This window comes from Quercus lobata, chromosome 7, assembly GCF_001633185.2.
Source record: "Quercus lobata isolate SW786 chromosome 7, ValleyOak3.0 Primary Assembly, whole genome shotgun sequence".
Lineage (NCBI taxonomy): Eukaryota > Viridiplantae > Streptophyta > Magnoliopsida > Fagales > Fagaceae > Quercus > Quercus lobata.
This window is the reverse complement of record NC_044910.1, coordinates 33,401,575-33,473,663: the sequence shown is the minus strand read 5'-3', so window position 1 is coordinate 33,473,663 and position 72,089 is coordinate 33,401,575. Positions and strand designations below refer to the sequence as shown.

Here is a 72,089-nt window from a genome sequence, read left to right as displayed (position 1 = left end):
TAGGAGAAGATCATCTGCAAAAAAAAAAAAAATGCGAGAACCTAGGTCCGCTTTGAGAAGCTTTCATGGTAGTCCAGTCTTTACTTTCACAGCTCTTGGAGATAAGAGAGCTTAAGTATTCCATGCAAAGAAGGAAGATGTAGGGTGACATAGGGTCACCTTGTCTAATGCCTCTTGAGGGGTAGAAAGCTTCAAATTTATTGCCATTAAAAAGAATGGAGGTAGAGGTTGTAGAGATGCAGCTAAGAATAAGCTCAGAAACATTCTTTGGAAAACCAAAATGATCCAAGACCATTCTAACAAAGCTCCACTCTAATCTATCATAGGCTTTTTCAAGGTCTATTTTAATCACCATAAAACCTTCCCTTCCTTTTCTCCTTTTAAGGGAGTGAATGAGTTCTTGAGCTATAATGACATTGTCAGAGCTTCTTCTCCCTGCCACAAAGGCAGCTTGAAGAGGGGAGACAAGGGTAGGAATGAGGTGCCTTAGTCTTTGAACAAGAATTTTTGACAGAATCTTATATATAGAGTTGCAAAGACTAATGGGCCTAAAATGGCCAATAGAGGTCGGGCCATCCTGTTTGGGAATGAGAGCTATCAAGGTTTGATTGAGATAGTGGGGTACTTTCCTATCTTGAAAAATTTGCTTGATTTCATGCTTCACAGAAGCACCAACATTACCCTGAAACCTTTGGTAGAAGCCGGCATGAATACCATCAGGCCCAGGAGCTTTGAAAGGTTTCATGGCAAACAGGGCATTAGTTATCTCCAAATCAGAGGGAGGTAGACTAAGAGCTTCAGCATCAGCCAGGCCTAACTTGACACACCAATCCGGATCAACAAGAGAGGAAAACCTACTAGAAACCATCTCGGTTTGATATAAGGACTTAAACCCATCCAGAAACAGACTTTGGACTTCCTCCAAATCATGGATTAAAACCCCATTTACATTTTCAATACATGTAATCTTATTAAAGCTTCTTCTAACCAGAGTAGTTAAATGGAAAAAGGAGGTGTTTCTTTCCCCATGAGCAATCCAATTGGACCTAGCCTTCATAGCCTAAAGATCCTCTTCCCATTGAAAGATTTGATTAAACTCCTCCGAGAGTTGGGCTTGGAGATTCAAAAGAAAAGATCTAGGATGATTAGCAATAGCTCTCTGGACACCTAAAAGATGAGCGAGGGTACGTCTCTTATTAGCAAAAACATTCCCAAAGTCTCCTTGTTCCAAGCTTTAATTTTGACAGTAAAATCATCTACAACCCCTGAGAGGTTGAAGTCCTTACCCTCCCAAGCTTCATTAACAACTCTAGGGAAATCCTGATGGCTCATCCACATGGGTTGAAACCAGAAAGGTCTCTCAGAGCAAGAGGGAGGAGGGGGGGGGGGGAAGGTTTAAAAGAAGAGGACAATGGTCAGAGTTAACCCGAGCTAAGTGAGAGACATTGGCTTCCTGAAAAAGAGACTTCCAACTAGAATTGGCCCAACATCTGTCTAATCTAAGTTGAATTAGGTCCGCCAAACCCCTCTTATTAGTCCAAGTGTACTTAGGCCCAGAAAACCCCAAGTCAAGCATGCCACAACAATTCATACAGTCCACATACGGTCTAATTCTATTTTGACTAACAGGATTACCCCCAAATTTCTCCTGTTCATTCACTACTTCATTAAAATCTCCCATTAAGGCCCAAGGAAGATTATGAAGGCCCGCAAGGAATTTCAGATTTTCCCATAAAATAAGTCTCTCACTAAACCTGGGACTAGCATAAATAGCACTAAGAATCCAAGAAAAAGAATGAGAACTAACCTGGATAAGAGCATGAATCTCTTGCTCTGTAGTGGACAACACTTCCACATTCACCAGATCAGACCACTAGAGAAGCCAAATACCTCCAGCGAAACCAATGGTATCTGAGCATACAGCTCCATCAAAAGGAAGAGAGGCCATAATACCTTTAGCTCTATCCCCACTCAAGCGAGTTTCCGTAATAACCATGATAATAGGATGATGCCAATTCACAAGATCCATAACAGTTTGTCTGAAGGAGGGCTTAAGTGCACCTCTACAATTCCAAATTAGAACATTCATAATGACAAAAGGATTGGTGGGGGGATCAAAACAGATAGGAGAAGAGCTATCGCCTATATCTCTCAAGCTCCATGCTTGCTTCAGTAGAGTCTTTGCTCTTATCTTCTTTGAGAACAGAGTTACCGAGTGTTTCTAAACTCCCAGATTCCATTTTGTGCACTTAACCAGAATCGTGTGCTTGATCTTGGGAGCAGAGAACTGGAGGAGCTTCACCCTGTGGATATTCCCCAGCGTTGTACACTTTACTGGCCTCTCCACCAAAATTCTTTCTCTTTGTGATCACGGGTTCGAGCAGGTCCACTTCCATTTCGCAAAGAGAGAGTTCCGAGAGGGGTAGATTTGAAAGCCTCACGGACGGATTGGAGCTGTTTTGGGGAATGGGTGGGAGGGCTGGATGATCGGTGACGAAACGCCACCAAGGATTCGGAGTCAAGATCCATGCCACATCCGTTATCAGTAACGACCCCAGCTGACTGCTTGTCTCGGTTAAGGGGAAAATGTTCAACCAAGCCTCCATCAGCTCCTTCTCGAACCACCCCATGATATGGGTAGGGTCCTTGCGAATCATGTTGATTGTGTCGTCCCCCAGGGGGATTATCTTGTTTCGGTAAAACATTGCCCAACGTTCCTGAGGTGGGTTTATGGTTGAAGGAAGAAAAGGGAGGGGTGGGTAAAGTTTAGGTAGTATGAGAGGATGAGGAGGAGGGTTGAGCAGAAGAAAGATTAGCTCCAGCTGAAAAATTAAAGGCTTCAGAAGAAAGATTCGAAAAAATCTGGGGATTAACACCAAAAGCTTGGGTCGGGTTGCCTCTAGAATTGGCGCTCCTTCCCTTGGAACTCACAAGTTTTCCGTTGCCAAGCTTTCTAGGATTTGCTTTTTTGGACTTGTCAGCAGGGATTGTGACCGGTTTGATTGTGGGGCCCAAGATTTTCCTTTTTCCTTCCCTACAGGTAGGTTGGACATCAGCCAAAGACTCAACAATATTATTCATGTCTTTAGAAAAGACAACATTACAAGATACATTTTTCAAAGGTATACTGTGGGGTACTTGGCATGCTTTGCCTTTCCTTCTGCTCACCACCATCCACTCCCCATACATCTTGTCACCAAAAGTAGAGCTTGGGCTAGTGGATTTGACATCAGAGCCTTGGGAAGGAGAAGCATTCTCAAGACTGGATTGTTGAGAATCCTGGGTAGGTTACTCTCTGATCGTGTAAGCGCAAGACTCCTTACGATGACCCATACGCCCACAAGCAAAACACAAAGAATTCAAACCTTCATATTGCACCTTTTGGGCCATTTTACCAATTTGAATAGAGTTAATCAGAGGTTTATCAAGATTAACTTGAACACATAGCCTAGCAAAACGACCTCTAACATTTGAAGCCGTGTGGGCATCGATGCGTAGAACCGGACCTATAGCTTGTCCAATCTTTAAAATGACACTTGGCTCATAGAATTCAATGGGAAGCTTCAGCAGCCTTATCCAAACTGCCACCGAAGAGAGCGAGGTAGTTGAGGCTTTAAAACCCGGTTCCCATTGGCGAATAGCAAGAAATTGCTGGCCAATGAACCATGGCCCACCCGGCAAATGCACATAAATGTGTTTTCTACTTGTATCTAGCTTATTACTTCTACCTTTTTCTCTGGACCATACATTGCTAGCTCTAGATTAGGTATTAGGTTTTGTTGTTCTCTTATAGGCTCCTAAAGATTTCCGAAATCCTTTTAGAAGAACATGGATGTCCACTCATCACGAGACTCTCTCTCACGTTACACATGCATAGATTGAGGAAGAAATTTTTTTCACCACAGATTAGAAATAAGTAAGCTATACATCAGACAATAATAAAACTCTTAAGACACTAAAAATTAGAGAGTTACATTTAAAAGAGACAATATTGATGGGTCATTACCTTGTAAGAGATGTATGAAATATTTATTTTATTTCTTTTTTTTTTTTATCATACCTATTATTGTTTTAAGTACGGTCTTACAAGACATATGAGAGTGAAACCCCATAGCTTAATTTTTAAAAAATTCACTTGATTTGTAATTTTTAAAAATATATATACTAAAAGAAAGGATGCTACGGAAAGCAGTCATATTGGGAAAAGATTAGAATAAAATGGGCATATAGGAGTTGTATATCTTAATGGCGTAAATGCACTTTTGGTCCCTACATTTTGAACTTTTTCTATTTTAGTCCTTACATTTTATTTTTACCATTTTTAGTCTCTAAACCAATTAACGCGTGATATTTAAGTTCTTACTATCAGCCAACTAACGGGAAAAGCTGAGGTGGCAGACGGAACACCCTATTAGTTGACGTGGCGTTAATGTGGCGATTAAAATATTATTTGGCATTTTTATATGCCACATCAGCATTTTAATTTTAATTTTTTTATTTATAAAAAGCCATGTCAGACAATTTAAACCAAAATAGAAAATAAATTAAAAAACAAAACTTAAATTTTTTTTTAACCTTCATTATTTTTTCATAAGAACTGAAGTTGTTCTTCGTGTTCTTCCTAAATCCATGAAATAAACCAATCTCCAACAAACCCCAAATCCAAATCCAGCAACCAAATCTACTCCATTAAATCCAGAAAAACAAGAAATAAATCCAAGAAACCAAACCAAATCATAAATAAATCGAAGAAATAAACTCATAAACTTAGTAACCAATTCAATCTCTAGCAAACCCATAAACCCAGAATTTTTCTTCAGAAACAAACACAAAAAAACCCCTCCCTTGATCCTCCTAGCGAGCTGAATATCCTTGGGCATGATGGTGACTCTTTTCGCATGAATAGCACAGAGATTGGTGTCCTCAAAGAGTCCCACAAGGTAAGCCTCAGTGGCCTCTTGTAGCGTAGCCACGGCGGAGCGCTGGAATCAGAGATCGATCTTGAAATCCTGAGCGATTTCACGAACCAAGCGCTGGAATGGGAGCTTTCGGATCAGGAGCTTGGTACTCTTCTGGTACTTTCGGATCTCACAGAGAGTAATGGTCCCTGGCATGAACCTATGGGGCTTCTTCGCTCCTCAGGTGGCTGGAGTGGACTTCCGAGTAGCCTTGGTGGCCAACTGCTTCCTCGGTGCCTTGCCACCAGTGGATTTGCGAGTGGTTTGCTTGGTATGAGCCATTGGAGTTGGAGAATTAGGGTTAGGGTTTCGGAGATTGAAACTATGAATTGGATTTCGATTTGAAATTTTGAGAATGTGTGAGAGAAATGGGATTGGAGGGAGGGGATTTATACAAAGAGATTGAAATTTTGGGAGGGAGAGGAGGTTGATCGTGGACATTGATTTGCAAAGAATTTTGGGCGATTGTTGTGTATAGAGTAAGCAGGACGTGGCTTTTAAAGCACGAACTAGTTGGGTTAGATTCAGAACGTGGAGTTGTTAGTTTTTATGGGTTTTTTTTGTGTGTTTGATGGAGTAGATTTGGTTGTTGGAGATTGGTTTATTTCATGGATTTAGGAAGAACACGAAGAACAACTTCAGTTCTTACAAAAAAATAATGAAAGTAAAAAAAAAAAAAAAAATTTAAGTTTTGTTTTTTAATTTATTTTCTTTTTTGGTTTAAATTGTCTGACCTAGTTTTTTTTTTTATAAAAAATTAAAATTCTGATGTGGCATATAAAAATGCTAGATAATATTTTTAAAATAATATTTTAATCCCCACATCAGTGCCACATCAGCGCCATGTCAGCTAATAGGGTGTTCCGTCTGCCACCTCAGCTTTTCTCATTAGTTGGCTGACAATAAGGACTTAAATGTCACGCATTAATTGGTTTATGGACTAAAAGTGGTAAAAATAAAATGTAGGGACCAAAATGAAAAAAGTGCAAAATGTAGGGACTAAAAATGCATTTACGCCTATCTTAATACTTGACATGGTCTTTGGAGCTAGATATTTAAGCCTACATATTTTTCACTTTTTCAGTTTTTTGACACTCTAAATTCACATTTTAAAAAAAAATGCATATGGCCATGGGTATTTAAATTTTATTAAAATAAATATTTAGACATTAATATTTTAGCATGTGAGAATGTTATCTTGATTAATTTGGTTTAAAATATAATGCCAATAGAGAGAATAATTGTCTTAATTTTCTTAATATCATGTAATCTAAAAAAATAAAATTCATGAAACAAGTATATAGCTCAACAAAACAATCAAAATATAAAGTTATTGGGATAATACAATAATACTACAAGGTTGATCAAATATAAAGTTTTTGCCTTAATCAAATTTCATCTTTACAACTTTCACAGTTATCATCTGTATCATACAGATGTCACTGTGACCATGGCAACAAGATTTGTCAAGAAATACTAAAAGAGGCAACGGTAGTACTGTATCATTGACTTTAGATCTTTCAATATTGCTTTTTTGGGAACTAGGGAGTTCATTATTACTAAGATGAAATTACAATGTTACAGCGTGCAGTACCACTGTCTTCCACAATACAAGCCAAAATCATTAAAGCATCAACTATAGGGACTTCTTTAAGATGCCAAAATCTTCTTGTTGATCGGAGTTATGTCTTGCCAAAATATCTACACATGCACCAGTTTGATGGAGGTGGCTAAAACCCTACCTTCTTTTGTTTTTGATAAACACCCCTACTTTCTTTTGTTGAGTTTCATACACTTGATCACCAATTAGTATTGAATGTTATGGTTTGGAATTATTAGGTGTTTTGAGAGTATATAAATTTTAACTATTAATTGTTGCCTAAATAATAAACACATGTTATAGTGCATTTCCTATGGAGGCATTATATACAAAAATTGTTCTTAAGTCAACTTTGTCCCTTTAACAAACCTAAAGAAGTTGTTGCAATAACTATCCTAAATTTTTTTAGATATTGTTAAAACTTTCTTTGAGTGTGTGTTGGGGGAGGATTGAGGAAGAAGGGGGATGCATGACTACTTATATTTCCTTTCTCCTAACACATTTTTTTTCTCTACACTCCCACATTGATTTGTCACATTCTTCTATTCAATTAAAGTACAATTGTCTGCCTAACAAAATTATTATAGGTTGAGTTTGAATTTAAGGATTTGAAAAAACATATGTTAGTCTATGATGATGTAAATTTTAGAGAGATTTTAATCATGGAAAAAAAATTTGTAATAGTCATCTCAAATCCACATATTAATAAAACTCAATGTTTCATATACAATAATAAAAAATAAACTCTATCATTTCTTACATTCTTCAAGTCACTTAAATTGAAAACTGAAATTCAAATGCTTATCATTAAATTCCTTTATCCAAACAAACCAATCAACACTTTTTGAATTTATTACTCCTCCTCACAAGACCTAATTGGTACAAGGTAATCAAATGATTTTTTTTTTCAATAATATTTTCTTTTGATTATTAATTTCTTATACCTAGCCACCCCCTATATCCTGACCAATAATGAGAGAAAATTATACAATCTCTAATTATCTTACAATAAGTGCAAATAAAGTTGTTTTTTTAAATCAATGTGTTATGTTTTAGATTGACAAATTTCATGATATTGTAATAAGTATCGAGTTTGCATAGTATTTTCAAATGTCCAAAATTAAAGGTACAAGATGTAGCTCAAAGAAGACGGACAAAATGGGCTTCTGCCCTTTTTGGGCAAATTAATTAGCTTTATACCATCTTTCCCAAACTAAATAGGGAAATGTCCCTCTTTTAAAACTCAATTTATGATAAATCGAGTTAGACCCTATAGTGGCGTTTTAATGAGCCTATAGTGACGTTTTTTAAGACCTATAGTGACGTTTTTTTAACTCGACCTCAATGAAATCGAGTTATAGGTTAAAAAAATTGCCTATAACTCGATTTTATTGAAGTCGAGTTAAAAAACGTCACTATAGGTCTTAAAAACGTCACTATAGGCTCATTAAAACGCCACTATAGGGCTTCAGAAAGTTTTTTTTTTTAACTCGATTTATTCAGAATTTTTTTTTTCTAACTCGATTTATCATAAATCAAGTTTTAAAAGAGGGACATTTCCCTATTTAGTTTGGGAAAGGGGGTATAAAGCTAATTAATTTGCTTGAAAAGGGCAAAAGCCCATTTTGTCCCAAAGAAGACTTTCAATCAAGATTTCAATTGCCTTTCGATTGCTTCTCAATCAATTGAAATAGGATTTTTTTTTTATTGAAGTCGGCTGCCTAAGTTTTCATGTCCGACATGCACAATATGTTAAAAAACACTTTATTAACAAGTCTTCACAAGGTTTGAGAGGTCACAATCGTGCAATTTATAGAGAGAATCAAAACCTAGAGTTCAATCAACCCTTGAGGTCAAGTAGTGAATTTTCACAATAGTATTGCCGCCTAGGTGATCAAGAGTGAAGTCATAGAACTAATCAATCTAGTGTATCACAACAGTATTTAAATTTTCAAGGAGGTTCCTTCGAGTCAATTAGATGTTTTAGTCATGAACTTGGACAAGTTGTTCATGAAGGGGTACATGTAAAAGAGTTCAGAAGTTTTGAAGGTATTGTGGGTCACATTAGCAAGTTTAACTACTTGGTAGTGTCCAGGGTCAAAAGTTTGAATTAGATTGTAACTTCTCTTCCTATAGTGAATTTCCTTAATTGGGCTAGGTTATTCTCAAATTGTTTTTGCTTTTTTAGTTTTATTTTGTTTTTCTTCTTCATTGGTTTTTCACTTTGTTATCAAATATGTGGGAAAAAATTGGCCTTTGCCCTTTTAAAAAAAACAATCTAGCATTTTGTCCCATTTCTAAAACTAATTAGGAAAATGCCCATATTTTGAAACTCGATTTTTTGAAAATCGAGTTAAGTCCTATAGTGGTATTTTTAAGGAGCTTATAGTGACATTTTAAGGACATATAGTGGCATTTTGTAATTCGAGCTTTTTGAACTCGAGTTATAGGTAAAACAAAGAAAAAAAATTGCATGTAAATCGACTTCATGGAGATCGAGTTACAAAACGCCATTATAGGTCCTTAAAACGTCACTATAGGCTCCTTAAAACACCACTATAGGGCTTTAGAATTTTTTTTTTTTTTTTTTTTTTTTATAACTCGATTTTGAGAAAATCAAGTTTCAAAGAGGGGCATTTCCCTAATTAGTTTGGGAAAGAGAGCAAAATGTTGGATTTTTTTTTTTTTTGAAAGTGGCATTTGCCCATTTTCTCCCAAATATGTGTGTGTATTGTTTATTATTTTATTTTTATTTGGTATTTGCTTGGCTGAGATTTGCTAATTTAAATTGTAATTACTTAATTGGCTTAATTTAGTAAAAATTAATTAATCCTTTACATAATTAACAAAGGGATCTATTCAAAAAATTTCACAATGACCTCATAACTTGGAGTTTTCCTTTTTTTTCAATAAACAAAATTTGTGATTGAAAGGATAATAATTGAAAAGATTCTTTTACTCTCTCCTTATTTTAAGACAAGAGAAGCATCTATGACCTCCACAAAGGGAAGTGGAGTTGGAAAGAGACATAGGGGAAGTGGGTCTAGTAAAAACGACAATCAATACAATCATGAAGTTCTTAAAACCTTACGCATCACTCTCTTGAACAACAATATATGAAGGTGAAGAAAGAATCAAAAGCTACAAGAAAATGCATGAGCCACAAAACCTTGGACACCTAGCTCCTAGCTTGTGCTTCACTGCTTTGTATGCCCCAGTACTGCTCTCCTAGGGACCTTGCAGCAAATATATATATATATATATATATTTTTTTTTTTGAAGCATCCAATCCAAACAACTTTAACACTTGTTAGGAATTCGTTGAAAGAATGGCATTTTTCCACTGATTAGATGTTGAGGGAAAGTCTAAGTTACACTTAGGGTGGTTTAAAATGCTTGTGGACGTAAAATAGTAAAATTAATTCAACTTTTTTTAGTTGGTCTCATCAATGCTTTTATGACTGAAGATTGTGAAGGATTTCATTTTACGTTATTCAATTTTATAAAACTCAAATCAAATTAAAAAAATTCGAGACTCACAATCATAGAAAATTAAGCATAACAATATGATAAAGTGCCTTGTGACTTCTCCAGTGAAAGAGAACTTGGGTCCAATACAATAAAACACACACACACACCAACAATTTGATCTGTCTCTTACTAAAGCTCCAATGTTAAATAACATAGTTGGTAGCGTAAGATTTTGAGGAACACAACCAACACATATGCTATACCTGAATAAACTACGAACAATACATGCACGTGCTTACACATGCAGGGCACATGGCCTATATAGGTTTTCATTTTTATGCTCATTTTTTTCAATACAACTCTTGATGGGATATATTACTCTAATCTTATCTTTAGAAAAAATGAGATATATGATTTTGTCTAATGTTAATATTTATAATGAACGTCCATCCGTCATGAATCATGTTTAAAACGGTACACTTTACTTCAAATCAAAATAAAATGCAAATCCAATACAAATAAAACGTACTAAGATTCTCAACTAAAAATGAGTATAACATGCTATTGACCGAATCACATTTAACTCGTTTTAATTTAAAAGAAATTGAAAAAAAAAAAAAAATGAAAGCTATAGGTTCTCATTTTCATGCTCCTTTTTTTTCAAGACAACTCTTGATAGGATACGTTACTCTAATCTTATCTCTAGAAAAAATGAGATATGAGATTTTGTCTAATGTTAATATTTATAATGAACATCCATCCATAATGAATCATGTTTAAAACAGTACACTTTACTTCAAATTAAAGTAAGATGTAAATTTAACAGAAATAAAACATACCAAGATTCTCAATTAAAAATGAGTATAATATGCTATTAACCGACTCATATTTGTTAAATATTAGCAACGAGATGTGTTATACCATGTTGTGTATGCTAGAATGGATGCGGAAGAGGAAGCATAGAGGAGGAACACTGAGAACACAAGGGTTACGTGGTTCAGCTTTACGGCCTACATCCACGGAGGAATCCCTTAAGGGCTACATCTTTATTGTATGAGAGTGTAGTATAATAACCTGTGTTACAATGAACCCTAACATGAGTATATATAGGCGACTAAACCCTAGACTACTAGTACAAGTAGGAATGGGCTTGGGCCTATTACATTGGGCTAATATGTCAAATATATATCTCTAACACCCTCCCTCAAACTCAAGGCGGAAGCTCGATGAAGACTTGAGGTTGGATAAACATGAGAAGATCACTTGGAGATGCCTTAAAGAATGCCTTTGAAGAAACCACAATGAAGAATGTGCCAAATGTCCAATTTCGGAGCTTTAAATGAAGAAATGGAGGCCAAAATCGGAATCTACGCGAAAAACTGAGCAAGATAAGCCCTTTTGGAAATTTTGACTTTCGGTCCAAAGTCTACGCAAAAAGTCAAAGTCAACTGGTCCAGAGTCAAAGTCAACAGTCAAAGTGCTCACAGGTCAGATCCGGGTGGTCCGGGTTGGGTCGGTCCGGTCAACGGTCAGCTAGGTGACGTGGTGTTGACGAGATGACACTGCTGACGTGGCTGATGACATGTCGCTGACGTGGACGTGCTTGCGTGGTTGCTGACGTGGAGTGATGACGTCATCCGCTGACGTCAGATGACATCAGCAATAGTTTTCCGGCGCGTGGAATGCATGTGATAGCGTTACCGGCGCGTGGAGGAGAAGCCAGAAATCCTGGAAGCGCGTGAGAGCGCGTGTTATCTCAGATGAGGGCCGGAATCGTAGGTTTCGTAGATCGGCGGACGAGGAGGCCGACAGGGCGGCGCGTGCGCCCAGAAGACGATCTAGAAGTAAGGATTCTATGGCGGCGCGTGGGAGATTTTCCAGAGGCTACGGAGGCGCGTGGAGGCTCGTGGCAAGGCTTCGGGTGACCGGATTTCTGGGTTTTGGTCGCAGGAGATCTTGGAGCACGTCTGTGGTGTTGGTTTCATCAGGCGAAGCTTGAAGTTGCATAGATCTGAGATTGATGTCACGGGTTTGCTTGAGTTTGTGGATCTTGAACACGGCAGTGAGCCGTGGCGGCTGCGAGATGCCGTGAAGTCTAGATCCAGCAGACAAGCATATGTGACTTCTGATGGTGATGTGCACATGAGAATCTTCTTTGTTGTGTAGAGATGTTTGTTTGATGCCAAGAACGAAGTTTGGCTCTGATACCATGTTAAATATTAGTAACGAGATGTGTTATACCATGTTGTGTATGCTAGAATGGATGCGGAAGAGGAAGCATAGAGGAGGAACACTGAGAACACAAGGGTTACGTGGTTCAGCTTTACGACCTACATCCACGGAGGAATCCCTTAAGGGCTACATCTTTATTGTATGAGAGTGTAGTACAATAACCTGTGTTACAATGAACCCTAACATGAGTATATATAAGCGACTAAACCCTAGATTACTAGTACAAGTAGGAATGGGTTTGGGCCTATTATATTGGGCTAATATGTCTAATATAGTACAAGTAGGAATGGGCTTGGGCCTATTACATTGGACTAATATGTCTAATATATATTTCTAATAATATTTAACTCGTTTTAATTTAAGAAATTGAAAAAAAAAAAAATGAAACTAAATTCTTAGTAGGCAGAGTTTCATCTTAAAGGGATTAACTTCTTCCACCTCTTCATCTTTGTCTTCTTCTATTCAGCATATTTGTTTAGGAAAAAAAATAAAAATAAAATTGTCGTAAAATTTCAGACAACAACATTTGTGATTAAGACACATTAACATGCATTTTCTGTACGAGCAGCCATTCATGAATAATAAGGACAGTCGGGAAAGAGTAATTCTGGTGGTTGTGCAAATGGTTGTCACTAGAATTTTCCGCCGGGAAATGAGAACCAGATTTTTTTTTTGACAATCTTGTGCCACAGGTGACAGGTTCAGAGTTGTAGGATTCATAACCTGTCAATTTCTCAGTGGTTATGCACTTATAATATATATTATATATTATATATTATATATTCCCTTTGGTTTTTCCTTTTTCACTTTCGCTGATAATGATAAAAAGATCCAACGGACAATATGGAACTCTCTTGAGAATCATATACTACATCAGTTTTGTACGGCCTTTAACAGTTGTACTAGCCTTGAAGTTTGCATAAACCTAGACCATCTAATACCGCAAGAATATGAACAAGGCTAACACATACTAGGCTGTTGAATAAGAGGCATCAAGATGCCCGTGACATGTACACGTACAAAGTACATTCACTATATTTTCCACCCCTATTAAATGGAAAAATTATAATAAAAAATTTTAGTAACAAAAATTATATCACAATTATTTATAATAGATTCTAGTTAGTTTAATTTGTAAAATTTTTTATTATTAAATAAAATTTTGAGTTTTATTCCTGCAAAAAAAAGAAAAAAAAAAAGAAGAAGATACAATTATCTATCTATCTGATTATAAGTAGAGAAGAAAAAGTGATTAATTTACGTAAAATTAACAAACAGTCAATTATAGTCTGTCACGTAAAATAATTGTGACAAAAATCATAACCTCTCTTATGTTTACACAGCTACCAAAACTTACATGGTAGAATCACAACCTCTCCCATGTTTAATCTCACTTGAACTCATCACAATAAAAATTGGAGAGATCCGTGTGAAATTTTCTATCAAATATTTGATATTTTAGACTTTTTGATTTATTATCTACCATTAACAAATTATTATCTTAAACAACTATAAAATGTACTTTGAAAAGTGTTGTGTATAGGTCTATTTGCAAAGGAATTTGGCCATACCGTCCATGGCACTAATTAAGATGCCAAACTCAACAAATTTGGCAGTTATAGCAATAAATGGAGCCTATAATTTAGATCTTAAATTTAATACCTACTTTGTTTTATGCATCAACAGTGACGAGTGTGACAATGACAAGACCGTGCATTCTTGGTGCGGTGGTCACTCCACAAGTATAAATGCTTATGGGGTATGGGAGGTAAGAGCTAGAGTACAAATCTTCAGGAGGAAGCTCCACACACATATACACTTAGATTAGGTTAAAGTAGAAATTCTATTTTGTAAAAAAAAAAAAAAAAAAAAAAAAAAAAAAAAAAAAAAAAAAAAAAAAAAAGAAAAAAAAAAAGAAGAAGAAGAAGAAGAAGAAGAAGAAGAAGAAGAAGACAATGACAAGTTTTCCTCTTTGTTAAGTAATAGTAATTTTTTTTCGTAATATTAAAGTATGAGCTAGAGCCCCTGGGTTCTAGAAAAGGTTCCAAATAGTGCATGCTAAAAAAGTTTCTTCAACAGATATTGAGAGGTCAGGGATTCAAGGGTCTGAAATGATATTGTATCCAGTTGGATCTAGTGTACTTAATTGTACTTTATGATTATACAGGGTATTATTAGTTCTAGACTCTACTATATAGACTCATAGCCAAAAAAAAAAAGGTTCTCTATAGAGTATAGACTTCCTCTAAGTTCAAATATATATAGGCTTCATCTTTACATTGTTTTTTTTTTTTTTTTTTTTTTTTTTGAGAAAATTTTACATGGTATGTTATTTAGAATATTATACCTTTTCTTTTCTTTTCTTTTTTGGCTGAGATTAGAATATTATACTTTAGTTTCAATAGTATGCGTGACTAAAAGCACCTCCAGTAACTTAGGTAAAAGCAAAATAATCTCTATAATATATAGAGAATGAGACTCAAAAAATGATTTCTAATGGATTCTTTAAATCATGATTTTTTTTTTGGCTCATGAACAGTAGCTCATCAAATCTGATAGGCTACTGTACATTAGCAAAATAATAAAACTAAATAAAAAATTAGCAAAGAAATGAGTAGGGATGGAGTATGGGAATATGTGTGTTAAAAAATGAATAAATAATGAATGAAGAAATAATATTTAAATGAGATAGAAAAAGGATAGAGAATTTGTTGGAAAATGTATTTGAAAAATTAGGTAGGTAAAAGGCAAATGTCACTGTTCACTGTCCAAACAGTACAAAAATATAGATAAGCTCCTGGAGATGCTCTAAGATACCATATAGTGAAGAGGATGATGATGGTTTTGAAAGACTATTTTTCCCCCTCTTGCATTAATAACATCACTTTTTATTTTATAACAATATATAATCTCAACAATTATATATATTTTTTCCTTTTTAGGAAAATTATATAAAAGACCTAACATCTATACCATATTTTAAATTAGGTTATATATTTTAATTTTGTCAACTAAAGTTTCAAACTTATAAAACCGTTTCAATTTCAAGTGCCCGTCTATTTCTATCATTCAAGGTAGTAATATATGGAATGAAGCAAAAAGGGAAACCGTTGATAAAACTTTATGTTTGACCTACGTAACTAGGTTCAATTTTTTTGCAATCACTTTTTCACTAAGAGCATGTTTGGTAGACTGTAATAAGTGCTGTACTGTAATAGTTATTTCTATAGTTTAGTTATTCTTTAGGGCATGTTTGGTAGACTGTAATAGGCGCTATAATGTAATAGTTATTCCTATGGTTTAGTTATTTTTTAGTTTGTTATGTTTTTATTACAAGGAATAGTCATTCCTTATGAATAGCTATTCTTCAAAATGAGGAATAATTATTCCTCTTTAAAAGATTGTATTAGCTATTCCTTAGTAAGTGCAATAATTTCAAAACTTAATATATTTCCAAATAAACAAACTTTCCATATACATCTAACAATTATAAAAGTAAAAAATCATAAAAAATAACACACATCACTCTTAAATTTAAAAATAACAATTTTTAAGGAAATATAATTGTATGAGTAAGATATTTCCTAAAATAAATGTTAAGTTTCATTCTAATATTATAACTCACAACCAAACTAATGAATATGTTTAGTTATTACATTACAATACACTTTATTACTAGTAATAAAGATTACAATTCCTGTCGTAATCTCGATTCAGTATACCAAACGTACCCTTAGTTTGATTATGTTTTTATTACAAGGAATAGTCATTCCTTATGAATAGCTATTCTTCAAAATGAGGAATAATTATTCCTCTTTAAAAGGTTGTATTAGCTATTCCTTAATAAGTGCAATAATTTCAAAACTTAATATATTTCCAAATAAACAAACTTTCCATATACATCTAACAATTATAAAAGTAAAAAATCATAAAAAATAACACACATCACTCTCAAATTTAAAAATAACAATTTTTAAGGAGATATAATTGTATGAGTAAGATATTTTCTAAAATAAATGTTAAGTTTCATTCTAATGTTATAACTCACAACCAAACTAATGAATATGTTTAGTTATTACATTACAAGACATTTTATTCCTAATGATAAAGATTACAATTCTTGTCATAATTTCCATTCAGTGAACCAAATGTACCCTAAGTTAAGCTTTCTTTCTCTAACCGTAACTTTCTCTTTCAACCCTCTTTGCTTACTATGTTCCAAATTGATTATGCGCAAGCCCAAGGTAAAACATAAGATTTAATAAATAGTTTACTTTTTTTTTCACCCAAAATAATTAAAATGAATAACAAAGATAGACAAAGGCTTCACATTGAAATGATTTCATAAAATTTAAAACTTTAATTGATATACAATTAAAAAAAAAAAGACCTTGACCTAATCTACAAGATGGTATAAACTTAAGGTTTTTTTTTTTACATAATATTCCCATAAAAATTTGAAATGTTTTGCATCACTAAACTTGTTATCTTAATCAACAACAGACTAGCATTAATGAAGTGCTCAGGTGGTACCACAACCAACCTAAAAGAGACAATTTTTCATTTTCCTAATGTAAAAATACACATGGTAGGGTACCCCCTTGTAAATTTGTTTGCATAGTGATGGGGGTGTGTGGATTTTAGAAGGTCCTACTGCTTGCGACAAGTTGTCTTGGGTTGCAAACTAATGGGGTCCACACCCAACTCAGCCCTTCACTTCTAGCACCATACCCACCCTTCAAAACACAACTCATTTTGCCTCTTTTGTTATAAATGGGTGGGCTAAGAGCACAGAAAATTTGCAGATGGGGTGTCTCAAACTCACCATTTTTGAGGCCCTTCTCTCAAAGCTTAGTTCTTGTCTGAGAAACATAGCAAGCTCATAGTTTTGTGTCACGAGGAAAGGTGTGTGTTGAGCAAGATGGAGAAGCAGGGCACGTGCATTACTAACTCATGCTCACACGCGCGCACACTTGTATGTATGTACACACTATAACATATACATGATGTAGACCTATATATGTTGCTGGAGTTATTACAGTGGGTTTTAATGGTAGCTCCAGTGAGTTAGTTCTTCATGTGCCCCTCTTCCCCATCATGACCACTACACCTTATGTTAATTTGTTGGAGTCTGAGAGCCCAGAAATCATCGTTGAGGAATTGCTGAGCTAATTCAAATTAGAGGAGCTCCAAGTTCAGGTGAGTTTTCATGATCATCATAGCTCACTGCCATGTTGAAATCATCATATATATATATATATATATATATATATTCTTTTGTTCCAGTACTTTGTTAAAGCGATCATATAAGTTTTTCAATTTTTTGGTAAAGCATTTCAAGAATATGGTGAAGATTATATAATAGTATATAGAAAATATCTTAAATATGAATGTGTGTTTCTTCAAGGTCAATAGTGGATAACCATTGACTGAAGAATAAGATTAGTGTCATTATTAAAGAATTTGATCTAGGAATATTGACCATCTAGCTAGCAGTAAAGTTTGATTTTGATAATAATATCTCTCTCTTCCCCCCCCCCCCCCCCCTTTCTCTCTCTCTCTCTCTCGTGGTTTATCTAAGATAGAACGAAATTGATTAAATAAACATAATAAATAGGCACACACACACCAAAAAAAAAAAAAAAAATTGTTTTCTGTCACTCGGTATTTGTTTACTACGTTTCCTGATAATTATGCATTATTTGAATTTTATTTTTAGCTTATTCATTTCCTATTGCAGACATACCAAATTGAAATATGACATTCATATATGTTGTACATACGGTTTCTTTATACGGTTTCTCTCTGTCTCTGTCTGTCTCTCTCTCTCTCTCTGTGCCCTTTTCCTTTTCTTAGTTTCCTTTATAAATTCACACAACAATTCGAAGAAAACACTAGTCCTAATCTACAAGAACCATGCACTGCCATTCTCTTCTAATAGATTCTCAATATTGGCCGCACAATGGGTTTCAAAGGAGTGAAAACTTGTGAAATCTCACCAATATAAGTTAAATATCACTTTTACATTAAACGCTGACAGTATTTATGTCATTGTAACATTGACAACAAAGTAGCCCAAGTGAGGAAAAAGGAGGTAAAGCCTAAAGACAGTTATTTTATTGAACAAAAAAGTAACAATAAAAGGATTTCCTTTTGCTTGAAGCACCCCAATCAATTTGGAGAAGCCTTTCTCCAACTGAAAATTTGTAAAATCATTCACTTATATTAAATTACATACTCATTAAATCTTTTAAACAAGTTACACAATTTATTAAATAAGTAATATTGACTAAAGAGTTCTTCTACATGTACAATAAAATTTTACGACATTTTTACAATAAGCTAAGTTGTTAAACTAACATAAGTTAAGTTGAAATTAAAATTAAAAGAGATTATATCAGGTCTTACCACAACTCAAAACAAGAGTGTTGTGAAAGTATTGTGAGATTTGTTGTGTCTATAAACTTACATCCATTGTTGTTTGAATTGTCATATATTGAGTTTGAAATCATTTTCCACCAAACCAATTCGGAAGGGAACTTTGTCCTTGATTGAATATATATAGGTTGGAATCATTAGAACAGTGGTATCAAATTGATATCCAGCTACGATCAGGATGATTGATAAAAAATCAGTAATTTTGCCTGGAGATCCAACAGATTATGGAAGGTAAAAGTTACTTTCTTCCTCATTGTTTTTGATCTTTTTTTTTTTTTTGGCTTCTGTTTTAGTTGGCCTGCGTTGTTTTTGTCACCTTTTTTTTTTTTTGATGGAGTCATATAATCTGCTGCTATAAGATGTATATCTACCAAATTAATGCATGTTTTTTCCGAGAGAAAAGTGATTGATGAGTATCATGAATAGGCAATTTGGTACCACCACCCAGGAGACAGTGAAAGATTGCCACCACACGTCTCTATTCTATCCATTTCGTTAGTCCTCATCCACGTTCGATTGACAGTGATCAATCTATTTGCACACCACACCTACTTGCTTTCTGATCCATCTGTAATTTCTCATTTATCCATTCATGATGTTTTTGATTTTGATGTTAGTAGAAGCAACTTTCAGCTAAGATTGCTTATGTTTGCAATATGATCTCTTATGCTACTTTATGTTGTTTTCCTTTGTTAATTCTTCCTTTTATTCCCCACTATACAGGAGATAGATGACATTCACCATTAAAATTTTATGGAGAGAATCTGTTTTGCAGAATTGCAGTTAATTTTTTTTTTCTTGAGTCTAATAAATATTTATGATCATGATCTCCTAAATGACGTGACAGAATTAAACTTGTTCTTAAATGTCACAAATAATTGTGATCATAGGTTAAACAAGGTTGTGGTGAATGCATGTGAGGGTTTATTGAAGTTATGTATGGGATTTTATGAATGTAAGAGTTAGAAAATAAAGGTAGTGGAAGTTAGAGGTTGGATGGTATACTATATATTACCAATTCATCCGTCAAGTTCTAAGCAAGAGTTGAAGAGAAATACAAAACTTTATAGAGTTCTAACTCTTCCCTCTCCACTCTCTCTCCCTTTTTTTAATTTTGTGAGTGTGAGTTTCTTTTATACACTAAGTGGTGTGAGAGTGTTTGTGAGAATAAGTGAGCAAAGACTCATCAATATTTTATTTTATTTCCCAAAAATACACTTTTAAATTTGTAATATTTCATATGTTCTATGGAATAGATTTATTTCAAGTTGAGAGATTAAATTTCCATTATGGCTTATGTCCAAAGCATCTCTAACATGAAATGGTTCCATACATATGTAATCACTATAGAATAACCTAAATGACACATTTTTTTTTACCTAAATTAATGATTCATCTGCAATTTCTCACTAGAAACTTATATCTTCTTATCATATGTGTAAAACACAATACAGTCATTTAAAAAATTAGTAAAACCCAATGGAATTACCTAAATAACACTTCTTTTTACCTAAATTAATGATCCATCTGCAATTTCTCACAAGAAGCTTATATCTTCTCATCATACGTGTAAAATACAATACAGTTGTTTGTTGAATTTAGTAAAACCCAATAAAAAGCTTAAGTCATTTGAATTTATTAAAACCCAATAAAATGCTTAAGTGTAAAAGAAACTTCTGAACTTCATTTACATTTAGCCACAGCTAGAAGCCACAAAATTTCATTTTTTCCCTTCCTAATCCCCTCCTCTTTTCCTTGAGAATTTAATTCCAGAATAATTATGACTAAATATGTTTTAAACTTGGATCATATTAACGAATACCCTAAAGACACAAGTTTAAGATTAAATGTTCAATTATGAGTTATAATACGCATTTTTGCAAAAAATAAATATATAGTTAATAATTTATTGGTGTACACGCACAAATTTATTGTGATTAAATATGCTTTTTAAGATATATATATATATATATATATATATTTATATAATTTGTATAATTTGACTTTATTTTCAAAAAATATATAAAACCATTATTAATACATCTTAACTACTGTCATTAGGTTAACAAAACGTTTACACTTTTGAAGCATGCAGTAACTTGCAGACTAGGGTTGAAAAACATTGATAATACCTTGTTGTTTAAAAGGCTGAAATGTTTTGCATTGTATTCATCAAGGAAGAAAAGGTGTGCATTGTATCTTTTTATCCTCTCCCAAAGTGCTGTCCAAAAGCAGCATGCTTTTTTCTCAACATTGCTGTCTTTGCCGTAAACTGCACTTGTTTTCTGTACAATTCACTATGTAGGCTTTTAATCTACAAATTGTGGCATGCAAACCTATCCCAATTCCCAAGCAAACACTTTTCAATTGAAATATGGCAATGTATAAACGACCTTTTATTTTTCTACCATAAAGTTTTTTTTTTTTTTTTTTTTTTTTTTTTTTTTTTTTTTTTATTTTCAAAACTTTCAACCACCTTTTATTTTTCTACCATAAAGTTTTTTTTTTTTTTTGCACCTTTTATTTTCAAAACTTTCAACCAGATACTAATTAATGTTCACAATGAATGGGTTCATAGTGGGGTAAAATCTACTAGAAAGTATATATATTATGTAATATATATATTATGTAATGAATGTTACTTATATGTAACACTTTTTTTTTACACGTAAAGTAGTTTCTCAATGATTAAGAAATTATAAAATAAAAAAAAAGTTTGAGTGTATGACAACTGTGGTCTTAGGATGCTCACCTTCAATTATTTCATTGGAAAAGTATGTGTTATTCTCCTTTTTCGGGAAATAATATTCTCCGACACAGTTTGAAAAAGTGAGCAAATCATTAATAGCACTTATACTTTGTGATTGTCATTAACCGACAATCTTAAATTGGATAACATGAAATAGTACTCCAAAAGATTGAAAATTCGCATTGTGATTATATCAAAGCAAGATTTGGATGCAAATTATGTCTATTTCTATGGACTTTGCCATTAAATTAATTAAAAAAAAAAAGAAAAGAAGCAATTTACCACAGAAATGTCAGTCTTTTAGTACACACGCTGTTAGCAATTAGGATTGGTAAGCATTCCTCTTTTGCTGGGGGACTAAAAGAACAAAGAAACAAGAAGAAGACAGAGACATGAAACAAGCCACATAAAAGAAAACATGTACTTCCGTCCCAGGAAAAAACCCAAAAGCTGTATAAGAAGTTTGGTAGTACTGACTTGGGTCCTAACGGAACAAGAAACTCAAGAAACAATTACTCTTTTTGGGGGACAAAATTTAGGTACAGTTTCTCAATTGCTGTGTTTTAGATTCTATGATTAAATTCAATTATGTGATTGTATTGGCGGACATAATTTTCTTTAAATTTCTTGGGTATTTTATCTTATATTCTCTAAATTTTTTCAAGAGATAAATTCTCTAATTAAAGATGTTTTCTCTGAGGAAACTTAACTTCAACTATGTGACTGATTGGTTTAAGTCACATAATTAAATTTAATTGAAAAGCCTAAATATAACTTCTAAAGAATTGTACATAAGTTTTGTTCTTTCATTAGAGGGTCGACTTATAGCACTCGGGGATTAGACTTCATATAATCATAGTTGGTATTACCCACAATTTGGCTTAACTCAAACGCGTACTGTTAATTTGTGTAAGTAAACCTCTTATATGCCTAGCACAGAAATCACATTGTCACCATAATACAATTGATACACAAAACAGCTTTGTGATTCAATCACCTTCAAGAATTATAAGCATTGGTCTGGATTAACAAACTATATGGGTTTAGATTCCGCCTTATATGCAGCCTGGATTACAATTCCAACTTACCTAGTCATATAAAAAATCTGCAGCAAACTGACTCCAACATATGATTGGACAATCAGAGAAGAGGGTATTTGGAATTTTGGATTCTTCAATGTGATGACAAATACTCTAGAAACACAACAACAGTCTCACCAGTACTTAGCAGAATCTCAAGCTAGACATCTATAGAGAGGCAAAGTCTTTTTACAAATAAAATATTAGAGTTCAAACAATAAATACCCAAAACATAAAGCAAATAGACATCTATAGAGGTGAAGTCTTTATTGAAACGTTTTGATGAAGTGAAGTCTTTATTGAAACGTTTTGATGAAAGATCAAAAAGCAAATAATTTGAAGTCTAGAGAGACAATCAACACATATCATATAGTTTATAAGAACCGAAAAGTTCCATTTATCTTAATTCAAAGAGGACATGGATGATAAGAACAGAAAGCAAAGACAGGCTATACATAAATATGAAAGGGAGGAAAGTGATTTTATTATATATTTAACATGAAACTTGTTCTCAAATCACCTATGATCTTATACAAGATAGATCCCTCAGTAAAGGTGAACGGCAGCCTGATTAGTTTGAACCACATTTTTGCCTGCCTGCAGTTACCTCAATCAGTTGAACTCAAATCATTTGTGCCACCCACACAGGGAGAGAAATTATTGTGCAGATCTTGCAAAATAAGGCTGCCATATAGCTTGCTCTCTTCTTGTATTTTTTTTGTTCCCCCTAATTTTGTTAGAAGCCATGCCTTGAGGCTGATGCATGGGGTGTGACTTACCCCAGACTTGTTTGTACCGATGTTTAATTGGTGCTATTATGCTTACCATAAACCAAAAAAAAAAAAAGAATTGAACCACCAAAAAAGTAAAAGAAAAGAGAAATAACACATAAATGGGCGAGTTCATATTGGATTCATTATTCACCAAATTAAGGTTATTGTTCCAGCAACCTAAATTGATGAGTTTAAAGTAGGTTCACCATTCACCAATTCAAGGCTACCGTTCTAGTAATCTAACTGGGAGAGTTTATAACCACCCAAAATAGTCTCTGAAAAGCTAAGGTTAGATCCAGAGCTAAGGAGCAGGGCTTCCCAGGCCATAGCCCCGGGAGCAACATTCTTTTCAATTATTTTCTGCATCAATTCCATTGCTTTACAAACCAATCCTTTTTGACACAACCCAAATATAACCTCATCAAATGTCTCATATAGAGTACAGAAAAACTTCTCCAACATTTCCTCAGACAGAACACAATTTCCATAATTTCACCTTCACCAACAAACCTTTCAGCATAATCCTATATGTCCGAAAGTTGAATTCAACACCCTTGTCTATCATGTCCCTCACAAGCTCCCTCATCCTACTCAATCCTTACATTCATTTTCCATTCACTGTGTGGCTTATGTCCAAAATATCTTTAATATTGAATGGTTTCATAGCTAGCTTGCAATCTATGTAGAATTTCCTAAATGACACTTTTTTAACTAATAGGCAGATTGAGACTGTAACAAGAAGCTTATATATCTTATAATCTCATCAAACGTGCAAACACAATAGTCATTTAAATTTAGTAAAAATCCAATAACAAGCTTAAGTATGGGTTGCAATAGTTCAAGAAACTTCTGAAGTTTCATTTACATTCAGCCACAAAGATGCCATGATTTTTCTTTTTCTCCTTCCCAATCCCCTCCACTTTTCCTTGAGAATTTAATTCCAGAATCCTTAAATATATTTTAGACTTGTACCCATGTAACTTGAAGATTAGGTTGAAAAACATTGATAATACGTAGTTGCTAAAAGGATGGAAAGGTATCCATTGTATTCATCAAAGAAGAAAAGGTGTGAACTGTATGTTTTTATCCTTTGCCAAAGTGCTATCCAAAAGCAGCTGCCATTTTCCTTATGTTGTCTTGCCATTGTTTTCTGTGCAATTCACTATGTAGGCTTTCGATCTAGAAATTCCTTTTTCTTTTTTGCTTTAACAAGGGGAAAATTCCAAAATTAAAAATATGCACTAAAAACTAGCATAATTGAAGGAAATGCCAAATGCGAATTAAATCTCCAAGCATTCTTCCTTGTACCATAGGAATAAAGTCGACATGGCAAAAACAGCAAATGAATTACGCAAACACGGACCTAATTACATATGCATATAGCCATACCACAAGATACCACAGCAAAGCATGTGACATGTTGATCCAAGAGGAACGAACCAACATGCCACATCATTCGAAATACCCTTCGCCAAATGCAATTTGACAATTCTGAGAGCTCTTGTGAAACTTGCTCAATTCCTTGTGAAAATGAGGCCTATTCTTTAAGTTTGGAATTCTGTAAATGGTGATTTTAAATGTCTGTAGTACTCTTGCTGCCTTCAGGATTTGTCTAACAAGTTCCATCTCGTTCTCATATCGCCCAAATCCTTTATAAAGACAAGTAGTAAGGTGTGATGACATACATTCAGGAACATCGAGTCGCTCCTCCAAGAAAGGGTTAGGTTTAGTAAGAGAGCGAAGCATAAATGAATCTTCAATGATAAGTGTTTGTAGCTTTGGAGCCTGACAAAGCAAGAGTCATACTCCATGCCACGCATACCACTCAAACCAAATGCTACCACAAAACTTCAAGGAGGACAAATAATGAAATGTGGGAATATCTTCATGATTAGAACCATGGCAGAGGATCTGTGCAGTAATTGCGCTCAATTCCATGGATATTACATTACAGAGTTTTCCCACAAAGTCCCATACTCTTTGCATAATCATTAATCCGATCACAATCCTCAATTTGAACAACAAATTCAACCATGTTTGGGAGGTTTTCCAACACATCATCCCCATTCAAATAACCACTGAAATGAAAGTACTGAAGAACTGGGGTGTTTATCTGGAATCTGTACTTCGATGAAGGCTGAACATTCCAACGTAAATGTAATCTTTTCAGCGTACCTACAAGTACAATGACATTGAACTCATTCAAAATTTTCAAGTATCTATCATCTACACGGAGGGTCAGATCTAGAAGAACCGGGCAGGCATTGAGGATGGTGGAGAGAGAGTCACGGTTTGCAAATATAACACAATTTAGTAGTAGAATCCTGAGACAAGGGAGAACAAAAGCAGAAGGTGGATTGAGATGAATTGCAAACCCCAATTTCAGAACCACTAATGAGGTAGAAAAGTAGAGAGTACGGGGCAACTCCATAGGTTGATGAGAAGTATGTAGGTGGAGATCAAGCTCTCGCAAATCAGTGATATTGGTGGCACGGGGCCATGTGTCGACATAGAATGGATGACAACTGTAATACCAACAAATGCACAATTTGTGTAGGGGGATGGGGTTGGAAATGGCGTTTTGAAGAGCCACGATTCTAGACACTATATCCACAAACTTAAATTTTTCATTCTTTTCCTCACTGCATCTTTCTACAAGTCTTACCTGATTCAAGTCAAGAACAGGGACGAGAGTCCAGAGAGGCCTCCACCTGCTTGACAAAATGCTGGTCGAGACAGAGTCTTGGATTGGGAGAAAGGAGAGGATATGGGTGAGAAGAGAGTCTGGTAGACTGCTAATTATGTCTTTGTAGTCATCAATGTTAGTTTGGGCATTTTGTCGAACAGGTGATAGGCAAGTCTCACTGCTCATATTTCTCCTTTTTGCTCTCTCTGCTCTTTCAATTCTCTACCTCTCTCTCCCCGCCCTCTCATCTGTTTCTATCCTCTGCCGCTTCATGTCGAGTGAGTGAAAAGGGTTTCAATTTTGGGATGAGATCAGAGAGTCGGTGGGTTTCTACTCACCGAGAATTAGGGCTGTCCACGGGTCGGTCCGGGTCAGATTTGTGCCTAACCTGGAATCGACCTGCCGGAATCAGGTGGGAAAAAAATGCACCCGTCGCCGTCCCGCAAGAGTAATCGGGTCGGGTGGTTCAGATCATCAATGGGTGGCGGGCGGGTTGGTTGGAGTCATAGATCTGAGAAGATGGTGAGAAAATGGTGAAAAAAACATAGATCCAGCGAAGAAACGCAGATTCTGGCGATAGTTTTCCAGATTTCGGCGATATTTCCCTTAGATCTAGCGAGATTTTCGCTAGAATGCCAGGTTCGGTGAAAATCTCACCAGATTTAATGAGATTTCGCCAGATCTGGTCAAAATCTCAACGGATCTAAGGGAAATATCGCCAGAATCTGGGTTTCTTCACCGAATTCTGGAAATTATCGCCGAATTCTGGAATTTTGGCCTAGATCTGGAAATCTTTTGGTCGGTTCAGGTTTTTCGGGTTTTAGGGGAGGAAAACCGAAACTGACCCGTCGGAATCGGTTTCTAGTGGCTAAGACCTACCGCCGACCTGCCGGAGTAGTCGGGTTAGCCACATTTGGGTCGGTTCTTCAAGTGGGTCGGGTTATTGGATCAATCTGGACAGCCCTACTGGGAATGGGGGAGACATTGAGAGATATCATACCATGTGATATGGGGGCAAAATCAAAGAATAGCATATCTTCATTGTAAGCTACTAAACATAGTGTTTGTTGAATGAGTGTCATTTATCTATACTACTATTTAAGGGCTTCTCCTGTTTGGACCGGATTTTTTTATATTCCAAAATACCCCTATTTCCCTAAGTATATTATTATTTAAGGACTTCTTCTGTTTGAACCGGAATTTTTTTTTTAATTCCAAAATACCCCTATTTCCCTAGATTTAATGTCATTGAATCAATGAAGCTTTATGATGTTGATTCAAATATAATTTTGTTTTCTTCAAATTCATGAATACTCCAAGACATCAAATCCTTTCATTCCAAAGGCATTACTAGGATTCGTAAGGCTATGAGGAGCATTGAACGAGGGAGAGAGTCAATTGGATAAGATAGAAGAAATTTCTTACCCATTGATAATTTTTGTTTGATTAACTATGTTTGTAATTTGTTACTCATCTATACTACTATAAGGAGTGCTACGTCCACAACATCTTTACAACAAATCATGGGTAGTTAGTTATTAGAGAGATGCTACGTCCACGACATTTTTACAACAAATCATAGCTGATTAGTTGTTATTGGTTCAAATTTGAAACTAACACTACAATTACTTTTTTGCCCTAACAATAAGAACCAGTAATAACATGTCACTTAGAATTTGTTGTAAAAATATTGTGAAAATATTGTGGACATATAATTTCTCTAGTTATTATTGGTTTAAATTTGAATTTAGCACTGTGATTACTTTTTTAACCCAACAATAACAACTAGTAACAATCTGCTACTTAGAATTTATTGTAAAAATATTGTGGACATATCATTCCTCATCTATACTACTATTTAAGGGGTTTCTCTTGTTTGGACCCAATTTTTTTTATTATTCCAAAATACCCCTACAAAAAATACCCTTATTTTCCTAGGTTTAAGTAGATACAAAACTAAAGGACAACAAAGTAAAAATACATCTTTAACTTCCACTAAAACATCATATACTATACAATAAAAGTTGAACTTAGACGCCGTGGTTGTGCCAAATGCCTTCACCAAATTGTAAAAATTTTATTAAATTTTTAGATTTTTAAAGAACTAAAAAAGAATAGTATACTACTAGGACTCTAATTCATTCTTATCATTAAATAAAATTAGATTAACATTATTTTTTTATTTGTTAGGATGTATTTCTTAAATTAAGGGATAATATTTAACATACAAAAATTTAATTTAGATAATGTTTATCATCTAATTAACATTATTTTTTTATTTGTCAGGATATATTTTTTAAATTAGGGATAATATTTAACATACAAAAATTTAATTTAGATAATATTTATCATCTAAATTTTCAAAATTTTAGTATTATTAAATTAATATTATTTTATCAGAATATCAAGCTACAAAACTTGATTATTAAGGGATAAGCATAATCCAAATTCTTCAAGAGATGATTAATATAAATTTATCCCAAGAAACAGTATATATCTCCAATAATTTGATAATCTCTATCTATTCCAAAAAATAGTATATATCTCCATTAATTTGATAATTTATACGTTGATGACATTAATATATATATATATATATATATATATATATATATATCAAAATTCCTTATAGTTATAAACCACGTTTTCTTTCTCTCTCTCTCTTTTTTTTTTTTTTTTTTTTTAAATTTTTAATTTTTTATATGTTACGTTACGTTGAATCAACTCTTTTTATTTTCATTCTATTCATATGACATTTTTTTTTTAATTCCAATTTTTATGGGATAAAAACAAACACATTGATTAGATATCTTTAATTTCAAATTTTAATAAGATTTAAATGAATTATATTTCAAATGGAACCCTACCAATATATATAACCTTATATATCCTTTTTGGAGTGAAGCTTATTTCAATATGTGAATGCCTAAATCCCAAGACAATGCAGGTATGCATTCTTTCTTCTTTTATTATTATTATTTTCATTTTTTTTCTTTGGTGTTATTATTGGTTTTTTGTCTCCATGTGATTTTAATTAATGAATTCAAAACATTCGAAAACATTGTCAAGTTTCTAAAGGCTCCTTCTTTGTTTTTGTATTTTGTTTTTATTAAATTTATTAGGTTTTGTGTATCGGTTGCCTTTTGTTTAAACTAATTTTCTTAGCTTTGATCTAATTTATATGATTAGGGTTAGGGTCTTAAAATTAATGATCAAATATGGTTAGAATTAATAGATTAATTTTAAAAATTTTCTTATTTGATTTTTATGTTACATCAAATTATCAAGATGTTCTACATGTGTATTCTTGAATTATCAACTTTAATTTTAATTTATAATTGTGGGGGCCAATTATCTAGAAGGTACTATTAAAACTATATAAATTGGGCCTATGGTCCAATCCGAGGATATTAACCTATCCAAGGATGGTCAAATAAGATTATAATGAGAATGATATAAGAAGAAGAAATAAAGATTATATGTGATAGTCTAAAATACGCCCGAGGAGAAAAGTCATCTCGAAAACGGAGATCCGAGGTCAGTAAGAATGTCTTATCATCCTGGACATTCTTCTAGGTTGCATTACAACTAGGAGTTGGACATTGGATAAGGGATGAGCAAAGGGAGGCAACAAATATCTTCAAAAGCTGCTACCTCCACATTAAATGCCTCCCAACTAACTCTCTGGCCGCATTAATGTGGAGGCGATACCTGAACAGTGGTCAAGCAGCCTTACAGCTACTAGTTGATGGTTCTAGGAGGTGTTGGATGGGACAAGAAGGAGTTCCTAGAATCTAACCTACACGTGTATGGTAAAGATGATACTAAGATTGTAGTATATAGTATGGGAAGGTGGCCTAAAGGAGAGGGATTGAAAAAATCAAGAAATCTTTGTAATAATACTTTGAACTCTTGTAACTTTGTTCATCAACAAGATATTATAACATAACTCCTCAGGCTGTGCCGAGGACAAATTTTCGAATCTTATTTGTGTTTAATGCTCTTAAATCAGCAACTATTATTGTCTTTCTTCTGGAATAGAACTAGCTCTTTCACCCACGCTCTACAAATTCATTGTTTGGGCTTGTTGGGCTAGAACCCAATCCTATACTGGGTCCAATCCAAATTCAGTCCTTACAATTGGCGCCGTCTGTGGGAAAGACTTGATCTATTCTAAAAGAGATTCGGGTACAACATTTAAGATAGAAGAAGCAGGTCCACACTAGGCAGCGACAGGACCACACCAGGTGGATGCTAATCTACACTAAGCAGAATCAAGGGGGTCTCAAAATAGCAATCCACGTAAGAGCCTAGAACGGAAAGGAGATCATGAGGGAAGTGTGCACACAGCTCATACTAGTAAAAGCCAGTCTCGAGGGAAGAGCCGTGTTTCCCATGCAAATAATGATAGAGACATGCAACGTGAAATTGATGAATTGAAGAGGGAATTGCGCCACGCACGGCGAAGACATTCATGGCCCAACTCCAAGCTGTCCTCTGAAGAGACAGATGTTGTTAGTTATAGACAGAGATCCAGAACTTTGCCCAGCGAGACTTTCTCCTACGACAAGGAGTATCACCACAGACGTAGATATAAGAGCCCGCCTCGTAGAGGCCTAGGGAACGATGCCATGAACAAGGCATTGAGTCAAGTTTCTCAGTCACCCTTCACGTGAAACATTGAAGGTGCGAGTCTTCCTCGGCGATTCCATCAACCCACGTTCACCATTTATAATGGTCGAACAGATCCAGTGGAACATGTCAGTCATTTCAATCAAAGGATGATCGTTCATTCTAAAGATGAGGCCTTGATGTGAAAGGTCTTTCCATCTAGCATGGGCTCAGTGACGATGAGGTGGTTTAATGGTTTAAGGGCGAATTCTATTGACTCCTTTAAGAAACTCACCCGGGCCTTTGGTGCTCCCTTTATCACTTGTAGTAGAGTTCCTCGGCCTTTGGGATCCTTGTTATTTATGTCCATGTGGGAGGGGGAAACTCTGAAGGCCTACTCAAATAGATACTGAGAGATGTTTAATGAAATAGACGAAGACTATGACGATGTGGCCATTGGTACTTTCAAGGCTGGCCTCCCAGCCAAGCATGACCTGAGGAAATCTCTGACTGGTAAGCCTGTTACCAGTGTGCACCAACTTATGGATCAGATTGACAAGTACAGAAGGGTGGAGGAAAACCAAATACAGGGGAAAGGAAAGGCTAAGGTGATCCCTCAGGAAAGGAGAGATTTCAAGTCGGACCGGTACAATAATAACCGACTTTGGAAAGATTTTGTTAGGCAGCCAGGATCTACCAACACTCAGGTGGTTAATGCCATATTTTGAGAACTAGTACAACAGGTTTTGGAGAAGATTAAAAACGAGCCGTTCTTTAAATGGCTGAACAAGATGGCAGGAGATCCTATAAGGCGTAATCAAAACCTTTACTACCAATATCATTAGGATCATGGACATACTACTGAGGATTGCAGAAACTTGTGGGACCATCTAGACCAATTAGTCCTGGAAGGGAAGTTAAAGCAACTCTTGCATCATTTCAATGGTCGGGGAAGTCAAATGGGTTCGGAGCTTTGGGAAAATGCTTCTTCAAGACTCCCTCTTGGCACAATAAATGTCATTTTCGCTGCCCCAGGGAGGATCAGATATTGTCCTTCCAGAGTAATGTCAATATCTCGTTACCCAGTTGAAGAATCCAGCTTAATGCCTAAGAGAGTCAAGATGGGCATCCCACTGGAGTTAGGTTTTTCAGATGAGGAAAAACTTGGAACCATATAATCCCATGATGATACTTTAGTGGTTACACTTAGAATCGGTGGGTATGATGTAAAAAGAGTGATGATTGACCAAGGCAGCGGAGTTGAGATAATGTATCCTGACCTATATAAGGGGCTAAATTTGAAACCTGAGAACTTAACAGCCTACAGTTCTCCTTTGGTGGGTTTTGAAGGTAAAATGGCCATTCCGAAAGGTAAGATCAGATTACCTGTGTAAACTGGCCCAGATGTGGTGGAAGTGGACTTCATTGTGGTAGATGCTTTCTTTCCATATACAGCCATTATGGGCAGACCCTGGCTTCACACCCTAGGAGCTGTCTCCTTAACTCTTCACCAAAAGGTGAAATACCCCTCTGGAGGCCAGGTTTTGGAATATTAGAAAATTAGTCTACAGCCAGACAATGCCTGGTAGCGGCCATCCAACATCGGCCTGAGGCTGAAATCTCGGTCACCGCTGATAATAGTTTATAGCAATCAGAAACTCCAGCATTGCCCTTTAATGGACCAACCGGCGAAGCGAAATGTGAAGATCTAGAGAGGGTAATTGTTGGCGATGATCCAGAAAAGTTCTTTCAAGTTGGAGCTCAACTGCCTCTGTAGGAGAGGGAACAATTAGTTGAATTCCTTAGAAAAAATGTTTATGTGTTCGTATGGAGCGCGTATGAAGCCCCGGGTGTAGATCCAAGTTTCATTTGTCATCATTTGAATGTTAACCCTTCCATCACTCCGAAGAGACAACCACCTCGATGTCCATCCAAAGAGCATGCTGAGGCTGTCAGAAATGAGGTAACAAAGCTCAAACAGGTAGGGGCTATCAAGGAAGTTTTCTATCCTCAGTGGTTAGCTAATACGGTGGTGGTGAAAAAGAAAACTGGGAAATGGCATATGTGCGTGGACTTTACAGATCTCAATAAGGCTTGTCCCAAAGATCCTTTCCCCATGCCTCGGATAGATCAGTTGGTGGATGCGACGGTAGGCCATCCTCGGATGAGTTTCTTGGATGCTTTTCAAGGATATCACCAAATACCGTTAACACTGGACGATCAGGAGAAGACAACCCTTGTCACTCCCACTGGAAACTATCATTACAAAGTGATGCCCTTTGATTTGAAAAATGCAGGGTCTACTTATCAACGAATGATGACAAAAATATTCGAACCCCAGTTGGGTAGGAGAATTGAAGTCTATATTGATGATATGGTTGTAAAGAGCAAGGTGGTGTCTGAGCATGTAGGAGACCTTGTGAACATTTTTGGAATTCTAAGAAAGTATAAGTTACACCTGAATGCTTCTAAGTGTTCGTTTGGTGTAGGCTCGGGAAAGTTCTTAGGCTACATGGTGACTCACAGGGAAATTGAAGTGAACCCTGATCGGATTAATGCCATTAATAGCTTGCAACCACCTCGGAACCCCAAGGAGGTCCAGAAATTGACCGTGATGACTGCTGCTTTAAATCGATTTATCTCTAGGTCAGTAGATAGGTGCAAACCATTTTTCCTTTTGCTGCATAACTGGAAAGGATTTGAATGGACTGAGGAGTGTGCTGTAACATTTCAACAGCTTAAAGAGTACCTATCTTGGTTGTCTATCATGTCTAGTAATAAGGTGGACGAGGTTCTGTTTGCCTACCTGGCGGTAGCCTCTCATGCGGTAAGCTTTGTTTTGATATGAGTAGACAGTGGCATACAACGACTAGTCTACTATGTAAGCAAGTCATTTTATGAAGCCGAGGTGTGGTATTTACCACTGGAAAAGGCCATCTTGGCAGTAGTGCATGCTACACGAAAACTCCCCCATTATTTCCAAGCACACACTGTGGTTGTCCTAACTCAGTTTCCGCTCAAGTCAATACTTCGGAGTGCGGTTTATACCAGAAGGATTTCCAAATAGGGCACAATTCTAGGAGCTTTTGATATCAAGTATATGCCTCGTACCTCTGTAAAAGGCTAGGTCCTCACCAACCTAGTAGCCGAATTTACTGAATTTCCTGAAGAAATAGATGTGAAGCAGCCTGGCATGGATGAAAAATCGGTTGGCATAATCTCCACACAGTACCCTTCACCCTGGAAAGTATATGTGGATGGGGCAGCAAACCAGTAGGGTTCAGGAGTGGGACTGGTTCTAGTATCTCCTGAGAAGATCACCATTGAAAAATCATTAAGGTTGGGTTTCTCAGCTACAAACAACGAAGTAGAATATGAAGTTTTGTTGATGGGAATGGCGATGGTCCAGAAAATGGGTGGAAAGGTAGTAAAAATGTTCTCAGATTCAAGACTGATCGTAGGCCAGGTAAAAGGAGAATTGGAAGCTTGGGATGCAAAGATGCAGGAATATTTGGGTCAAGTTAGGTGTATACAAAAAAAATTTGAATTCTTCGACTTATCGCATATCCCTAGAAGTGGAAATATCCATGCAGACTCCTTGGCTACCCTTGCCACTTCCTCGGCACAGGATTTTCCCCGAGTGATACTTGTCGAAGACTTATGCACCCCTAACCCAATAAAGAGAGACTTGCTCCAGGTCCACCAAATCAAGTTAGGGCCGAGTTGGATGGATCCTATATTGCTATTCCTTGAAAATGATATATTGCCTGAGGAGAAGTCAGAAGCTGAGAAAGTATGAAGGAAAGCTCCTCGGTTTTGGCTATTTGATGATAAAATGTTGTACAAACGTTCTTTTTCTGAACTATATCTGCTTTGTGTACATCCCGAGGCATCAGAATTACTCCTAGAAGAACTACATGAAGGAATTTGCAGAAGTCACACAGGAAGAAGATCTTTATCTCACCGGGCCATTACTCAAGGATATGTCAAGCATGCAAAACAAAGCACAAGAATATGTTAGAAAATGTGATCAGTATCAGAGATTCACGCCAAACATTCACCACCCTGGAGGAGTTCTTAATCCTCTTTCCAGCCCTTGGCCTTTTGCTCAATGGGGCTTGGATATTATAGGTCCTTTCCCTAAGGCACTAGGAAATAAAAAGTATCAGCTAGTCGACACAGATTATTTCACCAAATGGGTCGAAGCTGAACCTTTGGCTAATATCAGAGATGTGGATGTCAAAAGATTTATCTAGAAGAATATCGTTACTCAATTCGGGATTCCCTATACCCTCATCTCAGATAATGGCCTTCAATTTGATAGCAAAGCCTTCAGGAAGTACTGTTCTAATCTGGGGATGAAGAATAGATATTCAACTCCAACCTATCCACAAGGAAATGGGCAAACTGAAGCTGTCAACAAGGTTATAGTGACTGGACTTAAAAAGAGGTTGGACAATGTAAAGAGAAAATGGGTGGAGGAATTACCACATGTCTTTTGTTCGTATCGAACAACGCCTCGATGGTCAACAGGAGAGACCCCTTTCTCAATGACATATGGGGTTGAGGCTGTAATCCCTCTGGAAATTGGTTTCCCGACACTGAGAACAAATGCATTTACCTCGGAGGGCAATGATGGGTTGCTGGAAAAAAGTCTAGATTTGATCGAAGAGCGAAGAAAGAATGCAGTGGTCCAACTGGCCTACTACCAGCATAAGCTTAAGCAAGGTTATGATACCAATGTAAAGCTAAGACCATTGGCCTAAGGAGATCTGGTATTGAGAAAAGTTTTGGGGACTACCAAGAATCCAACTTAGGGAAAATTAGGGCCTAACTAGGAAGGGCCGTATCGAATCACTACGATAGCAGGAATAGGTGCGTACTATTTGGAGGATCTAGATGAAAAAACTGTACTTCATTCTTGGAATGTAAACAACCTAAAGAGGTATTATTATTAATAAAAATAGCCCTGCTTAGTTCTTCTTTAATTCGTCCCAATCATGTATCATGTGTTTCCCTATCTATTGAAGTATTAAATAGAAACTAAGTTATGTCAGGTTTCTTGGACCATAGACTTAGTGGAAATTAATACCCTTTGACATCTATTGAAGTATTAAAAAGAAACTAAGTTATGTCAAGTTCTTCGGATCACAGACTTAGTGGAAATTAATACCCTTTGACATCTATTGAAGTATTGAACAAAAACTAAGTCATGTCAGGTTCCTCGGATCACAGACTTAGTGGAAATTAATACCCTTTGACATCTATTGAAATACTAAACAGAAACTAAGTCATGTCAAGCTCCTCAGACCACAGACTTAATGGAAATTAATATACTATGGTACCTATTAAAATGCTAGTCCAACATGAACTTGAGCATTTAAAGGAAATAAACCCCTGATTCCCTTTCTCGGATCACAAGGTTTGTTATCACCTAATAAAGATGTAGACCACAATGAGCCCATGAGCATCACTTAAAGTATTCTGGGGTGCCCTGGACTTAGCTTTATTTGATCAAACATTAGAACATTTTCTTGAAGTTAAACTTGTTAGAATTGATAGATTCAAAATATGTCTTAATAGTACTACGGATTCAATGGTTACAATCCACTTTGATTACCAATTAAAATATGTGTAAACTTTGTTTTTCTCTTGTGTAAGCAACTTTGTACTTTCATGGCATGTGATTATGTTCAAACAAAGGACAGTCAAAATGAAAATTACTTAAAAACATAATAATAATAAAAAAAAATAAATAATAACTCATACAAATTTGAGAAAGTAAAAATGCATATTTCATTAAAACATGTCTCGGAAAAAACAAGATCCATTACAGAAATCATAATTACATTACAAAATGAAGATTCACTGTTTCAATTTTATCTGAAGCTTGTCCTTGGAAGTCTTGTTAGCTGGTTTATCCGCTTTAGTAGGAAATTTTTTTTCCTTCTCTTTGGGGGCTCCCTCGGCAAGTATGGTAATTGAAGTTAAGGCCTGTTCAAAACCTTGGGAAGCTGCCCTATCTTGTGGAACCTCTGTGGCCTTGTCCAAGAATGTTTCTTTTGAAACTTCAGGTTTCTTTGACTACTCCTGCTGATTGGGAGGAAGAGGATCCTGAGGCTGTGCTTCCTCAACCGGGTCAGCAACTATAGAGGCCACCTCACCTTGAGTGGAAGGAAGGTCCGAGGCTTGTATGGCTGGTTGAAAGTAGATGCTTTTTGGCATTCTCAGCTCAAAAGAAGCCTCAACCCCAGCTTGGTTGAGGGCTTCCTCCCAAGTCTGAGCACAGTAGGTTCGACATACGACAAGGAACTCTGCTCGGAGGGTATCCTCGATCTCGGCTACGCCGACATCGTAACCATGCTGTTTAGCCTCGTCCCTAGCCTTCTTGGCCTTTATTTTTGTCTTCTCGACCTCAGCTTTCAACTTCTCGACCTGATCTTTAAGTTTTTGGGCTTCTTCCAATTTCTTCCTAAGAGCTGCTATTTGCTCCTTAGAAGAAGCCAGTTGATCATTGGCCTCACGCAGGCGTTGCCTCTGATCCTCGGCCTGCTTCTGATCCTTGGCCTGCCTCTGAGCACTCTTTAGAACCAAGTCAGCACTCCTCCTGGCCCTTTCCTCCTTAATCAACTTATTCCTTAAATCTTTATTACTTTGATCAGCAATGTTGAACGACTGCACAGCTACTATGTGCCTTTTCTTCTCATCGTCCAACTATTGATAGTAAGAGTTGGTTATCTCCTCAACCCTGAAAGTGGCTTGGACAGCCTAAAAGAAAAGGGTTAATAACTTAACAAATAACAAAAAAAAAAAAAAAAAAAAGAAGGAGGATAGCATCATACCATGCCCAAATATCTTTTGAGGTTGAGGAAAACCTCATTCTTCCTGATATTCTACAGCTCGGCCATATCAGTCGGGAGTAACAGAGTCCTTTCCAAAGCTGAGGCAACATGGCATCCAATACCCCCATTGAAATCCCTGAGTGATGCATCATCCCTCAAGGGTTCACCATTGAGTATGGGTGTTGGAGGCCAAACTTGAGGCTCTGGAGGTTGATTATCTCCCCTCTCCACACCTCTCTGTGATGTCTGGCTAGTCTTTTGCTGCTTTGCAGCTCTTTTAGTTTCGTCTTCATGAGTAGGACGAGACCTCATAACATCCACTACATCTTTTCCCTTTTACTCTCTCTTCCTTTTCGAATCAGCAGGATCAGGTTTGGATGGCAGAAACGGCTGAGGAGGAGGAAGAGGAGATTTAGGAGGAGGAGGAGGAAGTTTTGGCTGTGTGGATTTCCCCGGTACACCTTTTTCAGGCTGAGATTTTATTAAGTCCATCAAACTCCTTTGGGATTTCCTCTGGATACCCATTTCTTCCGAAGTGATGACTTCTGCTTGATGCTGGAAGTCAATGTCAGCCGATATACCCTCGGGAGATGGAGTTTGGTTGAACACTTCAAATTCCTCTGAGGAGTCTGACAAATCTACGATCCCCTCTGGACTTTTTTCTTTTTCTTCTTCTTCCTCTTCTTCAAGAATGAGATGGGATGAGGATGCTCCTATTGAAGGGGTGGCTACGAAGAGTGGTCGAGTAAGGGGTGTACCTTCAGGAATTGGAATACCCTTTGGAATGACGAATCCTTCGTAGGCAACACTAATACGGTGGAGCCGAGAATCATTGGCTTTTATCATGCACTTGAGGGCTTGAAATGCGAGAGAAATGGGTGTGTACCCAAGAATTAGGTGCACCGCTCGCAATTGACGTCGGCTTCGTTTACGTACACCTCAGACCGTAAAATTCTATCTAAGCTCTCTCTGTTGACTAAGTTGAGCTGGGGTTTGGTAGAACGCTTATCTGCAAAATCATTAAAATGAAAGAAAATTTTGTCAGAATTAGAGATAATGGGAAATAAAAGAGAAATACAAGCCAAGACACATAAATTTGCGGCTATACCCCCACCTGGTTTTCCCTTCTTAGTCGGACAGGGTAGGCCATCATGCCATTCCCCAGAAAAGATTAACAAGTCTTCCTTTAAGCCTTTGTTTGATATAGGGAGGCACTGGATTAACCTTACTTCAGGATACCTTGACTTAAGGTAATATCCCTGTCACGTCAAATGGTGGAGGTTGTATACCCAGTTCACATCATGATGGGTCAAATTTAAGTTCATTCTCTCATTTAGAACTTCTATACTCTCCAATACCCTAAACATATTTGGGGCGCATTGTGTGGGAGATAGTCTAAAGAACCTAAGATAGTTCTTAGTGATGGTGTCCATGGGAATGGTCATCCCTCCCTCTATGAAGGCAATTATGGGGATGACCACCTCTCCTGTTTTCCTAGCATCTATCCATTCCCCCTGGGCAGCGTATCTCATGCCCACTGTTGGTGGGATCCTGTACTTAGCCCTAAACCTTTCCATACCCTCCTCGGACTAAACTAAACGCTTGAACTTACCCATTTTCTAAGAAGTTTGGAAGAAAAATTAACAAGTTTGAAACGGAAACTAAGAGGGTTCAAGGAAACTTACAGGTTTGAAAAGAAGGTCCTTGGACAAATTTTTAGTATTTGTAGATGCACAGGGAAGTGAGAAAGAGTGATAGGTTCAGTGTATGAGCTCTAGGACTATGTGATTGTTGAAAGTATGAAAAGGAATTGATTTGAAAAATATTTATAGTGGCACAGAAGCTACAAGCGGGGAAATTCCCGCTCATAAACCTAGGAAAATCCTCCACCATTGGATTTACATCATGCCGTTGAACGTGGGGGATAAGGAAGTCGCCAAAATTTAATGATGGCACGCTCTGGATGCCGAAGCATCAGGAGCGTGCCTTGAGCAGGTAAAAAGGCATTTGGGAGTTCGGGTAAACAAGGCATAACCATAAACGGGATGGGTTAAGGATATCAAAATCCTCCTTTCCTCCCAAGGAGTCAAAAAACAAGATTTTGAGGGGCTATTATGGGAGCCAATTATCTAGAAGATACTATTAAAACTGTATGAATTGGGCCTATGGTCCAATTCGAGGAAATTAACTAATCCGAGAATAGTCAAATAAGGTTATAATGGGAATGGTATAGGAAGAAGAAATAAAGATTGTATGTGATAGTCCAAAATACGTCCAAGGAGAAAAATCATCTCAGAAACGGAGATCCGAGGTCAATAATAATGTCTTATCATCCTGGACATTCTTCAAGGTTGCATCACAACTAGGAGTCGAACATTGGATAAGGGATGAGCAAAGTGAGGCAACAAATATCTTCAAAAGCTGCTACCTCCAAATTAAATGCCTCCTAACTAACTCTCTGGCCGCATTAATGTAGAGGTGATACCTTGTTTGGTTCTAAGAAATTAGAAACTAATGTATTAGAACTTCAATTTGTATTATGTTGGCAAACCATGATCAAAACATAGAGTCTAGGTTTAGACTTGCTCAAAGTATGTTTATTTGTGAAATTGGAATCGAGTGATTGCAGAATTTATTGGACTAAATCTACAAGGCTTGATCGATCGAAAATTAGACTCAATCGATCGAACCACGTGCAGATTTATTTTTCTGCAGAGTACCAGTTCAGCCCAAACTATACTTAAACGTATTAGGGTTCAAGTAAAACTCTCCTATATATAAGGGAAACCCTAGAACGTTTTTTGAAGTTGTTTTTAGAGAGATTAGAGTGCCTCTTTTTATTTTTAGGGTTTTGTACCCAAAGGCTCTCTAAAGGTTGCTCATATTGCGGTTTATGTAAATCTCTTGTGAGATCTAGAGGAGCTTTCCTTTACACAAACTTAGGATTTTCAAGGAGGAGATATTCTCTATACCTTGATGATCAAAACAGTTGCTGCCATTAAAGTTTAAAGAATACACAAGCGGGGGTGCTTGTAGCTGGTGGGAATCCAAGAAAGAAGGAGTCTGTAGATTCAGAGCTTGCACGTGGTCGTGTCAGTAAGTTCTACTGGTTGGTAGTATTAGGAAGTCAAGCGGGGGTGCTTGTAAGTCCTTTTGTATGAACTTCAATTCTTTCAAGATAGTGGATTCAAGTTTACCTTGAGGATAGTTAGGTCAAATCCTCCCCAGGTTTTTACCAGTTTGGTTTCCTGGGTGATCATATCTTGTGTTATTTATTTTCCGCTGCTTTGCATGATTTGATCTTTATTATTGTGATAACCTAGACTTGTTTAATTGGACTAAGTAACAACTTAGCTAATTACCTAGGTTTAATCAATTGTTTAAAGGGTCTAAAAACTAACATACCTGAATAGTGGCCAAGCAGCCTTACAACTACTAGTTGATGGTTCTGGGAGGTGTTGGATGGAACAAGGAGTTCCTAGAATCTAATCTACATGTGTATGGTAAAAATGATACCAAGATTGTAGTATATAGCATGGGAAGGTGGCCTAAAGGAGAGGGATCGAAATAACCAAGAAATCTTTGTAATAATACTTTGAATTCTTGTAACTTTGTTCATCAACAAGATATTATAACATAGCTCCTCAGGCTGTGCCAATGACAGATTTTCTTATCTTATTTGTGTTTAATGCTCTTAAATCATCAACTATTATTGTCTTTCTTCTGGAATAGAACTAGTTTTTTCACCCACGCTCTACAAATTCATTATTTGGGCTTGTTGGGCTAAAATCCAATCCTATACTAGGTCCAATCCAAATTCAGTCCTTACAATAATATTATCAAGATTATATTAATTTTATATTTATCAATTGTTTAGTACTTTTTTGTTAAAATAATTATCAATTTAAAATTCAATTTGGAATTATCAATTTAATTTAGTTTTAGGAAGAAATCTTACCCCTTATTTTAGTGAGATAATTATTTACACTTGATAATTTTTTCTTTTATCTTTATTGAATCTATTAAAAATATATAATTATTTATACATTTATTTTATAAGTTTTTTCATAAAATCGTGCAACGCACATGCCTATAACTAGTTGCCTATAAAACAGGATCACTCTCCCACTAACGCACTTATACAGAAGCAAACTTTACTTTTAAACATTTCTCTTTCTTTATTTTTTTTTAATTGGCCGAAAATGTTTCTTTTTTTTTAAACCCACGTTATTTATTTATTTTCATTTTAGAAACCCACATTGCCATCTACTTTTTTTTTTTTTTTTTTTTTTTTGAGAAATACTATATCTACAACATTTTCAAAACATTACCTATTGTGGGTACCTAAGGCAAGGCATGCTTGGCAACGTCCTAGGCATGCTTGCAACGTCCTCGGCCGTCCTTGGCCTTGCAACGTCCTAGGCATGCACAACGTCCTTGGCCGACCTAGGCATGCTTTGCAACGTCCTAGGCGTCCCACATCGAAGGAAAACCCCCCCACTTTCTGCCTTATAAGCTGTGAAGCAAAGGGAGTAGTGTACCACCAAGTCTCTTGTGATCACAAGAGACTTGGTGGTACACTACTCCCTTTACTTCACAGCTTATAAGGCAGAAAGTGGGGGGGTTTTCCTTCGATGTGGGACGCCTAGGACGTTGCAAAGCATGCCTAGGTCGGCCAAGGACGTTGTCAAGCATGCCTAGGACGTTGCAAAGCATGCCTAGGACGTTGCAAGGCATGCCGAGGACGGCCGAGGACGTTGCAAGCATGCCTAGGACGTTGCCAAGCATGCCTAAGCATGCCTTAGGTACCCACACCTATAAAATAGGATAAATTTTAAAGTTTTTTTTAGGAGAAAATATTAAGAGATTTGAATTTCCTCCATAACTCCACATTTACACTTTTCTCTCTCTCTCTCTTTTTTTTTTTTTTTTTTTTTTTTGATGTGATCTTTTTCTTTTTTAATTGACCTTGATTTTTTTTTTTGGTAATCTATTTCAAATTTTTTAAAACTAACGTTTAACTACCCCTAAGTTGGTTGTTTTCTTTATCTGTTTTTCACTTCCTTCTTCTTCTTACTTTCTTTCTTTCTTTCTTTTCATTTTTTTTTTTCAATTTACGTTACCCTTACTCCTAGTCCCTAATATGAGATCTCACGTCTATTTTTTTCAAATCAATTCTTCTTTATTTAATTTTTTTTAATAACAATTCTTCTTTATTTTGAAATTGGAGGAAAAAGAAAAAAAAAACACTCATACTATAAAACTATCACTATAACTTTTTCATCCATATCCCTTAAATTTAGATACCACTACTTTTCTGTTGGTTTTCAAATTGCTAACCATATCATCACAATTTGGTTGGATCATATTTCTAAATGAAAACTCCTACATCCATCGCTCTCATATCTCTCTCCCTTTTCTGCTTATTCTAAACCCATTTGTTTTCGCACCCTCACATGCATTCTCCAACTTCAATTTCAATCCATGTGAGTTTTTATTTTTATTTTTTTTCTCTATTAAACTTTTGTTGACAATGGGTTCTATTTTTTTTCCCCCTTTTATGAATCCTTTTTTTTTTTTTTGAACACATGAATCTTATTTTTGATAATATTGTTAGGTTCTAAAGACTTAGGTTTTTATGTATTTAGAACTCTAATGTATATTGTTGGCAAATCATGATCAAAACAATATGTTTTAGTCGTGTTTAGACTTGCTCAAAGTTATCTCATTTATGTAAAGTTGGAATAAGTTGATGCAGAAGGCTTTTATGCTTCTCGGCCTGTTTCGATCGATCGAAGCTTAGGCTCGATCAATCGAAAATCGGGTCAAAGGCGTTTTTCTGCAGAATTCCAACTCAGCCCTAGTTTGTTTAAAACGTTTAGGGTTTTCTGATTTGTTCTAAGTATAAAAGGCAAACCCTAGCCATGTTTTAGTGTTGCTCATATTGCTATTTGTGTAAATCTCTTGTGAGATCTAGAGGAGCTTTCCTTTACACGAACTTAGGGTTTTCAAGGAGGAGATATTATCTACACCTTAATGATCAATTCAGTTGCTGCCATTGAATTTTAAAGAAACACAAGCAAGTGTGCTTGTAGCTGGTGGTGAATCCAAGAAAGAAAGAGTCCGTGGAATCGGAGCTTGCACGTGGTCGTGTCAGTAAGTTCTACTAGTGGGTAGCAATAAGAAGTCGAGTGTGGGGGCTTGTAAGTTTTATTGCATGAACTTCGATTCATTCAAAATAGTGGATTCAGGTTTACCTTGAGGATAGCTAGGTTAAATCCTCCCCAGGTTTTTATCGGTTTGGTTTCCTGAGTGATCATATCTTTGTGTTATTTATCTTTCCGCTACTTTGCATGATATGATTGTTTGATTGTGATAACCTAGCTTTGGAATTTGGACTAAGTAACAACTTGGCTAATTACCAAGGTTAATCCAATTGTGTTTTTAAGGGGTCTAAAAACCATCAAATACGGTTGTAAATTTTGGGGGCAAAGGTAGTACAGTGTTTGTGGTGAAGGACTAGCACAAATACAATGAACTTTTTATTTTTTTATAATAAGTAGTAAAATTTTCCATTCCATTTTTTTTATACACTCTTTTTAAGGAGTTTCTCTCTCTCTCTCTCTCTCTCTCTCTCTCTCTCTCTCTCTCTCTCTCATGTCAAATAAAATTTTGTCTAATTATTTTAATATCTTTTTGCAACATCATCCAGGCTTATGTAAAGGAAGCAATTGTGGAGTTCAATGTCATTGAATCAATGAAACTTTATGATGTTGATTCAAATATAATTTTGTTTCCTTCAAATTGATGAATACTCCTAGACATCAAATCCTTTCATTCCAAAGGCATTACTAGGATTCACAAGGCTATGAGGAGCATTGAGAGAAAGAGTCAATTGGATAAGATAGAAGAAATTTCTTACCCATTGATGATTTTTGTTTGATTCACTATGTTTGCAATTTGTTACTCATCTCTTTTATGATTCTTTTACATGTATAATTTCAATCATATACTAGCTTTTGAGCACGCGCTCACGCGTGTGTTCAGAAGCTCTTCTATTTTTTTGGTAAGGATTAATTTAGAGCATTTATTATATTTTGGGATTACTACATTTTCCAATCACAAAAAAAAAAAACCTAGGGGTGTGATGAGTATTATGTGTGGTGAAATAATTTTTCATTACACCCCTAGGTTTTTTTGTAATTGGCAAATGTAGTAATCCCAAATTATAATAAATACTCTAAATTAATCCTTACCCAAAAAATAGAAGAGTCTCTAAACACGCGTGTGAGCGCGTGCTCAGAGTCTAGTTTATTGGTTATTCCCCTTTCTTAGTGGGGTTGGTTAAGGTAGTTAACTTTTTTTTTTTTTTTTTGATAAAAGGTAGTTAAACATTTGATTTTTTTTTTTTCTTTTTTTGAGGAAAAGTTAACATGTGAATAGGCATTAAACCTTTTTTCTAATAGATGAAATAGGTTCTAAAATTTGTTTTATTATTATTTTTTCATAATTTTTTTTTTTTAAAAAAGTACCTTTGCTTAATATTTATCACAATGGGCTTTGATGATTAATTGCCCTCGAACAATGAGGTTAACCAATCTATTAGACAGTTAGATCTTTGCGAAATATATGTTGAACAATGACCCAAAAAAATGTTAGGCAACCATGGTGAAACAGACTATATATGATCTTAACTCGCTCTCTCTTAGAGAGAATATAATCTGATTTCAAGGCTCTTTTATTTGGTTTTTTGATGTGCATTGATAATAGATTAATTTTGCATATTTATATCATTGTTAGAAAGCATTATCATACTTATTTTGAGGTAATTCATGCATTTCATATTTGATTTTGGAATAATGCTAAATAATCAATTTTGTGCTTAATTGGATTTTATTGCGTGAATTTGTCTTTTGTAGGAGAATGGAATTAAACAAGTGGATTTGTGCAAAGAAGAAATCTAATAGACTTTAATTTTACAAGGGCCATGATGAAGTTGAAGAAGACCAACCCAATTAAATTTAAGTCCAATTGGAGTAAGGAATCAAAGGAAATTTGCACCAAATCCAAGTCCAATTTGGATTAGGATTCCAGATTGCACATCAATTAGTATTTTTGGCATAACTTTCGGCTCAGAAGTCCAATTGAGATGATTCAAGTTGGGCTGGAACGTTAACTTAAAGGGGTACAACTTTTTAGTTTGCCAAAAGTTCGAATTCAGAGATTAAATGGGCCAAAATCATTGGTTAAGACCTAAAAATCTGAGATTTTCTCTAAACAGTAATTCAACTTATAATAGGATTCCTTGACCTATTTAAAGGCTCTTTAGGGCAAAATTCAAGGAGGCTAGTGCAAGGGCTGAGGGCTGAATATATAGAGAGTGCGACTACCTCTTTGGTTTTCTTCCATGACAATTAGTTTTATTTATTTGTCTAGTTTAATGTTTAGTATTTTATTTTTGTTTTTGTTTCAATTACTATGAGTAGCTAAATTTATAATTAGGGTTGAGGATGAAACCTTGTTAAGGATTATTAGTAATATTTATGTGATTTGATTTTTCCGACAATAATTGTTCTTTAATGATTTAAATTGTTCTTGCTTCATATCAATTGACTAAGATGAGATTCTAGATATGAGTTCAATCATGTTTTTCTCATGATTTAGGATTTGTCTTAATTAATTGAATGCTTGGATTATTAATTCTTGATTATAAAATTGGATATCGTTTGTGATTTGTCTGTCAATGAATACAATTTATGATTTGATTTTTAGAATAGGATATATCTTGTGACTTGTTTAGCTACAGTCTACAGATACAATTGATGATTTGATTTTATACTTAAGAAGCGAAGAAGAACATACTTTTGATTTTTAAAATAAGGATTTTAATGAGAATATTTTCCATGATAGCAAGATTGATTTCTAGATTATCATGTAGTGAGTTGGGAAAAGTTAATGATCATAAATATATGCTGATATGAATTAACAAAGCGGATTCCAAAACCTTAATTCCTTTCTCTAGATTGTTTACATCTCTTTACTATTTCATATTATATCTTTGCTTAGTTTAATTATTTGTTTAGTTTATTTAATTGCAAACAACCAATTTTTATTAAACTAGATTAGGATTAATTTGGTTAAGATTTGATTTAATTTTCCTACGTTCATTCAAGTCCTTGTGGGTTCAACCTCGTTCTTGTCAAACTATACTTCGGTACGGTTCGTTCACTTGCAAGTACTTTAAAATTTCACAACATTTTTAAAATCACCATTTTTGTAAATTGTAGTTAGGAAAGGTGTTCTTGAAACAGCCCAAGGTTTTCATATGGTGAGATTTTACATTATTCTTCAAATATAACTATATCCACATTACTTTCCCATATGAAGATTTTGGTAATATGCCTTGATCCATGGCATCTCTTTCACAAACATGTAAGGTTTAATTGTAACGTGCCTTAATGTATTCTAAAAGGTCATTGTTAAGGTCCAAAATATCACAATGATGTATCAAAGCCCAAAACAACACAAAGGACTGAAATCCAGAAAACATTTGGGCTTTCAATAAAAAAAAGGGAAGGCCCAAATCCATTAAGAATCCATAGGAAGGGACCTAAGCCCATGAATAGGCAAGCTTTGGACCTCACGAAACAAAGGAAAAAAGAGGTCCAGCCTAGCTCTCAAAGGTAAGAAAATCGCTGAGGAGCCCAAGGAGAAAACTGAACCAGGATACCTGGGGATTCCCAGAGGCTTGGGATCCTCGGGATGTGCAACAAGGCCAGGTTAGGATTGAGATAGTTCAAGGGGGAATGCCCAGAAACACAAAGAATGACGGTAGATATGTCCCATCAGCCACCCAATGATGCAGAAAAGGATTAGAAGACTTGGGAACCAACAACTCATGAATAGGGGTTTGGTACCTTGGGGAACCTAGGAAGATGGACCGTGAAGGAAGGAGGTTAAGGATCTTTCAACCTAATAGAAAGGAATTAGCCCATTTAGAAAAAAAAAATGACAAAAAGAAAAGCAACCAAAAGGTGGAGTGTAGAAGCCTTGGAAAAAGAAAAATCAAAGGTCAGCCCTCTAGGACCCCCCAGAACGGGAAAGTCAGCTAGGGGCTTTTGAAGAAGGAACCTCAAAAGAGGAAAATAGTGAAGGATGAGGAAGGGACCAGACACCAATGTTGACACAATATTGGTTCTGGTACCTAGAGCAACAAATGAAGGGAATCAATGGTACCCTAGAAACCTTAGGATGGCACTATAAAAGGAGGGGTAGCCAATAGTGAAGGGTATTCAGCAATAGTGAATTAGAGAAAAAGATTCTTGAGAAAAGTTTGTTAGAATTCAAAAAGAGAAAAGAGAGGGAAAACAACGTCTGGGATCCTGAGATAGCTACTAGAGAATACACCTGGATTTAAAGGGATTCAAACTTTGCAAGTGTTAGAGGCCTAAGAAGTCATCTAAGTCTATGATTTTTGAACTTATTTGGACCTTGTAACATATCCTAGTGAGCATAAAGTATTAAAAACTTAAGAAAATAATGAAACATTTCATATTATCCTAAGGATCTCTAACGTTTATTCCATTTTTTCTCCTATATCACTTCTTTACTGTTTCCTTGTTGTACAATACATATATGTTTTTTATGTGTTAGCATGTATATGTTGTAGGATCCACACTTTGTGCACAACTTAGTTTGAAATCAGCCTAACTTAATTGCAGTGAACTAAGTCCAATCCCTTAAACATTAAGTATTGGGCCCAAGATCTTTACTTTCTACTTGGGCCTGTGTTGTTTTACCAAAAAAAAAAAAGAAGAACCCACACAGTCATTAATTATTATTCAAGATGGTGAAGCATTTAGTTAAGGCTCCTTTAAAAATAAAATAGTAATATGGTGAGGATGGACAAATGTAGGGCAATAATAATATAAGATAGCTTAGTTCCGTTGTGTATTTGAATGGAACATTTACTTGTTGGTAAAAGATTTACTTCCTACCCAAAAAACGATTAAAAAAATTACTTGTAGATGGGAGGGAAAAAAAAGATAAAAACCTATTAAAATTGAAACTATCCATAAATTTCTTACCCTGTAGAATTGTAGTTGCTAGCATGCATTGCTACGCAACTATGGTCTATAGTCTACAATCCACATGATTATGATATGGACACAAGCCACACCCTTATGATATTTATGTAATTTTGGTTTGAGTTGTTTGTGCTTCTTTTATTCTTTGTATTCTCTTTGTAATATTTTTTGGACACGGTTACTGTCCAGTGGAAATTTCCACCTTGTTTCGCTTATTTCATAGATCAAATGCTCTTTGCATAATTATTTTACATAATTAGCTTTGAGGCACATGTAAATGACTATTAAAAAGTGTCATAATATTGCTTGTATTTAATCATGTGATGTCTTCCTCCAATAAAAGTTAACTTTATCTAAATAACATGTGGACAATTTTTTTTTAAATAAAAAATAATTGAAGTATAAAATTTAGTCAAACGGATCTTAAAGGCAAATTCAATGGGGTCTACACCCTTTATCTATCAAATGATAGTGTAATGATATCACTATCAGGCACCCAACTCAACTTGATTGTCCTAAATTCCAAGAAAAATGCAAATTGTGTGTAAGGTGTACCACAACAAAAGCAATTACAAGTAAACACAATTATCATTGGCATATTTTGTTTCGCTTATTTCATAGATCAAATGCTCTTTGCATAATTATTTTACATAATTGGCTTTGAGGCATGTGTAAATGACTAATAAAAAGTGTCATAATATTGCTTGTATTTAATCATGTGATGTCTTCCTCCAATAAAAGTTAACTTTATCTAAATAACATGTGGACAATTTTTTTTTTTAAATAAAAAATAATTGAAGTATAAAATTTAGTCAAACGGATCTTAAAGGCAAATTCAATGGGGTCTACACCCTTTATCTATCAAATGATAGTGTCATGATATCACTATCAGGCACCCAACTCAACTTGATTGTCCTAAATTCCAAGAAAAATGTAAATTGTGTGTAAGGTGTACCACAACAAAAGCAATTACATTCAGCAAAAAACAAAAGCAATTACAAGTAAACAAAATTATCATTGGCACAAGAAAATATTTAAAAGTTAGTTAGACCAACATGGATAGATTACCTTCATTGTTGCAAAACTGATATCTGAAACATTTGCACAAATTTTACAATCTAGCATTCTAGAAACAAGGCCCAACCTTAAAAAATGTGAAATGCAGCCAATATAGACGCTATGTTCTTTGTGTATTGATCCCCCAACCCCAACCCCAACCCCAACCCCACACCCCCCCCCCCCCCCTCCTATTTTGGTACTTTTCCTTTGCCCAATGGACTTTACACATTTATATATTTTTAAAAGCTAAAACGTAACATTTATTTTTGCTACACTCTAAGCCACATTAGTTTCACCATTGCGCACCTTTAGTGTGGTAGTCACTTCACAAGTATAAATGCTTGTAGGGTGTAGGGGGCAAGGGCCGGGGTTCAAATCTCCAGGAGAGAGTTTTACACACATATACACTTTTCTTTTAAAAAATAATTACAACATGCTGCTAACTCTACAACTCGAACCCTTTCCCCCCTAGACTCCCAAGCACTTTGTGCATGGGGAGGTGTCAATTCAGCTACAAAGCCTTTAGCCACACACATATACAGTTAGATTAGACTAGAGTAGAAATTTTATCTTGTATAAAATAAATAAATAAATAAAATCAGCGTCCACGTCATTATCTTTTTTTTTTTTTTTTTTTTCAATTTTTCTATAATTGTTTTTAACATTTACACTTCTCCAACCTTTTTCCCTCACTTACCTTTTCATCTCTCCACTACTTCTCTAACATTTCTCTCTTCCTTACCTTTTCATCTCCCTACTACCCTCTAAATTAGTATCATTCTTCTTCTTTCTCTTCATCTTTTTTTATTTTTTTTCTTTTCTTATTCACACCCTCTTATTATAAATTTGTCACTATCTCTTCCATTCTATGTATAGTTTTCCCTCACAACAAAAAGGTTGTTTCTCTCTCTATCACAAATTTTTGGTGGATTTTTTTTTCTTGCATATTTGCTTTAGGTTGATAATTTTTTATATTCTTTAAAACTTTACTTTGGGTTAATGCGATTTAGTTTAGTTTTTAATTTAAATTTTTTTTTTTTGTTCTCTTTGATTGTTAAATGTTATCCTATTGCGTTATAAAGAATTAAATATAGCATATAAAAATATAATATTATTCTATTAGATAACATAATTTGGTATTTATTGTAAATCGATATTTTTTATAATGCTCAATTTAGATGTTAAACTATGAAACTTTACTAATTTTTGTCTATTCTTTAATCATTTGTGGTAGGCAAAGTACTCTTAATAGTTGTATTAGAAGTACACTATAATATCATTTATTTAGAGAAAAGTAAAGGTTAACCAAACAAAAATAATTGGATGGGCGACTAATTTTAGCTTTTACAATTAATTATTATTATTATTTTATAACAATGCATATATAGATATTTAATTCTTAGATTTTGCTAATAATTGTTGTAGGGATGAAAGGTCCAGATATAGGTATTGGGCCGTGGGCCGTGCTTGAGGATGTCAAGTAGCCCGAGGACAGATAGATACTAGCGAAGGCATATAGATTAATGGGCCATAAAAGAAGTCTAGTCACAATGAGCAAGAGATTTTGTTCGAGGAGAAATACCTTCTCGGCTAAGCAAAGTAGAGGTCAAAGTTCCAACCATCCATCAAGAATAGGGCAACAAGCAATCTTGCTTGGAAGGATAAACATCAGAGAGGGATGAGACAAAAGAGAGTTGGGAAATATCTGAGAAGAAAGTTGCTACCACCGCATTGAATGCTTTGCATCTAACCCCCTGGCCGCATTAATATGGAAGTGATACTTGAATAGTAACTTTTAACCTTACAGCTACCCCCAAAGATTTCATGAAGGAGCTGATGGGATAAGTATCAAGAAGATTAGCAATCTAACCTACACGTGAAAGGCTGAGATGAAAGAAGGGGGGGGGGGGATATAAAAGAGAAGAACCCCATTACAAAGAAAGGATGAGAAAATCTAGAGAGAAATTACTGTACACTCAAGAACTGTAATTTGGTACAAGTTTAAGAGAAATATATAAGAATAGACTTTTCTCGGACTTGGCCGAGGAGAACTTTTCTTGTTCAAAACTATTTGCTTTATTCTTTCCAATAGTAACTAACCTTCTGTGATCATTGTCTATTTAACTCACTGAAAGTTCAATTTCAAGCCCACTCTCTAACAAATTTATTGCTTTGGGCTCTTTGGGTCATGACCATAGTTTAGCCGATGGGATTAAATCGTTCCCTTACAATTGTTTATTTGATAATATGATTTGGGTGGATGAAATTACAACAAATTTTTTTCCTAATTGATCCAATTAATCATTGTTAAATTTTATTAATTTTCTTAGTTACATTTTTTGGTGTTTTGGATTGTAGGCAGAAAAAATAAAGTTTGATAAGTTATGTTTAAAACTAAAAGAATAATTTTCAAATTTTATATTCTTTTTAATGATTCAAAAAATGTTATAAATAACTTTTATTAAAATTGAATGTTTTTGTTAACTTGCCTTTTGAATTTCTAAGAAAAATTGTAATGTTTTCATTTTGGTTCAACAAAATTTATAATTATGATTTTATGATTGTTCATATATTACATTTATGATTGTTCCTATAATAAATAAAAAAATGATTACGAAATAAATTACTCTTTATTAAATTAGTTTAAATTGTAAAAAAAAAAATAATAATAATAAAACCACCGTTGCGTGGGTTCGCAACTAGTTATAGATTAATATTTGATTCCATAAGAAATTCCATAAGATGTAACATTTGGTTCCAATCAAACTTTAGAATAGTGCTGAAATTCCCACGAAGAGATAACACAATCAGGGTCAAATTTAAAGCGACCAAGATCAAGTGTATATGTTTGAAAACTTAAAACATGCAAGTCCAAGAGAAAGCACAAACAAATAACAACTACACACAAAAAAGATTTCAATTCACAACAACATGCAACCTTGATTTACACTTATTCCTTTACAAAGAAGTTGCTTTTGACTTACCCCTTTCTCCCTCGTCTCTTTCTTTCAAGTTCCTGCGCATCAAGCAATATTGTTATTCATCAATCAAGTACAAAAAAATATAAACAGCTGAAACGCGAACAAATCATATTGCAATCAATTGACAGCATCGGTGTTGTTCGTTAGAGCCCCTGTAGGATTATAGTTGCTAGCATGCATTGCTATTGGAGGCATCTATGGTCCACAGTCCACACGATAATGATATTTATGTAATTTTGGTTTGGGATTCTGCTGTTGTGTGTTCTTCTATTACTCTTAGCATTCTCTTCGTATTTTTTATTTTTTTACATATTTTGTTTCGCTTATTTCATAGTTCAATATGCTCTTTGCAAAATTATGTTACATTAATTTGGTTTTAAGATTTTTCATTTTTCCATAACATTGTTGTCGTGCTTCCTAATCTGAGTGATTTTAAAGTATCAAAGTTTTATAAGAGCTTATGTTTGCAAGGTAATAGGTGTTTTTGTGCCACTGGTCTATCATAATGGCTTGTTGTTTTGCAGGACCTGCTAGGTGCTATCTTCCTGATAAAAAACAAACCATTACCCCAAGGTTCTACTTATAGCAGCCGGGGCTAGATTGGACTTCATATAAATCATATTTGATATTACTCCATATCTGGCTCAACTTGAACTCACTGATAAAAGTACTATTAATTGGGGGAGGGAAATGGGGGGAATAAATACATTTCTGCAGGACATGTTAAAAGTTAGCAGGTGTCTCAAAGGATCATTTATAATTGATGACCAGAAACAACTGATTCTGATCCTCCGTATTACCAATAAAAATACAAATTTGTGTAAGTAAACCTCTCAAATACCTAGCACAACAATACATTGTCACCAAAATGAAATTGAGACACAAAAACAGCCTTGTGATTCAATCACCTTCAATAATAATAGTCATTGGTCTGGATTAACCTACTATATGGGTTTAGATTCCACCTTATATGCAGTCTGGATTACAATGCAACTTACCTAGTCGTACTAAAAAAAATCTGCAGCAAGTTTGATACTGCAACAAACTGACTACAATATATGATTGGACAATCAGAGAATACTAAAGGGTATTTAGATTCCTCCAAGTGAAGATAAACACTCTGGAAACACATCAACCATCACACCAGTGCTTAGAAGAATCTCAAGCTAGACATCTATAGAGGAAAAATCTAATCACAAGACAGAAAGCAAATAGTTTTCTACAGAGGTAAATTTTTTATTGAAAACCTTTCAGTGACACAACTAAAAGCAAATAATTGCAAGTCTAGTGAGACAATCAACACATCATATGGTTTACAAGAACCAAAAAGTTCCATTTATTTTAATTCAAAGAGGTCATCGATGATAAGAATAGACAATTGCGAAGACAGGCTATACATAAATGACAAAAGGAGAAAAGTTATTTTTCTTTATCTATTTAACATGAAAATTGTTCTCAAATCACCTATGATCTAATTCAAGATACAGCCCTCAGTAGACGTGAATGGCAGCCTGATCTAGAGTTAGTTTGAAGCATGTTTTTCTGCTGGCAGGTACCTTAGCCAGCTGGGACTCCCATCATTTGAGCCACTCACACAGAGGAGAAGGCATTGTGCAGATCTTGCAAAATAAGGCTGCCGTCTAGCTTGCTCTTTTGTTGTATTTTCTGTTCCCCCTAATTTTGTTTGAAGCCACCTTGAGGCAGATGCACAGGGTGTATTACCACATACTCATTTGTATTGATGTATTGTTAATGCTATTATGGTTCCTTTACACCAAAAACAAACGAATTGAACCACCAAAAAAGTAAAAGAAAAGATAAAAAACACATAAACAGGTGAATTCATATTGGTTTCACCACTCACCAAATTAAGGTTACTGTTCCAGCAACCTAAATTGGTGAGTTTATAGTAGGTTCACCATTCACCAAATCAAGACTACCGTTCCAGCAACCTAACTGGATGAGTTTACAGTGGATTTCGCCATTCACCAAACCAGTCAAAATAGTATCTGAAAAGCTAAGTTTAGATCCAAAGCCAAGGAGCATGGCTTCCCAGGCCATAGCCCAAGAGTAACATTCTTGCCAATTATTTTCTGCATCAATTCCATTGCATTACAAACCAACCCTTTTTGGCCCAGCCCAAACATTACCTCATCAAATGTCTCACATTGAGGACAGTAAAACTTGTCCAACATTTTCTCAGACAAGACACAAGCAACCATAGTTTCACCTTCACCAAATAAACCTTTCAGCATAATCCTATATGTCCGAAAGTTGAACTCAACACTCTTATTTCCCATGTCCCTAACAAGCTTCCTCGTCCTACTTAACTCCCCAGCCTTAGAAAATGCATCCAATAATGTATTGTAAGTAATCATATTGGGCTTGCACCCCAACTCCTCCATTGAACCAATCACCTTAATACCTGCTTCCATGCTATTTTGCTTACACAAGCCATAAATATACACATTATAAGTGAAAACATTAGGAACCAAACCCAACACAAGCAATTCATCAAACGTGCCATCTGCCTTCCCAAAATCCCCTTCCACAATAGCCCCTTTGAAAGCTGTAGTATAACAAACAATGTCAGGCTTAATCCCATCCACTTTCATCTGATTCAAAACCTACAAAGCATCAAAACCCTTCCTTTCTGAAAGTACAAATATGTGTATAAACACCCTTGAACGTTTAAACCCCCAAATTACAACTTAACCAATTCAAGCATTATGACAAACAACTAGTGTACGGAAAATTAACATAAGCTATAATATGAAATTGGAAAAACTAACTAAGCCAAATTAAAATCTCAACTCACAGCAGATAGTAAAAGGCAAAAATAAAGGGGAAGAAAGATGCAAACACAAAGACAACACGCGATGTGTTATCGAAGAGGAAACCGAAGCCCTCGGCGTAAAACCTCTCCGCCGCCCTCCAAGCAGTAAACAATCCACTAGAAAATGTAGTTGGAATACATGGACAGCAATAGACCCTCCAAGCCTAATCTACCCAGTGCACCTAAGTCCTCCAAGTTTCTTGCTCAAACGAGGTTGCACTAAACCTTTTTCTTTTCTAACTTCCCGAATTCCGCTACTAGACCGTAGCATCAACCAATATAGATTGGTTCCTTCCTAACTGCTTCCTAGAAATCCAAACAGCCATCTCACAGTGATGAATATGGTGAGAACAAGGTTTGGTAAAATGCCTCTCAAGGATTTGACAATGGAGAGAAAGAGAGTTGAGAAATTTGAAGAGACTCTAATGTATAGATTGTGGGTGAATCAATCTTGTTTTTCTTTAGGGTTTCTCTCTCAAAATTCTCTCTGGAAGGTCTTTTTCATTTGTGGGTAAAAGGGGTATTTATACTGGAGTAAGAGAGGAATGTGAAACGTCAGGATTTACAAAACAGGGGTGGCTCGCGGCTTGACCTCGCGACTTGACTGAGTCGCGAGATCTAGTCGCGAGATAACCGTATGACCAGTTGTCCTGTTTTGTCTTGTAATGCTCCAGCTAGCATGACAGTTCACCTTCTGGCATGCTTGGCATGTGTGCTGCGTCTGGCGGCTTGCAGCCGCGAGTCACCCGCGAGGCCAAACCGCGAGTCTCTGTTTTCTTGCACACTCTTGAGCAAACTTCACTCTATCTCACTTACTACCCTTATAACAAACCCACCTAAATACAGGGTTACTAAATGCTGAAATACAAGCAAATTTGGCACGGAATAAAGCCAATAAAATGGTTGATTAAATTCAACCTTACAATCTCCCCCTTTGGCTATTCCGTGACAAAACCCTAAAATAGACTCTAGACTTAACATGTGAGTTGGGAACAGTTGAACAAAACTCACTCACACCTAACTTTAGAAGCTGTGAAGCACTTGAATCATAAGAACATGAAACTTCTGAAACACAACAATACACCATGATTATTGTATGCAGAAAAACATGAAATGCATATGAAACAAGCTTAAGGTGATCAAGCAAAGATGAAGAGAAGATTCAAATCAAGGTTTGGTCAACCAAGTAATCACCACAAGGTAGTGATCACAGTGCTCATTCATACTTGGAATGAACACTTGAACATACAACTTAACAAGAATAAGGCAAGATACTTGTATGCTCAACACTTAACCAATGCATAATACACAAAGTATATGCATCTAGGAACAATCCTACAAGGGCACAAGAGTGACAGTACATAAATCAAAATGCAAGACATTTAGATATAAGTACTGATTTCAACATAGCATAAAAGGCTGTATTAAGCAAGGTACAAACCATAAAGCCTACAAAATATGCATAAAAACATTAACCCTAAAAGCTTACATAAGCACATGGGTACAAAAACACAATATTAAACCAAGATCAACAAAACACAATAGGTTGAATAACATCAACAATGTATATAAAAGATTAAACCAAGATTATAAGTTATGAGTTAGAAACAAGAACACACCAAAACCACAGTGTATCAAACCCATATAAACGCTAAAAGTCCAAAAACATAAACCTATAAGTTTAGAGGATAAGACTTAAAATAAAAGTATGTCAAAAGTATGTATGTACTCCCTCTATCACTATGCACACTTCCCTTTGAACTTTCTCCCTCTTACTGAATGCTCTCCCCCTTTTTGGCACGAATAGCTAAAGGCTGTCGTCCAACTTTCGTTGAATAGCGTCTAGCTGATTCTCCATAATCTCGAGACGCATTTGAACATGGTTGTTTGTGGAGTAGAGAAGTGTCACAATCTCATCAATGCGTTTCTGAATATGTTCAAGTAAACTGCCCACTCTATCAGTATGAGGATCAGTCTGTGCTTGCGGAATACTAGCTTGTGGAACTTCAAGAATAGCATGCGAAGTAGATGTGGTATGTGTAGATGTCTTTGACTCAGGGGCAGATGGAGTAACCGGAGAGATGTATGCACTCTTTGGAGTTTTAGAGGAGTGACTTCTGCTAGCTTGAAGAGAGTACATGGAAATAGGATGCTGATGGGTCAACATTTTTCCATCTGTAGGAGGAACAATGCCTTCATGAAGAATGAGCTTCATGATGAGACTGCAAAATGGAATAATTCCTCGAGCTACAGTACGAACCGCGGTCTTTCTCATGGTGTAAAAGATGTGAGCACAGATATCAATGGGGGCTCCTGTAATAAGATCACAAAGGAATTGAGCTCTCCCAAGATTTATGAATGTAGTGTTGGATAGTGGATAGAGATTAGAGAACATGATCAACTTCAGTGTGGTCAGCTCTGGTGCAACTTTGCGGTGCTGATGGATGTGCCTGCTGTGGATACTTCATGATCAGATCCTAGGATTTGTAGAATGTCTTGAATCTCTGGAGTTCAATCATCGTACGGAGTTAGATCCACATTCTGAGGTCTAGTGATGCCGAAAACCTCGGCGATGGAGTTTGGGGAAACGCCAAATTCCTTTCCTCTGACCCAGAAAATAAGTTCAACTCCAAGATCACTTGCATTGGAGAAGCATTCCTTAACTAGTTCATCCATTGGATCGACAAAGTTCCCAAACAAGTTTGCCCAATCTCGTGGCTCAAAGATTCGAGGGATAAAAGTGGTCCCTAAGGTGTTAAACTCCACCACCCGTTCCACTATAGGAGTTGACTTGTCAAAGATGTTTGAGTAGATGTGTGAGGTAAGCGGAGTTCTAAACCTCTCCTCATTGGAGTCTTGAGATGCCTGTGATGAGAGTCGAGTCCTTTTAGCAACTGGTGTTGCTGGATCGTCAGCAACAATGTCTTTACCCTTGGAAGATCGACGAGACATCTGCAAGAGAATAGGCCCACAGCAAAGAACCAACAACAGTACCACACAAGATAAATATCAACATGATTCGATGCAAATAGAAGTGAAAAGCATAGATTTTAATACATAAATACAAACTTAAGACAGTTCAGACCCAAACAAACTTCCATCAATACTAAGGGGCATAATATGACAGGTGCAGCAAAATGGTGATAATGCAAAAGAGCATAGAGAGACACAAATTCAAACAGAACTGTCAATGAGACAATTTACCATGACCATGATATGCATACAAAGACAGCATTCGAACATTAAGAACGGAAATCATAAAACATACCACATAAGATATGAACATGGATAAAATTTCAAAATGAAGAATCAGAACATTCAAAATAGAACACATGGCAGTGAGACACAACATTTAGAAAACGAAGTTGTTTTAAAGGAATATTTTGAAGATGCCATCACACACGATATGTTAGCATGAAACACAGTAAACCAAAACCGCAAGCCAACATCAACACACAAACAAGTGAAAGGAGCAAGTCACATAAATACCAAACCCATTTAACAAAAGATTTTCAAAATCAACAACAGGCAAATATCAGAACAATGAAAAAGCACATTGTGACCACTTAACATAAAAACGGATGAAATCAATAACAAACATAGCAAGCCATACCCATCACACAAAGAGAGGAATGTTTCGAGCATAGTATCAATCCAAATGGTAAGAAAAACATCCATGAAATAGGGAAAATGAGATGAGGAAAACAAAACCCATACCTTTTCTTGATGATTTGGATAAGAAATGAAGTACCAATGAAGTTTGAAAATGGGTACACAGAGTGTTTGGGAAGGAGACAGTTGAGAAAGAAGATGAATAGTCACAAAAGTTCGAGGGAAAACTGAAAAAGATTTAAAAACTACCCCTATTTTTGCCAAACACACGTTTTTTGCGACTGAAGTGAGTCGCCACAAAGTCGCCAGTTCAAGCCGCCAAAACACTCAAAGACAAAAGTTTGAAAAAATTTTCTAAGTGTTTTTCGCGACTGGAAGGTCTACCCACGAGGGAGTCGCGAGTTAAGCCGCGAAAATCTCTGAGTAACCCTCGCGACTGGACCTTCCACTCTCGAACAAGTCGCCAAATATGACTCGCGAACATGCGACTGAGGCACGCGACTTGACTTACCTGCGACTGAGTCGCCAAAACAGGACAAAACTGGATTTTTGAAATTTTCAGATTTTTTAAACAAAATACTTTCCAAAAATACCTAAAACACTCAAAAATCTTTTTGTGTTTGAATTAACAAAGATTGAGCATGTGAAAACACATTTCATCAAGTACAATCACACAAATGATTATGGCATTTATTGAACATAAACTTGTGTGTTGTGTGTGGATATCAACAATGAGATAGTCCTTAGTCTAATGTGAAGTTTCAATGATCAATTCAATCAAGGCATACACAATTAGTACTAGATCATGTGATCCATCTCAATTATAGAAATATGTATATATGACCTCCCACAAAACTTGATAACATATCTTGGAGTTTTACATTTGACTCCACTTTCAATCATATCATTTGATCTTTTTGATCTTTTGAGACAATCACCTCTCATTGTGAGAGTGATATTTGATATTTCACTTTCATGAACTAGCCTTTGGCTTTTTGAATAAACAATCACTTTAATTTAAGGTCGCTTACCCTTTTTCCTAGTCGAATACTAGAATGTGCGACAGACTTTTGCAGCTCAATATCTCTTTTCATTTGGAGATTTATATTTGGTGAGCTCTTTTTAGCAAAAAAAAAAAAAAAAGAGTGGGAAGATATATAGACACAAATCTATGCATGTCTCAAGATCATCATAACCATTCACTAATCATTCATGACAAGTTTGAAGATCTATTTACAACAATCACATAGATTTCAAGATTTCTCCCACAGTGATATGAGTGCAAAGAAACAAGCAATACTCGAAAATGCACAAAGCCATTAGCACAAAGGTACAAGACAAAACAAGTTTTGAGACAAAAGCTCAACAATGTCAATCAAACTTTTTGATTTTCTAATTTTTATGTGATTTTTGGATTTTTTGACACTAGAAGAAAAAGATTGATAAAAAACAACAAAAAAAATCAAAAGTATGCACAAGACGACAAGCAAACAACCATCAACAAAAACAACAAGCAAACAAACAAACATCGTCGTAAAGCATAGGAAGTATTAATGCATGGACATGTTGTAATGCTTATGCATGAGTACCCTTTTTCATCCACACGTTACTTGCGTTTGGGGTGATTTCCTTATAGGATTGGGTACGGGAGTTAGGGCTTTCAAACCTTCGTGAGAAGCTTTCCAAGCAGTTGGTGAATGCACTAATCATCTTCATCACGTTTATCATTCCGGGATCACCATTTTGATCTCTAGATTATTCACCTGCCCAATTTCTTCTATCATTTCTAGGTCCTTGTGACCTTTGAGGAGTTGCACTATTCTTTGCTCTCAACTTTTGGTAATTTGGTCGAGTATGCCCTTGAAGTCCGCAATGATGACACACATAAGTTGCTATAGGACCTCTTTGTGGTCATGGACGTGACTTGGAACGAGATTCAGACCTGCCCACAGATTGATTACGGGAATTCAACAACTGTTCGTTCCCCACATTTCTCTTCTCCTCAATCTTGGGCTTCTCAGCAGTAGAACCAACATCGGCTGATTCTTTGGTCTTTATAAACTTCACTTCTTTAGTGACATTTTCAGATGAGCTACTTTCTCCGGTATATCCCAACCCGGATTTGTCTGAAAAGCTCTTTTGAGATGAAATAACATCATCTAGCTTCTTGGTGGTGACCCTCTCAATTTTAGCATTTGCTTGCACAACCCCTTGCTCAAGAAATCTCACTTTTGTGTAAGCCTCTGACAGCTCATCATTCAGTGTTTCTATCTCACATTTGGCCTCCCTATATCGGATTAGGAGACTTTTGTAATCCTCCTCTGCCTTCTTCATTTTTCTCACAGCAGCCTTGGCTAACCTTGTGTACTCACCCGACTTCTTTAAGAGTGAGTTATAATTCTCTTGAAGATTGGTTGTACTTTCATCTTCCTCAGCATCTGATTCTTTAACAATTCCCAGTGATTCTTCGTCACTATGTTCTCCAAGGTCTCGTACAAGCAGATTCAACTCGTCTGAAGACTCAACATGAGCAATAGTCATAAAAGCTGAGTAGTTCCCCTCTCCATCACAGCTTTCCTCAGATTCTGAGTCGGATGAATCAGAGTCACTCAATGTTGTGGCATACACCTTGCCTTTCGATTTCAAATAATTCAGACATTCTTTCTTAAAGTGTCCATGCCCGTTACATTCGAAACAAGTGACACCTTGTGTAGGTTAGGATTCTTTTCCATCTTTCTTTTTGAATTCCATTTTCTCCCTTCCTGAACTTTGGAATTTTCTTTTATCACCAAATTTGCCATTATTTTTGAATTTCAAGAATTTTCTGAAATTTTTAACAAGGTATGCAACATCTTTGTCAACCACATCTTCTCCCGATGAGTCATGATCTTCCACCTTCTTATTAATGGTCTTAAGAGCAAGAGATTTACTCTTCCGTTGATTTGGCAGCAACATCTCATAAGTCTGAAGAGAACCAACCAGCTCCTGGACTTTGATGTCATCAAGGTCCTTGCTCTCTTCAATCGCTGTCACTTTAGCACGAAAACTTTCCAGCAAAGATCGAAGGATCTTCCTTACAATTTTAGAGTCCTCCGTTTTTTCTCCCAAATTGAACTTGCTGACAATTACTTCATTCAGCTTGCTATAGAAAGAGTCAAAGGACTCATCCTCACTCATTTTTAACTCCTCAAACCGAGTGGTTAGCATCTGCAGCTTGGTGTCTTTTACCTTCTTCGTGCCTTCATACTTGGTCTCCAATATCTCCCATGTTTCTTTAGCAATGGTAATGTGAGAGATCCTGTGAAATTCATCTGGAGACACACCACAGAAAATAGCATTGAGTACTTTACTGTTAACATTAGATGCAGGGAGTGCTGCCTTATCCCATGTGGATTTGGCTGCCTCAGGTCTGGTCCAACCAATCTTAACAGCATCCCAAACTGATTCATCAATTGAGCAAAGAAATGCTCTCATGCGAACCTTCCAAAAAGCATAATTACTACCATCAAAATATGGAGGTGCATTTAGGGATTGAGACCGATCCATCTCAATAGGGAGTCAAGAATCACACAATGGTATTGAAACCAATAAAAGTGTACCCGCTCTGATACCAATTGAAAGTTCAAATATGTGTATAAACACCCTTGAACGTTTAGACCCCCAAATTACAACTTAACCAATTCAAGCATTATGTCAAACAACTAGTGTGCGGAAAATTAACATAAACTATAATATGAAATTGGAAAAACTAACTAAGCCAAATTAAAATCTCAACCCACAGCAGATAGTAAAAGGCAAAGATAGAGGGGAAGGAAGATGCAAACACAAAAACAACACGCGGTGTGTTATCGAAGAGGAAATCGAAGCCTTCGGCGTAAAACCTCTCCGCTGCCCTCCAAGCGGTAAACAATCCACTAGAAAATGTAGTTGGGATACATGGACAGTAATAGACCCTCCAAGTCTAATCTACCCAGTGCACCTAAACCCTCCAAGCTTCTTACTCCAACGAGGTTGTGTCGAACCTTTTTCTTTTCTAGCTTCCCGGATTCCGCTACTAGACCGTAGCTTCAACCAATGTAGATTGGTTCATTCCTAACTGCTTCCCAAAAATCCAAACAGCCCTCTCACAGTGATAAATATGGTGAGAACAAGGTTTGGTAAAATGCCTCTCAAGGATTTGACAATGGAGAGAAAGAGAGTTGAGGAATTTGAAGAGATTCTAATGTATAGATTGTGGGTGAATCAATCTTATTTTTCTTTAGGGTTTCTCTCTCAAAATTCTCTCTGGAAACTCTCTTTCATTTGTGGGTAAAATGGGTATTTATATTGGAGTAAGAGAGGAATGTGAAACGTCAGGATTTACAAAACAGGGGTGGCTCGTGGCTTGACCTCGCGACTTGACTGAGTCGCGAGATCTAGTCGCGAGATAACCATATGGCCAGTTGTCCTGTTGTCCTGTTTTGTCCTGTAGTACTCCAGCTAGCATGACTGTTCACCTTCTGGCATGCTTGACATGTGTGCTGCGTCTGGCGGCTTGCAGCCGTGAGGCCAAGCCGCGAGTCTCTGTTTTCTTGCACACTCTTGAGCAAACTTCACTCTATCTCACTCACTACCCTTACAACAAACCCACCTAAATACAGGGTTACTAAATGCTGAAATACAAGCAAATTTGGCACGGAATAAAGCCAATAAAATGGTTGATTAAATTCAACCTTACACTTTCTTTCACCAAAAACCTTATCACTTCAGAATAATCCATTATCCCAGGACAAAAACCAAACTTTTTCATTCTTTGCACAAGCCCCATCACCTTAAAACCACACAAATCCTCTTGTTCACACTTTCACAATATCAAAGAACAAATCTTTGAACCAAAATCATATGTTCATACCCATCATTTATCATACAGTTAAAAATCTCAATAGCATATCCAACCTTTCTAATTCTACATAGAGCTTTAGCCATTATCTTAAAAAAGTTGAACTTTCAACTCTTATTGTAAGGGTCCAAGGAAAAGCGCTAGTCACATTTACGCTATACCTCAAAAAGATTTGTCACAATTGAGGCTCTTTATAGTTGTTAATAAAGCCTAGTTCAACTCAGTAAATACTCGATGTGGGACTCAACACATACCCACACACATCACACAATCAATCAAATTGAGGCATCACACTTATATTCATTTTTCATTTACTATATGGCTTATGTACAAAATATCTCTAATGGCTCCATAGCTAGCAAGCAAGCAATCAATATAGAATTACCTAAATGCCACTTTTTCAACTACTAATGTTGAGACTGTCACAAGAAGCTTATTTACCTTCTCATCAAATGTGTAAACATCAATTTGAATTTAGTAAAAAACCAATAACAAGCTTAAGTATGGGTTGCACTCCTGCAAGAAACTTCTGAGGTTTCATTTACATTCAACCACCATGAAGCCGAATTTATTTTTCTCCTTCCTATTCCCCTGCCCTTTCCTTGAAGATAATTCCAAAATGACTAAATATGTTTTAGACTTTGAGGGTGCGTTTGTGTAGAGCGGCTGCGTTTGCATTTGTGTAGAGTGCATTTTTTTTGGCTAGTCCATGGCACTGTTCATGGACCAGCCCAGTGATAAAAACGGGTGAATAGTAATTTTAGCAATAAAAAATGTTTTGCTACAGTGTTTTCAACAATAAGTTTTTAGTTTTCAGCAAAATAAGCGGTATTTAAATGCACACTTAGTCATGTAAGCAGACTAGGTTAAAAATTATTGACTATACATTGTTGTTAAAAGGCTGAAAAGGTATGCATTGTATTCAAAAAAGGTGTGCATTGTATCTTTGTATCCTCTGCCAAAGTGCTGTCCAAAAGCAGCAGGCTGTTTCCTAATTTTGTTATCTTGCTTGTTTCTATGCAATTCACAATGTAGGGTTTTAATCTAGATTTTTTTTTTTTTTTTTTTTTTTTGGGCGCTATATCAAGGGGAAAAATCCCAAATTAAAAACATGCTTACCAAAAAACTAGTATAATTGAAGGAGATGGCTAATACTAACGAAATCTTTAAGCATTTTTCCTGTACCATAGGAATAAACTCGATATAGCAAAAACAGCAAATGAATTACACAAACATGGACCTAATTACATATGCATATAGCCATCCTACAAAATATTGAAGCAAAGCAGGTGATAAGAAATATCCAAGAGGAACGAACCAACATGCCGCATATTATGTGAAATGTCCTTCGTCAAATGAAATTCGACAATTCCGAGAGCTCCTTTGAAACTTCCTCAATTTCTTGCGAACACTAGGCTTATTCCTTGGGTCTAGACCACTGTGACTAGTGATTTTCATTGTCTTTAGTACTCTAGCTGCCTTCAGGATTTGTCTAACAAGTTCCATCTCGTTCTCAACCCCCTTAAATCCTTTATAAAAACAAGTTGTAAGGTGTGATGACATACATTCAGGAACATCGAGTGGATCCTCTAAGCAAGGGTTAGGATTATCAAGATTAGAGCCAAGCAAAAATGAATGTTCAAAGACAAGTGTTTGTAGCTCTGGAGCCCGACAAAGCAGGAGCCGTACTGCATGCCACGCGTACCACTCATGCCAAATGTCACCACAAAACTTCAAGGAGGACAAATTACGAAATGTGGGACTATTTTCATGATTAGAACCATGGCAGAGGATCTGTGCGGTAACTGTACTCAATTCCATGGAATTACATTACAGAGTTTTCCCACGAAGTCCCATGCTCTCTTTGCATGATCATTAATCCGATCACAGTACTCGAGAGCTGGGGTGTTTATCTGGAATCTGTACTTCGATGAAGGCTGAACATTCCAATGTAGATGTAATCTTTTCAGTGTATCTACAAGTACAATGACATTGAACTCCAAATCAAAACCAATCACATGGAGGGACAAATCTAGAAGGACCGGGCAGGCATTGAGGATGGTAGAGGGAGAGTCGCGGTTTGCAAATGTAACCCATTTTAGTAGTAGAATCCTGAGACAAGGGAACGCACAAGCAGTAGGAGGATTAAGACGAATATTATTCCCCAATTTCAGAACCACCAATGTTGTTGAAAAGTAGAGACTACGGGGCAACTCCAAAGGTTGAGGACCTAGGCAGAGATCAAGCTCTCGCAAATCACGCATATTGGCGCCACGGACCCATGCGTCGACATAGAAGGGAAGACAATGGAAATACCAATGAATGCACAATTTGTGTAGTGGGGGGATGGGGTTGGAAATGGCGTTTCGAAGAGTCCAGATCCTAGACACTATATCCACAAACTTAAAATTTTCATTCCCTAAACGAAACATTCTTTTTTTAAGTTCTAGCTGTTTTAAGTGAAGAACAGGGACAAGAGTCCAGAGAGGCCTCCACCTGCTCGACAAAATGCTTGTCGAGACAGAATCTTGGATTGGGAGAAAGGAGAGGATGTGGGTGAGGAGAGAGTCCGGTAGACTGCTAATTATGTCTTTGTCGTCATCAGCGTTAGTTTGGGCATTTTGTCGAACAGGTGATAGGCTAGTCTCACTGCTCATATTTCTCCTTTGTGCTCTCTCTGCTCTTTCAATTCTCGCCTCTGTTTTTATCCTCTACTGCTTCATGCTTGAGTGAGTGAAAAAGGGCTTCAATTTTGGGATGGTATCAGAAAGTAGGTGATATGAGGTGAAGATTAGGGAAGAGTTGAAAAAGAAAAAGAGCTATAGAGAGGAAGAAAGGTAAAGAAAGAAAAATAAATAGAGGAAGGTTGGCGCTTGAGGGTAAAGAGGAGAAAATGTGTGAAGACAAGAGTATTTGGGAAATTGAAAAGAGTAGTTCTGGTGCCACACCATTGTGCACAACTTTGTGCACAGAGTTGTGGCACTAGAATTTTCCAATTGAAAAAGGCAGTAATAAATATGGATTGACGTTTAATTAGATGTTAATCGACAATTATTACTTTCTCTTGACATGATTTGTCCGGTGAGGGGGAGATAATAGAGAGAAAATTTAAACTAAATTAAAAAAGAAAATCAAATGTGTGAAGATGGAGTATTTGAGAAATTGAAAAAGAAAGTAATAAATGTTGATTGACATTTGATTAGAGTCAATCGAATCTCAATCCACATTTGATAAAAAAAAATTCAAATTTGTGGTGGCCCTGTTGGGTTTCACAGGAGTTTGGACTTTAGCCAAAAAAGAAAAAGAAAAAAGAAGAAGACAAAATAAGCTATAATAATAACAATAATACAAAAATATTTTGTTATTATACAAACATTTTATATTTGTATCTATCAAAAAAAAACATTATATATATATTGCATTATTTTAGACCATGGTTTGCTTAGGATTTGATATTTTTTATTTGTCTTATAGAAATTATGATATGAAAAAATATATTTGAAATATAAATATCTATATTTAATTGGATTATTTTAGTTAATTTTTTATTTATAGTACATTATAACGTCATCATAATTTAACCTCGATCTAATTTCAAAACTTTGAATCCCTCTCTTTTACGATTCTTTAAATAGCTGTTTTTGAAAACTGTTGAGGTCTAAAAAGGGTCATAATGAAATAAGCACAAAACAGAAGAACAAGTCAAGCCCAAAAGGAAAAAATCTCAGGCTAAGCCCAAAGTAATAGGCACGAATGACCCATGGGGGATAAAAGGAAGGCCCAGAGGATCCTGAAGCCCAGAAAAGGAAGAAGCATCCCAAGAAGAGACCACGACAAAATATAAAGAAGCAAGGATCCTCAAATCCCTTCAAGCACAAATAAAAAGGAAGACTGGGACAGATCGGTAGAAAGAAGACAGGAAAAGAAAAAAACAAGAAACGCGAGCGACCTCTCATGGCACAGACAGCAAAAGGGCCTCGGGGAACCAGGACAGGGAAGAAGAATGGCAACAAATGACTTTCAAAAATGGCAGAACAGGATTCCGCCCAAATAGGAAAGAAAGGAATACGCCAGAAATGGGGATGTCGAGAAGGGCATACCTCAGCACGTCCCAAAGAGGATGGCCAACCAGAAGCTTTCGAAGGAATCAGAACCAAGAGAAGGAAAGAGTGAGAGAAAACAGCAAAGGGACTTACCGAGGCGACAGAGACAGAACATGCTCTGTTTGCAAAAGAACAAAACAGGGGAACCCGGGACACCCAGAAAAACTCCATTATAAAAGGAGGGGACGGGTTGTGAAGAAGGTATCGAGAAAAAAAAGAAAGAAACACAAGAAAGAAGAAATTCTCTAGGAAGAACCATCAGAAAAAATCTATGCAGAAAGAAAATATTAAGGGAAGAACAAATACTGTTTTCCCGATATCCTGTAAAGGCCACTATTGCACATACTCGAATTCAACGAGAATCAAGCTTTGCAAGTTTTGAAGGCTGAAATAGCCATTCAAGATTGCAATTTTTGAGCTTGATTGGACCTTGTATCACGTCCTAGTGAGCTTTCTGTAATCGAACAGATAATTTGTTAATGAAACACTGCTTCATAATTACCAGGATCCCCATAGCATCTTTTCTTTATCGTCTTGCTAATCCTGTCTTTTCTTCTGAACTTACGTTGTTAATATTTTTGGCACTCTACGATATCCTTGTTTGTTGTCTTTCTGTATGTTGTCAGGAGTATTCTCTGCATCTACTTGATTCTTAAACAGCTCGTTAGCTGCGGTGAGTCAAGGCCCGGTCCACCAAATCCTTTTTTTTTTTTCATTTAGGCCCGGGATCCTTGGGCCTGAGCATCCTGAAAAAAGCACTCTCACATTTTGGCGACTCTACTGGGGACTGGGCAAAGAAGAAGGAAGAAGCAACCCTTCACAGAGAATGCCTCCGAGACAAAGAAACAGCAAGGGAACTAATGTGCCACCTACGGCCTCTGAACCTGTAGGAGAAAACGAGGAAGTCTCCAGGCAAGGAGGTGGGATACCTTTGGTAGAACAGGAGGTGGTGTCAGAACAAAGACACGCAAGACAGGAACCAGACCTAATGGCTAGAATGACAGCAATGTTAAAGGATCTGGAGCAAGAAGTTCATCTTCTCAAAGAAGGCAGGACACAGGAGGTCAGAGACAATATTCCCCCAACTGGCCACCAAGATGGGACGCAGCCAGAAGGAGGGTCAGCAGTGGGAGGAAGGGCCAACCCTCAGTACTTGACACTGGCAGACGTCAATGCCCTCCTGGAGCAAGAAAGGGAAAAACTCTCAGGGATCTCCAAGCAATTCTCTCGGGATCCCCCGTTCCCTCCAGAACTTCTTGGCAAACCATACCCTAAGGGGTACGAACCCCCAAAGTTCCATCCTTTCGATGGAAGGAATGGAAGTGCCGTGGAACATGTGAGTAGGTTTGTCCACACTATGGGCCCCTATGCAGGAGACAAAGAATTATGTCTAAGGGAATTCGCCAAATCCTTAGTGGATAGGGCATACACTTGGTACACCACACTGAGACCCGGGTCCATCAAGACCTGGGATGAGATGATGGAAAAATTCTGCGCCAAATATTACCCTGGTGAAGACAAAATCACTTTCCAGAACCTGCAAATGGTGAGGCAGAGACCCGGAGAAGATCCTGTTCAATTCATTAAAAGATTCGAAGACGTGTCCCTAGACTGCTATGGAGACCATGAAGAAAAGGAGCTCGTGGAAACCTGTATAGCCAACATGCGTGTCCCTAGAAGGACGGCGCAAACCATGAGAACAAAAAGGCTGCCCGCATCCCAAGCTATGACAGCATCAGCAGGAGAGAAAAGGAAGAGACCAGATGGGAAGGTGTTTGAGGAACCACCAGTGATCCCATGTACAGCTGAGGAGTTAAGCCATGTCCTAGACAAGTGGATTGGAGATGGGGTTGTCAGGCCATTCACTGTGTCCAGGCCACCAACAGAAGAAGAAAGGAAGAACCCTTTATTTTGCAGAATCCATAATTATGTCAAGCACTCCACCAAGGATTGCTGGACCCTTCGCAGACTCTTCCACAAAAAGTTGAGAGAAGGAACCCTGGAGCTCACTCAGAAGGAGCCGGAAGTGCAGAGGAACCCCTTGCCTAACCACAAAGGAAAAGGGGTGGTAGCAGTGGTAATACACGGGAACCCGGCAGAAGCAGGAGAATCTGAAGGATCCTTCCACCCGAGCACAGTCAGGACCCTCCAGAAGAATCCCAAGTTCAGGTCACTATTCAATCAATTAGGATTCGGACCAGAAGCAAGGAGGGTGGCCACAGAGTCTCTCATGAGCATAGCAGCAGATTCAGGGATGGAATGCTTTACAGCTGAGTCACATGCTAGTCGAGCTTTCCTGGAAACAACCAATGCAATAACCTTCACTGATGAAGACATGGAGATTGAGCACCCAGACCACCGTAGACCCCTTTATCTAATGGCCACCATAAACGGCGTTCAAGTCAGAAGAGCACTGGTGGATACGGGGGCATCACTCAACCTCATAGCCTTAAGTACCCTGGAAGCTGTTGGCTTAGTTGACAGAAGGATCCTGGGGACTCCCATGGAGATAACAGGATTTGGAGGATCAGTAGAGTCAACAGAAGGATACGTGCAGCTAGCCTTAAGGGTGGGGCCGATAGTAGCTCTGACAAGATTTCATGTGATTAATGCAGAAGTTTCTTATCACGTGTTGCTGGGACGCCCGTGGCTTCATAAACATCGCCTTATTCCATCCACGTTCCATCAATGCATTAAAGGGAGACTGAATGGGAGGCCCATAAGGATCCCTGCCAATCATAGTCCTTTCAGCCAGGGAGAAGTGAACTTTGCAGAAACGATGTTTTATGATGAGTTGGAGCCAGATGATGAGAACCCCGCCCCGGGGACCCCGGGGGCACCTGTCCTAGAAGAAGAAGAAGGAGGAAGGGGCACCCGTGACCTGAGAAACCTTCTAGAAAGAAAAAGGCAAAAGAGGGAGCCCAGCTCTTCAGGATCCCGAGAATGTGTGGTGGTGCGGGAACCTGGGGGAAGGCTAATTTATCGTTTGTGAAGGTGCGCGGGACCCGAATGCATTGTGCAGGAAGGTCCCGGACCACCAAGCTGCATGATGGCCCAAGAAGAAATCCCAGAAGAACCAGTTAAGGAGGCCCAGATTCAGCCTGAGGAAGAATTAAAGGAAGTAGACTTGGGAACAGAACCAGGATCCCGAAAACCTGTCTTCATTAGCAGTCAATTGGTGGCTCAAGAAAGAGAACAACTGGTAACCTTACTTCAAAAATACAGAGATGTGTTTGCATGGACCTATGATGAGATGCCTGGTCTAGACCCAGAGTTGGTAGTCCATTCTCTTAATGTGGACCCAGGGATGAGGCCAGTAGTCCAACCAGCTAGGGTCTTCCACACTGAGGTAGAAGCTCAAATAGTCCAAGAGGTCAAGAAATTACTAACAGCTGGTTTTATCAAACCCATCCAACACCCAAAATGGCTTTCCAACATTGTACCTGTGAAGAAGAAAAATGGTCAAATCCATTGCTGTGTAGACTTTCGCAACTTGAACAAGGCATGTCCTAAAGATGAGTTCCCCTTACCCAATATCGACCTCCTTGTAGATTCAGCTGCTGGAAACTCAATGTTCTCGTTTATGGATGGGTACAGTGGATACAACCAAATCCGTATGGCAGCCAAAGATGCAGAGAAGATGGCATTTAGAACTCCGATTGAGAACTTTTACTACACTGTAATGCCCTTTGGCCTCAAAAATGCGGGGGCTACGTATCAACGGACCATGACAGCCATTTTCCATGACATGATGCATGAGGAGATGGAAGATTATGTAGACGATATTGTGGTCAAGTCAAAAACCAGAACAGGACATTTCCAAGTACTTGAGCAAGTCTTTGAAAGATGCAGGAAATACAAGTTACGTATGAACCCCATGAAGTGCGCCTTTGGAGTGTCTGCTGGAAAGTTCCTTGGGTTCTTGGTGCATCACAAAGGCATAAGCGTGGACCCAGCCAAGGCCACAGTTATTGCCACGATAAGAAGACCAACTACTATTAGGGAACTCAAAAGCTTCCTGGGAAGGGTTTCCTTTATCAGGAGATTTGTGCCTGGTTTAGCCTCAGCTACAGCAGGCCTATCTAAACTATTG

The 72,089-nt window shown here is 36.6% G+C and overlaps 1 pseudogene; it reads right to left on the bottom strand.

Annotated features, from left to right (window-relative positions):
• Nucleotides 1-23,531: 23,531 nt before the first annotated feature.
• LOC115951933 lies at nt 23,532-66,157 on the bottom strand (annotated as a pseudogene).
• Between the last annotated feature and the right edge of the window lie 5,932 nt (nt 66,158-72,089).